The 60,315-nt window shown below is 45.2% G+C and overlaps 2 protein-coding genes and 1 long non-coding RNA gene across 3 annotated transcripts; all 3 read left to right on the top strand.

The window, feature by feature from the left end:
- Positions 1–11,942: 11,942 nt before the first annotated feature.
- On the top strand, positions 11,943–27,866 carry LOC136587364 (uncharacterized). Its single transcript, XM_066585933.1, has 5 exons — positions 11,943–11,974; positions 15,308–16,118; positions 17,741–17,871; positions 20,230–21,040; positions 27,846–27,866. Exons 1-5 carry the CDS (start codon positions 11,943–11,945, stop codon positions 27,864–27,866), a joined length of 1,806 nt encoding a protein of 601 aa, XP_066442030.1.
- A 2,283-nt stretch (positions 27,867–30,149) lies between these two features.
- LOC136588048 (uncharacterized) lies at positions 30,150–33,070 on the top strand. Its single transcript, XR_010787534.1, has 3 exons — positions 30,150–30,192; positions 30,789–30,852; positions 33,028–33,070. It is a non-coding gene; the product is annotated as an uncharacterized lncRNA (long non-coding RNA).
- Positions 33,071–36,760: 3,690 nt separating this feature from the next.
- LOC136587362 (BPI fold-containing family C protein-like) lies at positions 36,761–52,052 on the top strand. The gene is made up of 10 exons (XM_066585932.1): positions 36,761–36,782; positions 38,646–38,737; positions 41,914–42,090; positions 45,895–45,948; positions 47,903–48,070; positions 48,251–48,321; positions 49,040–49,082; positions 50,994–51,057; positions 51,156–51,232; positions 51,972–52,052. The coding sequence occupies exons 1-10, from the start codon at positions 36,761–36,763 to the stop codon at positions 52,050–52,052; spliced, it is 849 nt and encodes a 282-aa protein (XP_066442029.1).
- The last annotated feature ends 8,263 nt before the right edge of the window (positions 52,053–60,315 follow it).

The following is a 60,315-nucleotide window of genomic DNA, read 5'->3' as shown; positions in this document are numbered from 1 at the left end:
CTGCAAAATCTGAGCACCGAATGTGCAAATAGAACCCATTGAATTAAATGGCTTACTTCACATGGTTTTTTTCACATGCATTTCGAGCGCAGGGTAAAAAACACGATATACTCTGTTTTTGTGCACAGAAGGCCCCTGTTTGCCCCAAATCGCATTTACTGTGAGATTTTTCTGGCTTAAATAAGAACACCTGGGCCTGCAAATCCAGTTGACTCACCTCCAGAGTCAGCTAACCTGCTAACCTAGGCAGCTGACCTGCTTACCAAGTAGGCTGCCCTGCCTCCTATAACATGGCGCTGCCAGGACCAGCGGTCCCCGCAGTGCAATAAAGTGCAGTAAAATGCACTGATACGGGCGCAATAGCCTGCGATCATGTGCCCTGCATAGCGCATATACGTCTCGCAATAGCAAACTTATATACGCTTACGCCTGTGGGAGGCCGCCCTTAGACTGTCATGGAGTCTTTTTCTGCAGCTCATTCTTCAAGTGAAACACTAATTTCTACCTGCCAAAATCCCAACAATTAAAGGCTCAGACAAGGGGAAATTGAGCAACCTGTATGTAGATCAACGGGAGTATCTTGTGAGGCACAACTTCACTTTCCAGCCTACGTAGTTAGATACGTGTAATTCCCTCAGTATAAGTTCAGGCATTAATACATATCAACTCCTGTCTAACTGGTTTGTTTCACTGCATCATTGCAAACACCGTCTAAAGATATTTGGTTCAGTAATTCCAGCAATATTTACCTGTGTATATATACACTAATTTATTAATGGCGGTATCATAAGCAAAGGTCACAAGTTAATCGGGCTTTTTCTTAGAGGCATTAGATCATATAATGTATGCAGAAGGGTGGCAAGAACATAGTAACATAGTATGTTAGGCTGAAGGGAGACACTCTCCATCTAGTTCAACCCCCTCCGTCTTCCTTGTTAATCCAGAGGAAGGCAAAACCTCTCCAATGAGGCAAAAGCCAATTTAGCCCATTTGGGGGCAAACAATTCCTTACTGACTTTATAATAGCAGTCAGAATAATCCCTGGATCAACTTTTGAAAGTTTCTACCTGACTCAAAGACAACCCCGCTGGTTATTTAATGTCTATATCCTGTAATATCATAGCGCTCTGGAAAGGCATCTAGCCCCCTCTTAAACTCCTCTATCAATTTTGCCATCACCACGTCCTCAGGCAGAGAGTTCCACAGTCTCACTGCTCTTACAGTAAAGAACCCCCTTCTGTGTTGGTGATGAAACTGTTCATATATGTTTAAAGAAGTATTCCAGCCTTTCATTTTCTTTCTACTGATGACCTATCCCACCTATACCACTGAAATCAATGGCAGCACTGCACTTCTCATACTCTTCCTGCCCAGGGTGTCCCGTCCTGTCCTGATCAGGAAGTGTAAGAGCAGTGCAGCGCTGCCATTGATTTCAGGAGTGAAGCTGGTGCTCCAACTTCACCGATGATGATGTCTGGCATACTGCACTGACAGCAGGCTTAATGATCAGGAAATGGACGAGGGTCCCAATGCTCATAATTAAGTGTTTGTATCTAGCTGAGGGATCAGCGGAAGACAGTCTCGCAAGAGGATGAGATGCTATGTCCTATAAATATGGGCAGAACACATAGATTTTGGCAGCAATAAACTGTGTCAGACTGTCCACCAATACTGGAGAGGGGACAAAGCAAGTGAACCCCTGGTTGTCGTGAAAGAAGTACGAAAGATGAAGAGGTGTCTCTCAGTCGTGGTCATTTTAGATCGACGCTACGGACCGTCGCCGTCCAAGCGTGATAACTAAGTAAACTAACTAGCTGCTCTTATCTCATGAGACTCTGGAGCCAGGTTTTCCAGATGAAGTCTAACGTCAGTAACATACAAACTCATCCTGATCCGGCCTTAGCCTTATGAAACTTAGATATGGATGAATTTCCTAGTACTGTACGTATACCATGAATACATTACCATTAATACATATTTTAATTTCTACCAAATCGAATATAGCTCAATTTTGGACTGGTAGCTCTCTCCCTTCTATTTATGGCATCATTAATTCTGTTAACCAGAAAAGCTGGTTGTATATGAATATATGAATGCCTGTGCCAAAAAATAAAAAGATACATTAAAAAGGGAATGGGTTGCCTGGCTACAAAGTACATATAGTTTCATGCCCACCTCCACGTCGTTTTAACACACTCTAGAATATGATGCATCGAATAAGCCTTTAACTTATTTCTTATTATTTACTTAGTCCCCTTTTTTGGACTTGAAATGTTTGTTTCTTAGGCATGCATTTGGATACAAAACCTTTGTGTAAACTAATCATTTAATCACAACTAAAAATTATCCATGCAATGCATATTGTTATATTACTTTAGTATTTGCAAAAAGAATATTCAATAAAAAAACAATGTTTATAAAATTTTTTTTAAAAAAGCCAGCGTGCTAACCAATCAGTGGAATCTGCCATAGGGGTGCAGAGGGCAGGTGAAATCCACGCCTGGTTCATTTTTATAAATATCAGGCAATCCACATAGTCTATGAATAGGCAGATGCGTCTCTCAGTTATTACATCCTCAGCTGTGCTGAACACCCTTTCTGAGGGCCTGATATGGCTGCTGAGACTAGTATTAGCTGATGGTGGTAGTACAGCCTTTATGTTTTCCTGCAACACCCTGCTTCCTGTCTTGCCTGGGTGCTGACCCACAACATCTTCCTCTTCCACCAGCGAGCTCCTACGATGACTCTTCCTACCTGTCCATGTTGGGTTAAGTACCTCATCATCTTCCACCTCCTCTTCATTGTGCTTCTCATCTTGAGTGGACTCTATGTTACAGTGAGCACCGCGAGCTGGCACCTCCCATTTTTAATTTAGTTTTATTAAGTTAAATTTTACTTAACTTTTCAGCTAACTTTGGTATTTGCAGTAAACCCCTGGAAGCTGCGTTACTCCTGCAAATAGTTTGCATTGGCCATACTCACGAATTAATTCTGAAGCTGCTGACACGCACTGTGTGTATTTGCTGTTTCCCTCTTTAAGATTTTCCTCTCTGTTTTATAAGAATTCTACCCAGGACATTCTATATTTGCTTTATTGTATTATTACAGTCTGGTGCATAACTTAATTATGGTCTGTGTGCTCTGAACTTCACCCAGGGATGAAATAGAGAAACAAATAGGAAAATGGCTGTCTACCGCAAGGGAAGCATCTTGCTCTTGCTTAGGACTTTATTAAGAGATTGTATTTTTGGGCCTAAATGCCAATGCAACTAGAGCATTATATTCCGGGGTCCCTATGGTATTGTAAATGTTTTGCTTAGAAATGTTATAAGATAATAACTGAGTTCGTAGCACAACCAGGGCATGAGTGAAACTACCCGGCTTCCCCTTACTCTGGCCTCCTGTGCACTGGTATCATGAACTACAACCACAATTATACATATTCCCTATTTTCCCCATTTCACTTGTAGTGGAGCTGTTGGGAGTAAGAATCCATAGCTACCATGAACCCAAGTTGACATACCCAACATCCAGCCTGCAGCACATGGTGTTTACACTTAGTCAAGGTCAATAAACCAACTAAAAGTCAACAGTTGAAGTAATTAGATAGCTGCTTAAAATAATGAGATTTATATCAAACATCATTAAAGTCAAGTCATGTTGTCTATGCACACTCTCACGTGTATTTAGAAGGTACTTGAGGGCATCATCAGTTGAATTTAATAGAAGCATTCCTTAATTATTCCTCTGCCAGAAGACAACGCCCTTTCGAAGTATCCTGCTTTTCCTGTGAGTCACCAGGAATGTATAGAAATATAAGGCTGCAGTTAAACTAATGTTATCATATCTTTTGATCAATTCACACAGTTTTCACAATGTGCCAGTGGAACACGGCGGGCAGATCTCTGGAGACAGTATAAAAGTTTCTTGTCAAGTTTACTTGAATTTTTGGAAAAAACAGAAGTTGGCAGGACCAGGAAGAGGATTATGTGAATGAAAGTGACCTTCGAGGATGCCACATCACTACCGAAAAGGGTGTGGAGTGTAATTTTTAAGAAAAAATGAATGCAGTGTTATGCCACTTAAAGGGGTATTCCTATCTTGGGAATCCTATTTCAATGTGTTTGAAATCGCAAAACAATTAATTCACCCATGTAATTTGTTTATTTCCAAAATGCTCCGTTCTCCAGATACTACTAATATTGATTCCTCTGCCATTCCTCTGGTTGTTTACTGCTGATTGCCAGGAAAACCAACCACCTCTTCTATGGAAAGAAATAGCACAGCACAGCAGTAGGTGGTGGCCAGGCCGAAAGCTAGTGCGTATGGGCTCCTGAGATCCCTGCCGCCAGATTTTGATGAAAAAAGTGCACAGACACCGGCCTCCTCTGCTACCCTGTTTCTTTCCATAGAATAGGTGGTAAGGCTTATTATTGGGGTAGGTCTTATTTTTGGAGACACAGCATTTCAAAGGGGGAAAAAAAGTTATGCTGCCAGAAGATGGTGGTAGAATTTTTTTTTCCTAAGATTTTTTATTATTTAAAAGTAGTATAGCAAAAAAACAAACCAACACTATAGTAATTCAGTATCGTAGTAATCATACTGACCCATAGAATAAAATCATCATGTCATTTTTGCCACAGTGTGTATGACATAAAATCAAGAATCCCCCAAAGATGGAGGAATTTTTTTTCCATTTTATGTGCATAGAAAGTTTTTCAGCATGGTATATGGTACATTGAATAGTACTATTGAAAAATACAACTCGTCCTGCAAAAAAAAAAACAAGCCGTCAGACAGCTACGCAATTGGATAAATAAAACAGTCATGATTTTTTGAAGGAAAAACAACTTCCTAACCAATGAGCACTTCCATTAGTCTATTAGCGATGAAGGTACTCATTGATACAGGAGGCTGGGAAAGTGGTGAGCATGGTCTGTACTACTAACCTCTCTCCTTCTGCTCCGGATGCCGTGCTGCACTGTTTGATGATACACACAATATCGTAAACTAATTACTGACAACTTCCAGCATTAGGACCCGGGGCAGTGGAGGCAGCGCCTGGAGCAGGAGAGTATAGGCAAGACTAAAGACTCTCATACACATTAGCAGGTTAAGCCTCCCTCTTACCCCCATGGCTTGAAGACTGTCTTATGTGTATGCGGGCAACTCAACTTTCCCCCAATAGAAAAGTAAAAAAATAAAAATTAACTCATCTAGAAGAGCCGTCTCTTCTAGGTGACAGGCAGCGCTCACCTGTCAATCAATGACCGCTGGGTGCTGCCCCTGATTGGTTACAGCGCTCAGCCAATCGGGGGCAGCGCTTTCTAGGGGTGGAGACTTTTCAATCCCTGGCATCCAGAAGAAAGAAGACGTCTGCCGGGGCCGGAGAGAAGAGACGGACGGCTCTTCTAGGTGAGTTAATTTTTTTTTTTTTACTTTTCTTTATAGCTAGAGAGGATTTTCAGGGAAGGGCTTATATTTCAAGCCCTTCCCCAAAAATCATCGCTGCGGTGGTTGCCTGCAACCCATTGCTTTCAATGGAGCTGCAGCAGCGATAGCCCTATTAAAAGCAATGGATAGCATCACGGACCTCTGCCACAGCTGTCACAGTTATGGCCGCCTGCACATGGCCGGGTTGGATCCCCCTGCAGGGACCAGTGCGGCTCCCACTTGCTCTCATGGCTCTGGGCTCTCTGATGTGCCGGCTGCCGTCCAGCCGGCACATGCGCAGAGCTGAGCCGGCGACCTGGGAGTGACATTTCTGTGCGGGCCTCTGCGAGACCCACACAGAAATAGAACATGCCACGATTTGTTTTCCGCGTGTGATTTCATGCGGACAAATCGCGGTCGTCTGCCTAGGATTGCATTTCCTTTGTTAGGCTCCGGCTTTTACAGAAACCCATTGGTACTTTGCGATCGCATTGCTGGGTGGCGATGGGTGATAAAACAAGCCCCTTCTCCCTGTTGTCTGCTTACAATAGCAGTTGCTATTCTCCGCATCTGGCGGTTAGATCAGGAACCTGGCTGTCAGTAGTCAGCTAAAATGCTGCCCTAAAAATGATGCATGTGCAAGTTTAAAGCCAATTAGAGACCAAAACCTTTCTTTTTACTGACGTCACTAACAAGTTAAAGGGGGCTGTGCCAACATATACAAGTCCTACCAGAATGCAAAAGTCACTCCCTTATACAGACTAACTGACCCTCACTTGGGTGCACCCGGCATGATTACAGCCTTGTGCTCTCATATACTATAGCTTCATCATACTGATGGGTTCACAAACAATATGATGCTTGAGGCCATAACTCCCTGGTGCCATATGGGTTAGGCTTACTAAACCCCCTGTCATCTACTGCACTTACACTGCCGGTAAAACAGGTCCTACTGCACAACAAGTAAAATGGGAGGAACAAACACTTCCAGGGAAATTAAAGGAACAAACAGATATAGTAACATTGTGTTATCTGTAATTACACATGATTAACCCATGGGAGGCATCTCTACTCTCTTAGGGTCTGTTCACATCTCATTATTGGCTCTGTCCAGGGGTCCCGTCAGGGTGTATGTTTAAAATTCCAAAAACGGACCTCCTGGATGGAAACTGACGGAACTTGTCTTGGGTCTCAGTTTCAGCAAATTTTCATTCATTTGTACCATTCTATGCCAGAAAGAAAAGTTCATTCCACCATTCTTTATCTCCAACACAGAATGTCGAAAATGCATGGAACCTGCTGAATGGAGAGCTACGGGTCTCCGTTTCAGCAGTTTTCTATAAGTTCCATCCAGCCTTCATCTTTAATTTTCATGATTTTAAATGCCCCCCTCCCCCACCCCCACTTACATTGCCAACAATTCTAAGGGATGAATTAATGGGATGAATGCAATTAGAAAAAACTGTCTGCTTTTTTTTCTCCAAAAAGAGTGCCTATGTTGTCCATAGGCTGTATCTGGTACCGAAGCTGATTCCAAGTAAATGGGTCTGCATTCCACTACCAGATACAGTCAATGCACAAGGGTGGTGCTGTTTCTGGGGGGAAAAAAACAAAGAAAAAAACTTTTTTTCTAATCCTTGACAACCCCCTTTTTTTAAAAGTCTTTAAAGCGACCCACGTGGCATTGAGCATCAAAGATGGCCGAACCTCTTCTCTGACTACTTTATGCACACTTTGCATAGTAAGCATTGGTAGTCTAAGACAGTGTTCCCCAACTCCAGTCCTCAGGGACTGCCAACGGGTCATGTTTTCAGGATTTCCTCACAGGTTGCACAGGTGATGTAATTATTGTCAGTGCCTCAGACATTGCCACAGGTGTTCTTACTATAGGATATCCTGAAAACATGACCTGTTGGTGGTCCCTGAGGACTGGAGTTGGGGACCTCTGGTCTAAGACACTATTCTAAATGGCCAGCACTGCTCATGTGGACAGCAATGGTCAATCAAAGCAGGTGTAGTGTCTTAGACTAGCGATGTATACTAATACACAATGTGATCAGGTAGTCAGAGATGCTGGTGTGGCCATTTGTGTTTCTCCAGAAGGGTTACTTTAACTTTCTCTAAAGTTCCCTGCTATTAAACAGGGAGAGCTATATCTCACGTTTATTGTCATACTTATCATATAAGTCCATAATGTTGTGCCTCATACAATGCTATAAAACATCTCTGATGGCTAATCCATATTTTGTTGTCTTCACGGCATCCTTGGAGGCTTATAGAGTCTAAGGTTCATGGTTGATGTTATATCTCCTTGCCATAGCTCATGTTTAGAATTTACCATATATGCCACATACTTGACGATGTTTTATGCTTGGTTCAGATGAATAAGGCTGAGCTACATCTTGTCAGAATTAGCGGATGTAGATCTAATGAACCCAGACTGGTTTGGATTTGGGCCAAATCCTGAGATGACACCTGAGAAAAACCTAGTCTCCACCCTTTAACTCCACCGTTCGGGATGTGGGCTTCATGGTGGAGTTCCCAGGCTGTTACTCAGGAAGTGATTACAGTACTGTGGCAGCTGATGCTACTCAAGGCTTAGGCATGGTACCAAAAGGTGTGAAAAGGAGCATAGCCAGGCAGTCTGAGTCAGGACAGGCGGCACACTTCAGTATGAAGAATAAGCCAGAAGTAATTTATAGAACAGGTTTTACATTGTAAATCAGGCCAGAGGTTAGGGCAGACAGAAGCGTGGTCAGTATAACAAGCCAGGGTCAGGAGCGCAGACAGGAACGTAGTCCGGAGCAGCAAAATGTTGAAATCTGTAGAATCAGAAGAAAATAGTAATAGCACCTTGAGCAAACCACAATACTCAGGCACCCCCATAAGCAGAGGATGCTTAATATAGCAAGGGTCCTTAAAAAGGGTTTTCCAGCGAGAATACTATTAAAGACCTATCTTCAGGATCGGTCATCAATAGTTGATCGTCTGGGGCCCGATGCTTGGGACCCTGACCGATCAGCTGATTGTTGTGCCCTACATCTACTGTTATAAGAGAAGTGGTCTTCCTTCTATTTCTTCCTCTTTTTCTTTGCAATTTTACTACCTGTGGTCCCAGAGGACATTTGGTTGCTATTATTAACTACTTCAGTTTCACAGGAAACTACACTGTCAGCACCTCTCTCTAGTTTGCCTTCACTTTCAATACTACATGCACTAGCAACTACCTGAGTTTCAAAGGAAACTACACTTTGACCATCTCTCTTTAGTTTTGCCTTCACTTTTACTACATGCATTTTTTCCTTATTTGTCCTCTCTACCACTAGAGGCACATTTGAGCTAATTTCTACATGTTCAGTCCCTGAACTCCCTTTAATAGCCTGTTCAGACTCTGCCTTCACCTGTATAGATTGGGAAACACGGCTGCAAAGTCTAGACATTTCATAGACCGAACCAAGCATTCCACAATCCTTCTTACACGAGGCTTCTATGGCAATGGAAAACTTTTTCAGCAACACATTTTTAGCAATACAGTTTTCAACAATGATGTTCTTAGACGTTAATGCCCACTGTACAGCTTTCACTGCACCATCCTGCAAAGCAAACATCTTATGCAACATTTCAATCACATTTGCCTTATCATTTGCTACATAACCTTTTGCACCATTGCATCTACCAGTCTTTTTAAGTCCATGCCGCACAGAATCGTCAGTCTTTAGAATGGCCTCACCACTCCATGGCCTCTTCTCCTCCTGCAGCAGCTTCTCTAGACAAACTGACAGACTGCTTTGGCCCCAGTTCAGACAAGTAGACCGCAGGACTCCACCTGCACTCCAGTGAGGTTTGACTGGGCACTTTGGCTCTGGACATCCATGCATGTAATAGTCCATTTGTAGACAACCCCAGCATGGCTCTTTTTAGTTGTTTACCCATAGCAACCATTGCACTTGGCATTTTTGATCCGCAATCCTCACAGCCCAGACCTCTGCTAGGACCTTTGTTGCCCCACGGCAGACCCTCTGCACCTCCTTCCTCACTCTGACTGCAGTCTCTGCACTGTATATGTAGAATCTGTGTCACTGCCAAGGAGGGGAAGAGCTGGGGAAAGGAGAGGAAAGACAGGCAGGCGAGAACTAGGACATACAAAGACAGGGGCAGCCAGCTGGTTCCACCAAACTTGCCTACAAGGCAACAAATGCCTAGAATTATCTCTACCTTAGCATAAAACATTAAACATTATTGTAAATCATATAAAATGCACTAAGGCCGGCCTCACACCACAGGATTTAATTTGCAGAATTTGCAATCGTCATCCATGCAGACGATCTGCAGTCGTCATCCGGCAGATGATACGCAGTATTCTGCACACATTGAAAAAATAGAACATTCGAACGTTCACTCAGGTGAGCGAATAGTGATTTCCATGAGCAGTTTTAAAACCACCCCATGATCATTTTTGTGCATTTTTGTTTATATTGAAGTCAATTGAAGCCGTCCAAGCTGCAGTCCATCCGCAATTGACATTGCGCTAGGCCATGCGTACCCACATCATCGCCTAGCGATGGCACAAGAAAAACAAATATTGAAAGAAAAAAATCTGTACTGCCCATGACCGATGACCAGTGTTTGTGGTTATCGGCATTACAAAAAGCAGAGGTACATGGGGTCACCGCATTCGGAATCCGAATCGCCCGTGTGAGACCAGCCTTACAGGCATACTTGTGGTTAAAAAGACCCAAGACCCTGCAAGTTCGAATATCTAACAAGTTCCATATAGAATGGTTAGATTCTGAGTAAAGTTGAACGAATGTACTCTGCCGAGCTTGATGCTCGTTCCAGTATTAGAATACTCGATGGTGCTCGTTACTCGAACGAGCATCAGGCCGTGTTTGACCCCTCCCTGCTGTGATGTGCCTGTTTTGGCCCCTCCCCGCCGCGACCCACCACGCGTCAATGGTAAATTTTTTGGCTGGCAGGTAGGGGAGAGGGGGAGAGAGAGACCGAGACCAAGAAAAAAAAAAAAGCTCAGGACCCTGCGTTCCACATACAAAAATGCTCGAGTCTCCCATTGTAGCCAATGGGGTTCGCTAATCGAGTAGAGCTCTCGAATTTTACGAAAAGCTCGAATAACGAGGACCCGAGCATTTGGGTGCTCGCTGATCTCTAATTTTGAGTTATAGTCAAACGTGTGCTTAGTATGATGCTAGTATCTCAGACTAGAAATATAAGAACATGGCTCAAGTCTGATCAGACCCTGTTAAATGTGGTGAGAAGTGATTTTGTACTAGCATAACTCATAAGTAGGGACGTCTTCTGTAGATGACACTAGGATGTTCTGTAATAACGTGTTAAATGAGGATTGGTGAGGAGTAGAGATGAGAGGGCACGCTCGGATAAGTCAGTTACTCAAGCAAGCCTCGCTCTTCTCGAGTAACTGCATTCTTGTTTGAGCGTGCTCGGAAAGGTGGGGGGGTGGGCTGCCCCCCGCCGCCCCCCTTGAGCACACTCGGACAAGAATTCAGTTACTCAAGAAGAGCGAGGCTCGCTTGAGTAATTGACTTATCCGAGTGTGCTCGCTCATCTCTATTGAGGAGAATGGACCAATATTTTCTCAAGATGTTACATACACCTAATTATTTTTCTTTTGGGGGGTGAGGGAGAGAGCGGTAATCTATGTCAATAGACAGAAATTTGGCACGGTCCTCTGATTTCACTCTTCTGTAGGTTTTTTTAAGGATATTGGTGGGATATGCTCTTCATTTAAATTTGGCAAATACCGACTCACATTCCCTTTTAACCCTTTCCAATCCATTTTGGGATTCTCAGTTTCCTAGGGGGCTTGCAGACTCTGCCCTTGTGCACCAGCGCCATCTGCTGGCTAAAGCTAGTAACTACATGCTAGGATGCGCTAAAGAGCCCCGGGCAGCGGAGCAGCCAGCAAAACCCTGTTGGATGTCTTCCAACATTAGAGCTGTACAGGCTACAATGATTATGTCAGAAAACATCCAACAGTAGACCTGAAAGTGTTAAACTGAGTTAGAATTTCTTCTGGCATGCAAAGATTGCCTTATAGCAGGGGTGTAGCTATAGGTGATTCAGGAGTAGCAGCCGCTACCAGGCCCTGGGGCCTTAGGGGACCCAAAGGCCTCTCTATCACATAAGAAGACACTAGTATTATAAATAGCACATGATAGAAAGGGACCCTGTTACAGATTGTGCAGCGGGGCACAGGAGCTTTTAATTATACCTCTGCTTTATAGGTATACCCCTACGTAGGTAAAGTGGATGATGACTGTCCCAAAGGAGGAAGTTATTAGTTGCTGTATATTTATGAAGAATATCCGTGCTAATCCTACCATCTGCGTCCAGTATAATTGTCAAATTCAGAAAATGTACAATAAATTCATGGCCCTCAAATGTGAATCTTATGCCTATGGATTTGTGATTGAGTGACATCGACATCCTAGAAAAGGATATGTCTGTTGTACATGTCCAATTCCTCAGAAAAAATGGTGCTGGCCTCCCACCACCCTAGGAACAGGTTAGTTTAAGTAGACTCGCAAACCGTTCCCATGGCGGTGCCACATGTCTGCAGGAGTCAACAGAAAATGGAAGGGAACAGCCAAGAAACTCATTATATGCATAATATTGGGTGCCCATTTATACAGGAAATATTTCAGTGCTTCAATGCCTAGGTCATGTCTATTAGTATATAGACTCACAACGTCCACACTTGCCAATACGGTATGTTCAGGGACGTTGATGAACGTGAATTCTTCTGATGGTATCTTTGGTGTCATGTAGATAAGATGATAGAGAAGTGATAAATAGTCTCAATACAATGTCAATATAGTTGCTAGCGCCTTGAGTCAGATTATCTCAAGGCATTAGCAACTATATAGGACTGCCGGAGCCGAAGCCCTGCAGGGCTGATAGGAGAAAGGCAGCATGATAGGGTTAATGGGGAGGAGGGGGTTAACTGGAGAAAGGAATGCTGGGAGAGAAAGAAGGGGGCGTCTAGGAGGGGAGAAGTGAGAAAATAGCGCGAAGAAGCAGGAGGAGGGGTCAGTGCAGCAAAGCGAAGAAAGAAGCAAGAAGTCACAGGAGTTAAGAAGAGTCCCACCCACCCGCCATAAGGATAAAAGGGGGAGGGGGCGGATCTGGGAGGGAGTTTTTTCGTCATGGCAACAGGGGAGGGATCCTCTGAGTCAGCGTAGAAGGATAGTGGGGGGAAGGCAGGGGCTGCATAGCTACCTTCCCCCTTTGATTTGGTAGTACGTGGGCTGTCGCAACTTGGGTTTTCAGGGAGGAGCCCTGAAAAGACGGTGGGAGTGGTTAGCCAGGTTATGGCTAGCCAGCCTCGGGGTTGGGAGTTCGGCGACCAGAGGCTAGTTGGGTTGAGTGGTTGGCCTCCCGAGTCTGTCGACTTGCGGCGGGGGGGAGTGGTTAGGGAAATAGTGTTGCCCGAGTCAGGCAAGTTGCAACGGGTGACCGGTACAACTATTTCCCGTATTGGGTGAGGCGACAGTAGTTTCTTGGGGGGGCTCCAAGGACCTCTCCTCAGGTTTTTACTATGGGGCTTAAAATGTTTTAAAAGTTGTATTAATGTTCTTTGCTAATACATATGGCTGCTGTGGCCAAATTTAATCCAAAGTGACGGTGTCCGTGGTTATTTCAGGTAACGGTAGGTTGGAGGGTTGGGGGGGTCACAGTAGCGACGACTCCATTATACTTGGGTCATGAGTGTTACCATGCAGGGCGGCGCTGGTTCCCACGGCCGGCGCGCGGCGCTCCGATGTCGGCTCCGGCGTCCCAGAGCTCTGCTGTTGGGGCTCTCCCGGCGGCGTGGAGCAGCCAGCGTGCAGCGGCGTGGAGCAGCCAGCGTGCAGCGGCGTGGGCGTGTCCGCCCGTAGGGTGCCGCCCGCTCTCCTCCACCTTCCTTATGCAACAGTGGGAGAGTCGGCTCCTCCCACTCTCCGCCCCTGGGCGGAGGCTTTTAGTTAAAAGGCTGGCAGTGACCTGAGCTCACTGCCAGTTATTGGTTCTGCTAGCCTCTAGTCAGGTCTGTCCCAGTCTGTGCTAGTTGCTCGTCAGTAGCCTGTCTGTTTACCTGTGAGCTCCATCTCCAGACTTACTCTGCTTGTAAGTTTTGTTGGTTTGTTCCACCTGCCTCTTCTGTCGGCACTCTGTCCCCTGTTAGTAGTTCCATCTAGGTAGTCGCCAGGTCCCTAGCCAGCGCAGGGACCGCCGCCCAGTTGTCCGCCTGGGGTTAGCCAGGACCGAGGCAAGTAGGCAGGGACAGTGGGGTGCGGGAAGATCAGGGCACCCCACCTGGCGCTCTGGGGGGCAGAGTGCCGTAACATAATAACTGGCCCTTAAAAACCGTTTGTCATGGAGGCGATCAGTTCCCTCACAAACCAGCTGCAGGCCCTGGTGCCTGTGATCCAGGATTTATCTGCCCGCATGGTGGCCCAGGAGCAGCGGGGGGTGTTGCAGGGATCGGACGCCGCAACCAGCCCCGAACCCAAGTGCCCTCTTCCCGAGGCGTTTTCTGGGGAGAGGAACAAGTTTTTTGTTTTCCGACAGGCGTGCCGCCTGTTTTTTCGGATGCGTCCCCGTTCTTCCGGGTCAGAGGCTCAGAGGGTCGGGCTGATAATGTCCCTGCTGCGGGGCTCTGCCCAGACATGGGCCTTTTCCATCCCCGAGGGTTCCCCCTGCCTGCAGTCTGTGGACTCCTTTTTTCAGGAACTCGGGGGTATCTTCGATGAACCGGACCGAGTGGGGTTGGCGGTTTCGCGGTTGTTGGCGCTGCGGCAGGGGTCGGCTTGTGTGGAGGATTATTGCTCCAACTTCAGACGCTATGCGGGGGATACGGCATGGAACGATAGCGCGCTGAAAGACGTTTTTCTGCAGGGCCTCTCGGACGCAGTTAAAGACCTGTTAATTTCCCATCCCGTTCCCGGGTCCTTAAGGGAGGCTATGGAGCTAGCAGTGAAGGCAGACAGGAGGCTCAGGTCTAGGAAGCAGGACAGGCAAACCCGTAGAGTCAGGGAGGTCGGTTATCCCGGTCCCTCTTCCTCCTTACCAGTCCCTGTGTCCGAGCCGATGGAGGTGGATCCGCTGGACCCCAAAGAGCGACGCCGGATCCGTTTGTTGCACCGTCTCTGCCTCTACTGCGGGAAAGCTGGACACCGGGTGATAACCTGCCCACTGAGGGCTCAACGCTCGCAGCCGGAACCGGCGGAAAACTCCGAGTCCTAGGCGATTGCAGGGAGGATCGCCTAGGACTTCAGGTACTTCCTAAACTTTTGGTACCGTGTCATGTTAAATTCCGGGATTTTTCCCGATCAGGGCGGGCGTTTATTGATTCTGGAGCAGCCGCCAACTTGATAAGTCTGTGTTTTGTCCGTACTCTGATGGCGGAATTTGTGGCGCTGAAGACGCCAATTCATTTTACCAGTATTGATGCTACCCCCCTCTCTACAGGCCTGGTACGATGGAGGACCCCAAGATTACAGTTCACGGTGGGGATCCTCCACTCGGAAGAACTGTCCTTCCTGGTTATGGAGAAAATGTCGGTTGATGTGGTGCTTGGTATGCCCTGGTTGGCACTGCACAATCCCCAATTTGATTGGTCCACCCGGGAATTGACTCATTGGGGATCATCCTGTCATGACCACCTGTCTACCATAGCTGTGTGCTCCGCAGATACGGTGCTCATTCCGGAGTATTTGTCAGACTTTCAGGATGTATTCTCCAAAAAACTGTCTAAGGCTCTGCCTCCTCATAGGGAGTGGGACTGTGGTATTGATCTGATTCCCGACAGCCCCATCCCTAAGGGAGCCATTTTCAATTTGTCAGGCCGTGAGCATGAAGCCCTCAAGTCCTATGTCTCGGAGGCTCTGGCCAACCGGCATATCCGGCCGTCCAGGTCCCCTGCCGGGGCGGGTCTCTTCTTTGTAGAGAAGAAGGACGGGACACTAAGGCCTTGTGTGGATTATCGGGCCCTGAATAAAATCACTGTGAAGAACCAGTGCTCCTTGCCCCTAATTCCTGACTTGTTGAATCAGGTGGTAGGGGCCCACTGCTTCTCCAAACTGGACTTGCGGGGGGCTTACAATTTAATTCGCATTAGAGAGGGAGATGAATGGAAGACGGCGTTCAACACCCCGTTAGGACATTTTGAATGTCTGGTCATGCCTTTTGGACTTTGTAATGCCCCCGCTGTGTTTCAGGGTTTTATGAACGCGGTCTTCCACGACTTTCTGGGGGTATTTCTGGTCATCTATCTTGACGACATTCTGGTGTACTCGCCTGACTGGGACTCACATGTGCGGCACCTGAGGTTGGTCCTGACCCGTTTGCGCGAGTATCAACTTTTCGTCAAGTTAGAGAAATGTACGTTTGGTTCTAAACAAATATCCTTCCTTGGTTATGTAATCTCACCCACAGAGATTCAGATGGAGTCTGATAAAGTAGCAGCAATCTCCCAATGGGTCAGACCAGACAACCTCAAGGCTCTTCAGCGGTTCTTAGGTTTTGCAAATTTTTACCGCAAATTCATTAGGAATTACTCAGTTATTGCTCAACCTCTGACCGACCTGACTAAGAAGGGGGCCAACTTGGGTAAGTGGTCGCCTGCAGCCCTTGAGGCCTTTAGCCGTCTAAAAAAGGCATTCACGACTGCCCCGGTGCTAATACAGCCGGACGCACAACTACCCTTTTTTATTGAGGTAGACGCGTCTGAAGTGGGGACAGGAGCAGTATTGTCGCAGGAAGTCAGTGGGAGGTCTGGGTATAGCCCATGTGCGTTCTTTTCGCGGAAGTTCAATTCAGCAGAGCGCAACTACGACGTGGGTAACCGCGAACTATTGGCTATCAAATGGGCCCTGGAAGAGTGGCGACACCATCTTGAGGGTGCTAGACACCCAATTACCGTATATACTGATCACAAGAATCTGGTATATCTCGCCAATGCTAAAAGACTCACAGCTCGTAAAGCCAGGTGGGCGCTGTTCTTCGCCAGGTTTAATTTCGTCGTGACATATATCCCAGGAGAGAAGAACGTGAAGGCGGACGCCCTGTCACGGAGTTTCGGGGTACCGGATAGTGAGACCATGACTCCCGAGAATATCTTAGCCCCCGGCGTGGTGGTGGCAGTTGTGGAGTCTAACTTCGTCCCTCAATTACAGGATGCTCAGCAGGACGCTCCTTCGGGGGTGCCGGAGGGCAGATGGTTTGTGCCTGAGACCCTACGCCCTAGAGTCATGGATGAGTCTCACTCGTCTGTTCTCGCCGGGCATCCAGGGTTCCAGGGGACCCTGGAGCTTTGTTCCAGACACTTCTGGTGGCCAGGCATGTCTCAGGAGATCCGCAACTTTGTGAGGGGTTGCTCGGTCTGTGCTCGCAATAAGAGTCGGCGGCGTCCTCCGGAGGGTCCTCTGAGACCGCTACCGGTTCCTTCCACCCCATGGTCGCACCTATCAGTAGATTTCATCACTGACCTTCCAGAATCCCAGAAGTGCACCACTATCTTAGTGGTGGTCGACCGGTTCTCCAAGATGGCACATTTTGTGGCGTTAAAAAAGCTACCCTCGGCAAAAGAATTCGCCACGATTTTTGTAAAGGAAATAATTCGCCTACATGGGGTTCCCCAAAATATTGTATCTGATCGCGGGGTTCAGTTTGTGTCGCAGTTTTGGCGTGCCTTCTGCAGAAACCTGGGAACGTCGCTTTCCTTCTCTTCAGCGTTCCACCCGCAGACTAATGGTCAGACTGAGCGGAAGAACCAAGATTTAGTGCAATATTTACGGTTGTTTGCTAGCGAAAAGGCTCATCAGTGGGCAGAGTTCCTGCCCTTGGCAGAGTTTGCACTAAACAACCGCCTTTGTTCTTCCACTGGGGTGTCTCCATTTTTTTGTGTATACGGTCAGCATCCTCGATTCCTTACAGCAGTCCCTACCCCGTCGGTCTGTCCTGCAGCGGATGTCGCCACAGATACGCTTCAGGGGGTATGGAAAGAGGTACAGAGGAACTTGGAGGCAGCGGGGGCCCGTATGCAGTTGCGTAGTGGGAAGAGTCTGTCTGTGTCTGAACCTTACAGGGTGGGACAGAAGGTATACCTGTCTTCTAAAAATCTCAAATTGCGGGTTCCGTCCTTGAAGCTGGCGCCACGTTACGTAGGGCCGTTTGCCATCACACGTGTGGTGAACCCTCTCGCCTACGAGCTGGGGCTGCCACCCACATGGAGGGTTCACAGGGTATTCCATAAGTCGCTATTGAAACCTTTTGTCCCTTCGGCGACCAGAGGCTAGTTGGGTTGAGTGGTTGGCCTCCCGAGTCTGTCGACTTGCGGCGGGGGGGAGTGGTTAGGGAAATAGTGTTGCCCGAGTCAGGCAAGTTGCAACGGGTGACCGGTACAACTATTTCCCGTATTGGGTGAGGCGACAGTAGTTTCTTGGGGGGGCTCCAAGGACCTCTCCTCAGGTTTTTACTATGGGGCTTAAAATGTTTTAAAAGTTGTATTAATGTTCTTTGCTAATACATATGGCTGCTGTGGCCAAATTTAATCCAAAGTGACGGTGTCCGTGGTTATTTCAGGTAACGGTAGGTTGGAGGGTTGGGGGGGTCACAGTAGCGACGACTCCATTATACTTGGGTCATGAGTGTTACCATGCAGGGCGGCGCTGGTTCCCACGGCCGGCGCGCGGCGCTCCGATGTCGGCTCCGGCGTCCCAGAGCTCTGCTGTTGGGGCTCTCCCGGCGGCGTGGAGCAGCCAGCGTGCAGCGGCGTGGAGCAGCCAGCGTGCAGCGGCGTGGGCGTGTCCGCCCGTAGGGTGCCGCCCGCTCTCCTCCACCTTCCTTATGCAACAGTGGGAGAGTCGGCTCCTCCCACTCTCCGCCCCTGGGCGGAGGCTTTTAGTTAAAAGGCTGGCAGTGACCTGAGCTCACTGCCAGTTATTGGTTCTGCTAGCCTCTAGTCAGGTCTGTCCCAGTCTGTGCTAGTTGCTCGTCAGTAGCCTGTCTGTTTACCTGTGAGCTCCATCTCCAGACTTACTCTGCTTGTAAGTTTTGTTGGTTTGTTCCACCTGCCTCTTCTGTCGGCACTCTGTCCCCTGTTAGTAGTTCCATCTAGGTAGTCGCCAGGTCCCTAGCCAGCGCAGGGACCGCCGCCCAGTTGTCCGCCTGGGGTTAGCCAGGACCGAGGCAAGTAGGCAGGGACAGTGGGGTGCGGGAAGATCAGGGCACCCCACCTGGCGCTCTGGGGGGCAGAGTGCCGTAACATAATAACTGGCCCTTAAAAACCGTTTGTCATGGAGGCGATCAGTTCCCTCACAAACCAGCTGCAGGCCCTGGTGCCTGTGATCCAGGATTTATCTGCCCGCATGGTGGCCCAGGAGCAGCGGGGGGTGTTGCAGGGATCGGACGCCGCAACCAGCCCCGAACCCAAGTGCCCTCTTCCCGAGGCGTTTTCTGGGGAGAGGAACAAGTTTTTTGTTTTCCGACAGGCGTGCCGCCTGTTTTTTCGGATGCGTCCCCGTTCTTCCGGGTCAGAGGCTCAGAGGGTCGGGCTGATAATGTCCCTGCTGCGGGGCTCTGCCCAGACATGGGCCTTTTCCATCCCCGAGGGTTCCCCCTGCCTGCAGTCTGTGGACTCCTTTTTTCAGGAACTCGGGGGTATCTTCGATGAACCGGACCGAGTGGGGTTGGCGGTTTCGCGGTTGTTGGCGCTGCGGCAGGGGTCGGCTTGTGTGGAGGATTATTGCTCCAACTTCAGACGCTATGCGGGGGATACGGCATGGAACGATAGCGCGCTGAAAGACGTTTTTCTGCAGGGCCTCTCGGACGCAGTTAAAGACCTGTTAATTTCCCATCCCGTTCCCGGGTCCTTAAGGGAGGCTATGGAGCTAGCAGTGAAGGCAGACAGGAGGCTCAGGTCTAGGAAGCAGGACAGGCAAACCCGTAGAGTCAGGGAGGTCGGTTATCCCGGTCCCTCTTCCTCCTTACCAGTCCCTGTGTCCGAGCCGATGGAGGTGGATCCGCTGGACCCCAAAGAGCGACGCCGGATCCGTTTGTTGCACCGTCTCTGCCTCTACTGCGGGAAAGCTGGACACCGGGTGATAACCTGCCCACTGAGGGCTCAACGCTCGCAGCCGGAACCGGCGGAAAACTCCGAGTCCTAGGCGATTGCAGGGAGGATCGCCTAGGACTTCAGGTACTTCCTAAACTTTTGGTACCGTGTCATGTTAAATTCCGGGATTTTTCCCGATCAGGGCGGGCGTTTATTGATTCTGGAGCAGCCGCCAACTTGATAAGTCTGTGTTTTGTCCGTACTCTGATGGCGGAATTTGTGGCGCTGAAGACGCCAATTCATTTTACCAGTATTGATGCTACCCCCCTCTCTACAGGCCTGGTACGATGGAGGACCCCAAGATTACAGTTCACGGTGGGGATCCTCCACTCGGAAGAACTGTCCTTCCTGGTTATGGAGAAAATGTCGGTTGATGTGGTGCTTGGTATGCCCTGGTTGGCACTGCACAATCCCCAATTTGATTGGTCCACCCGGGAATTGACTCATTGGGGATCATCCTGTCATGACCACCTGTCTACCATAGCTGTGTGCTCCGCAGATACGGTGCTCATTCCGGAGTATTTGTCAGACTTTCAGGATGTATTCTCCAAAAAACTGTCTAAGGCTCTGCCTCCTCATAGGGAGTGGGACTGTGGTATTGATCTGATTCCCGACAGCCCCATCCCTAAGGGAGCCATTTTCAATTTGTCAGGCCGTGAGCATGAAGCCCTCAAGTCCTATGTCTCGGAGGCTCTGGCCAACCGGCATATCCGGCCGTCCAGGTCCCCTGCCGGGGCGGGTCTCTTCTTTGTAGAGAAGAAGGACGGGACACTAAGGCCTTGTGTGGATTATCGGGCCCTGAATAAAATCACTGTGAAGAACCAGTGCTCCTTGCCCCTAATTCCTGACTTGTTGAATCAGGTGGTAGGGGCCCACTGCTTCTCCAAACTGGACTTGCGGGGGGCTTACAATTTAATTCGCATTAGAGAGGGAGATGAATGGAAGACGGCGTTCAACACCCCGTTAGGACATTTTGAATGTCTGGTCATGCCTTTTGGACTTTGTAATGCCCCCGCTGTGTTTCAGGGTTTTATGAACGCGGTCTTCCACGACTTTCTGGGGGTATTTCTGGTCATCTATCTTGACGACATTCTGGTGTACTCGCCTGACTGGGACTCACATGTGCGGCACCTGAGGTTGGTCCTGACCCGTTTGCGCGAGTATCAACTTTTCGTCAAGTTAGAGAAATGTACGTTTGGTTCTAAACAAATATCCTTCCTTGGTTATGTAATCTCACCCACAGAGATTCAGATGGAGTCTGATAAAGTAGCAGCAATCTCCCAATGGGTCAGACCAGACAACCTCAAGGCTCTTCAGCGGTTCTTAGGTTTTGCAAATTTTTACCGCAAATTCATTAGGAATTACTCAGTTATTGCTCAACCTCTGACCGACCTGACTAAGAAGGGGGCCAACTTGGGTAAGTGGTCGCCTGCAGCCCTTGAGGCCTTTAGCCGTCTAAAAAAGGCATTCACGACTGCCCCGGTGCTAATACAGCCGGACGCACAACTACCCTTTTTTATTGAGGTAGACGCGTCTGAAGTGGGGACAGGAGCAGTATTGTCGCAGGAAGTCAGTGGGAGGTCTGGGTATAGCCCATGTGCGTTCTTTTCGCGGAAGTTCAATTCAGCAGAGCGCAACTACGACGTGGGTAACCGCGAACTATTGGCTATCAAATGGGCCCTGGAAGAGTGGCGACACCATCTTGAGGGTGCTAGACACCCAATTACCGTATATACTGATCACAAGAATCTGGTATATCTCGCCAATGCTAAAAGACTCACAGCTCGTAAAGCCAGGTGGGCGCTGTTCTTCGCCAGGTTTAATTTCGTCGTGACATATATCCCAGGAGAGAAGAACGTGAAGGCGGACGCCCTGTCACGGAGTTTCGGGGTACCGGATAGTGAGACCATGACTCCCGAGAATATCTTAGCCCCCGGCGTGGTGGTGGCAGTTGTGGAGTCTAACTTCGTCCCTCAATTACAGGATGCTCAGCAGGACGCTCCTTCGGGGGTGCCGGAGGGCAGATGGTTTGTGCTTGAGACCCTACGCCCTAGAGTCATGGATGAGTCTCACTCGTCTGTTCTCGCCGGGCATCCAGGGTTCCAGGGGACCCTGGAGCTTTGTTCCAGACACTTCTGGTGGCCAGGCATGTCTCAGGAGATCCGCAACTTTGTGAGGGGTTGCTCGGTCTGTGCTCGCAATAAGAGTCGGCGGCGTCCTCCGGAGGGTCCTCTGAGACCGCTACCGGTTCCTTCCACCCCATGGTCGCACCTATCAGTAGATTTCATCACTGACCTTCCAGAATCCCAGAAGTGCACCACTATCTTAGTGGTGGTCGACCGGTTCTCCAAGATGGCACATTTTGTGGCGTTAAAAAAGCTACCCTCGGCAAAAGAATTCGCCACGATTTTTGTAAAGGAAATAATTCGCCTACATGGGGTTCCCCAAAATATTGTATCTGATCGCGGGGTTCAGTTTGTGTCGCAGTTTTGGCGTGCCTTCTGCAGAAACCTGGGAACGTCGCTTTCCTTCTCTTCAGCGTTCCACCCGCAGACTAATGGTCAGACTGAGCGGAAGAACCAAGATTTAGTGCAATATTTACGGTTGTTTGCTAGCGAAAAGGCTCATCAGTGGGCAGAGTTCCTGCCCTTGGCAGAGTTTGCACTAAACAACCGCCTTTGTTCTTCCACTGGGGTGTCTCCATTTTTTTGTGTATACGGTCAGCATCCTCGATTCCTTACAGCAGTCCCTACCCCGTCGGTCTGTCCTGCAGCGGATGTCGCCACAGATACGCTTCAGGGGGTATGGAAAGAGGTACAGAGGAACTTGGAGGCAGCGGGGGCCCGTATGCAGTTGCGTAGTGGGAAGAGTCTGTCTGTGTCTGAACCTTACAGGGTGGGACAGAAGGTATACCTGTCTTCTAAAAATCTCAAATTGCGGGTTCCGTCCTTGAAGCTGGCGCCACGTTACGTAGGGCCGTTTGCCATCACACGTGTGGTGAACCCTCTCGCCTACGAGCTGGGGCTGCCACCCACATGGAGGGTTCACAGGGTATTCCATAAGTCGCTATTGAAACCTTTTGTCCCTTCGGCGACCAGAGGCTAGTTGGGTTGAGTGGTTGGCCTCCCGAGTCTGTCGACTTGCGGCGGGGGGGAGTGGTTAGGGAAATAGTGTTGCCCGAGTCAGGCAAGTTGCAACGGGTGACCGGTACAACTATTTCCCGTATTGGGTGAGGCGACAGTAGTTTCTTGGGGGGGCTCCAAGGACCTCTCCTCAGGTTTTTACTATGGGGCTTAAAATGTTTTAAAAGTTGTATTAATGTTCTTTGCTAATACATATGGCTGCTGTGGCCAAATTTAATCCAAAGTGACGGTGTCCGTGGTTATTTCAGGTAACGGTAGGTTGGAGGGTTGGGGGGGTCACAGTAGCGACGACTCCATTATACTTGGGTCATGAGTGTTACCATGCAGGGCGGCGCTGGTTCCCACGGCCGGCGCGCGGCGCTCCGATGTCGGCTCCGGCGTCCCAGAGCTCTGCTGTTGGGGCTCTCCCGGCGGCGTGGAGCAGCCAGCGTGCAGCGGCGTGGAGCAGCCAGCGTGCAGCGGCGTGGGCGTGTCCGCCCGTAGGGTGCCGCCCGCTCTCCTCCACCTTCCTTATGCAACAGTGGGAGAGTCGGCTCCTCCCACTCTCCGCCCCTGGGCGGAGGCTTTTAGTTAAAAGGCTGGCAGTGACCTGAGCTCACTGCCAGTTATTGGTTCTGCTAGCCTCTAGTCAGGTCTGTCCCAGTCTGTGCTAGTTGCTCGTCAGTAGCCTGTCTGTTTACCTGTGAGCTCCATCTCCAGACTTACTCTGCTTGTAAGTTTTGTTGGTTTGTTCCACCTGCCTCTTCTGTCGGCACTCTGTCCCCTGTTAGTAGTTCCATCTAGGTAGTCGCCAGGTCCCTAGCCAGCGCAGGGACCGCCGCCCAGTTGTCCGCCTGGGGTTAGCCAGGACCGAGGCAAGTAGGCAGGGACAGTGGGGTGCGGGAAGATCAGGGCACCCCACCTGGCGTTCTGGGGGGCAGAGTGCCGTAACATAGAGTTTTCAGCAAAAGAGGCACAGTTCTCCCATGAGGAGTTTAAATTTATTTTCAACCCCAATGCTACCATAGCAACTTTCTACGCTCTTCCTAAATTACACAAAAAGGCTATTCCTGGTCCCAGCAGACCTATTGTATCATGTGATGATAATTATCATCCCTTACTGAAAACAAGATCCCATGATAATCCAAGAGAAATTGTGCCGTAGGGTCCCTGGGGAGGATTCTATAAACCAGTTTGTCCATCAGCAGTCTTTCCACCATAATATTATAATGAAATTGGTCCATGAGAACAATACTCCTGTCCTTATCAGAGGGCTTAATGACTACCTCCCTATTATTGCGTAAATTGTCCAATGCCAGTCTTATTCATGCAAGATTATAGTGTATCAAATTCCTTCTTGGTTTGATTTTCATGATCTCATTCACAGTAAGGCGGGTGAAAGTGTCTATGCTACTAAATTGTGCCAAAGAGTGGGTACATCTAGATTTTGGACACAGATTCATAAAGGTAGCAGATCTCTCACCGACGCCAAATCTGCTTTCATCAAGCAGTTCCTCTAGGAACTGCAGGTTCATATCATCTGTGGAAAAAGGAGGATCCTAACTACCCCTTTTTATGGTGTGGCATTTATGAAGGGCTAGTTTCCTAGAGAACAACGGAATATCCTTTACCCATTCACAATATGAGAACGCTGTCGTGGAGGTAAAAAAACAGGACCCTTCTTAGAACTATCATCTCCGCTTCACTCAGAGTGAAACATATCGGGGGGGGCTAATGATTATATTTTAGCTCAGAACTCTATTGCTGCTCTGGATACACTTTGGGGGATTGTGGCCAGCCTTCAATCCCTCCATATTCTAGTATGATAGGAGTCAGCTTAGTGATCACCCAATTTCTATAACATTATGGTATGATCTATGATCCAGAAATACTTTAGTCTATAGGTTATGTTTTACTGTTGTGGGAGTCATAACCAACAGGCTTTTGGTTATCCTGTGGAAACTTCTAATATCTATGCAGTTAAAAATCAAGACAGATCTCCCCACATGTTTCACCACAAATTGTGGTGCCTTCGGGGTAGAGAGGCTATATGCTGACTGCAGAAATGGACGATGCTGGGCACCTGCTCTAATGCTTCTTACAAGGAGAAGATAGAAATACCAGGAGGAGCAGGCCCTCTGGAGAATCCGACCCATGGGTCAGCGGTCTTTAGGCCATGGGAAGTCTGGAGTCTCTGACGTCCAAAGAGGGATGCAGTCACAGGAGGAAACTCAACCGTCTTCTCTCCTAATCTTTAGTCTGGGTACAATGCCAACGGGCTGTGCTGATTGGTGGAGGGAGAAGAACCAGTCCCTCAACCCCCCACTTAAACATATTATATTTATTTACATTTAATTAACATCAACTGGGCCGCCCGCACAAAACGCCACCCTAGGCATGTGCCCTCCTTTTTGATTTGCAAGAATTTTTATAAATTCCTGAAAGAAACAGTTTTACGGGGATTTTTCTGAACAACAAGGGGTTATTCTCATGAATCCCATGAATTTTAGCTGGGGGCCATCTACATGAGGTGGTGGGATAGCTAATGGGGCAGACTCACCAATGGTAATGAGAGAAGCTTCTTGCTGCATCAGACTACCTCGTAGATGGAGAATGGGTTGGAAAAAGGGGGAGAGAAAAAATGGATGCCTCTTGAGACACGAATAGGAGACTTTAAGATTGTGATGAATTATGGAGCAAAAACATAAAAATATAGAATAAGTGTTTTTCTAAATGTATTTTTGTCCATTTGATGTTCCTTTAAGATCACATTGGCAATGATCATCCTTGTATATCAGATTTAAGTGAAGCTTAACAGGATTTTCTCTTTATTCATATCCTATTCACATATGTCATCGTATCTTCCTTGGTGATAAAAAACACTTGTCATAATCTTTTGTGAGTTTAACCTTTGAATGAGACCTTATTTGCGTAAAAACGGAATAGAGTTTCAGTATAAAAGGAGGGTTGGGTGATACACCTGTCATTGTCCAGCATTAAGAGGGCTGAACACAGGTGAGTTGTAGGACTACTAGACTACTAACTTGCAGGGACACCAATACAAGCCAATCATTAGTCTAGATCAACCATATTTTATATTTTGTGTGTTAGGTTTGAATCATGGTGGTTGACAACTGCCATTGTTGCAATAGACTGCGCATTTACTTTGATTTTTACAATAATTGTCAAGATTGGTTGGATAGTAAAGGCTCCCCATACATATTAGGCTAGTTTCACATGGCCAAGCATGATACCAGGCCATGAAAGTCAGCCCAATATCGCGCTCGTGCACGTGCGATGTCCCCACGGATGTGTCAAAAACGCCTCCCATCACTTCAGTAACACTCGGAGGATCGGCAAGTGTTTCCCATTGTTTTCAATTGGAAACCTGGCATCACACTTGCACATTGCACGCCATGTAATGTGTTTTCCAGCCCCATTGAAAACAAAAGAATGGAATTCATATTCTTGCAAGATTGCAACGCGCAAATCTTGCGTGATTTTCTCGGCCGCGTGAAAGCAACCTTAGAGTTTAGTCATCTGTAACCGTCATGAGACTATCAGGTCTGGACAACTCTGTAATGTGTATGTGGTTAGCTCAACGTTTCCCTGACAGATGATGTCGGATCAAAGGATTGTTGACATGGAATTTATAGGGGTACTTTTAGATGGAGCGATTTATTGTAAAGTTCGCTCTTCACTCGTGCAATATGCTTATACAGGCAGATACATTGTTCGCTGGCTAAGTCATTCTGTCATTCACATTCACTGTATAAGTGAATGTCTGGACGATTGGTATTTAACCCTTTCCAACCAACTGTCTGACCTCTGAAGACATTATGATTTAAGGCTGTACAGCTCCGATGTTGGAAGACGTCCGTCGGGGTTCTCTTACTGTATTTTGCCAGCCTCTCTGCTGTCGTAGCCTATCCAACGGATAACCTCATGCAGTACCGGCTTTAGTCAGCATATAGCGCCGTTGTATAACAGCAGAAAAAGAGCAAGACCCCTAGGTAAACCAGGATACAAATTGGATTGGAAAGGGTTAAACCGAAAAAAATAAAAGAATCACAGAAAGCGCCCATATACTTAGTGATACAAGAGGGCAGGCATAAACACTACTTCTCAAACATACAGACAGCCAAATTGCTATATGGAGGAGCATTGCACAGGTGAAGGTACCTTCCTTATATTTAGGGGGGGGCGGCTGCTTAGTACTATTCTTGCATTAAAAAAAAAGTCATATACAGGGTCCAGGCCACGTGATAAGTTTAGTGATCTAGGGTTAAAGCATTATTTCAGCTCTTCATTTATTTATAAACTCAAGGGCTGTGGCACACCTTGCTTAATGGGATTGTATTCTATATACTATTAGCAATCATGATGGCTTCCATCTAGGAGTTAATTCACTATATATAGTGTTTGTTTTTGTTGGTCATATTTCCATTTCTATGCTGAAAGCTAGTGCTTAGATTGCATTATTGACTGTCATTGTGTTATGATCAGCAAATATATATTTCCACTGTGCTCCACACTGGCTTGACCTAGGGCCAGATCCTGAGGCAACACCGGAAGTACCTCAGTGTTCACCCTACCAGTTGGGATCTGGGGTCCCCAGGCTGTTACTCCAGAAGTGGTCCCAGTAATGTGGCAATTGACCCAACTATAGACCAAGGCGGGGTACATGAGCATGCGAATAGGAGCATAATCAGACAACCTGGAAAACTTCAGAATGAGGGGCAAGCCAGAAAATAAGAAACAAATAATGAGTTCAACACGGTACAACAGAGATCAAGGCAGGCAGCAGAGAGTAGCGTGGTCAGTATAAACCGGGGTTGGCAACCTCCATAGGGGTAATATCCCTGATATAGCCAAGGATACCACATGATTGGCAGAGGAGGAATTTGCCAGGTGCACAGTCACACTTTCAAGAGCATGGCCATGACTGCGCTCTCCAGGCCAGTATCAGTGACCGGGCAGACACCAGAGCAAGTTGTCTTCTGAAGAAAAGAGCAAGTCGTGTGTCACGGCCTCCTGGAGGGGTAAGCTAGAATCACAACCTGTAACACATTGTATTGTGATACATATTACAGAACTTGTGCTCTCATGGCCATTCTGGGTAGATCCCCAAGACTGTTTTATATGATTCTTCTTTGCAGGGCTATGATGGGTCTCAATAAAATAAATGAGAGCTGCGCCTACAATTACCATCGCTGGCCACTGTACGGGAGTCGGAGCGATCTGCTTCTGCTCTATACCCGGTGTGTTTTGCCGGTGACAGCGGGTGCTCCAACAGCTGATCGGTCAGGGTTCTGAGCTGAACTATTGATGGCTTATCCTGAGGATAGGTCACCAATAAAAATAGTTTGGAAAACCCATTTAAGAAGAAATCTTCAATATATTTGCATATAGTGTGTAACTTCTTTAATTTCAGTGAGAATGAAGGCTGTATGGCTGGTCTGGTGGAGTTGGAGTTGTCTCTCGTTATATGGACACTGTAGTCCTGGCGTTGTTATGCGGGTCACTCAGAAATGGATTGACTACAGTAAGTGACCTGACATATGATGTGGTTGTCCTGTTCGTAGATGTAATCCTTGACCATAGATTAATATTGATATTTTGTGCACCTAGTTTTATTAGAAGGAAAGGAAGTTTTTCGCCACATGCTTCAACATAACCATCTTCCAGATATCATTGGGTCTACCCGAGTATTTGGCCAGGTTGATTATGCAATTACTGGGTAAGAAGTAGGGAAATAAATGAAATCCACAATTTGCATTCATTTACAATATTAATATTTCTTTCTTCCATCTCACAGTACAACCGTTGAGGAGTTTGACACCTCTTATATTGTGGCTGTCCCAACACCACCATCTGGGGTACAGTTAATTGTTGAAGGTGCAATGGCAAAGGTGTTTGGCCAGTGGAAGGTAAAACATTGGTTAATGTAAGTATAAAAATCTATTTACTAGAGGACTGTAGATGTAGGACTAATGCTTTTTTTATCTGAATCCTGCCACATCAAAAAATCAGGCAAAATAGTTGGGTATGGATCCACTGTTCCACTGATGAATTTGGCTTAGAGCTAATGCTGAGGGCTACTCTATGGGCTTCCTAGTTTTCACTCCTTAACCCTTTTTGAGGGACATGGTCTTTTCTGTAGGTAACCCTCAGATTGTTTTCCAGGAGTAGTCTCAATGCAATGGCAGCTGGCCAACAGTGTGATACAGAAGGGACGGGCAAGGGCATCGTCAAGACAAGTAGAGTTCATGCAATATGAAGAATCAGGATGGTGATCAAGGTAGACAGCAATCAAGAATGCAGAAATCTAGAAAGCTAGGTACGCAGGCAAAAGGCCTAAACTGAGGATCAAGCTGGGCACAGCTGCACCTTAAGGCTAGGGTCACACAGGGCGGATTTGTTGCGGTTTTGCTGCGGTTTTTCCGTTGCGGTTTTGACGCAGAACTGCTTCTGCGCCAAAACCGCTTCAAAGGTGAATTTTGGCTTGCGGATTTTGCTGCGGATTTTCGTGCGGAAAAATCCGCAAGGGTTTTTTTCCGCAGCGGTTTTTTACTTTTGTCGCGTATTTGTCGCGTATTTGGTGCGGTTTTGGCTGTGTCCATAGAGGTCTATGGACAAAAAAACGCTGCGGAAACGACCTAAGAATGAACATGCTGCATCTTTTAAAACCGCGCCGCAGTTGCATTTCCGCACTGCGACTGTGCGGAAAAAATCCGTCCTGTGAGAACAGCTTTTTGGCAAAACTCATTTGTGCTGCATTGCACTGCAAACGCAGCGGTTTTGCCGCAGTGCGGATATGCAACGGCAATCCGCGGCAAAACTGCGGCAAATCCGCCCTGTGTGAACCCAGCCTCACAGTACCACTAGGAGCCTAATGCTCAGGTACCTTCTAGGGTAGCATGCTGCCTTAAATAACTCAAGAATCAGCTGGGTTTGAATGCTGTCCCTTTAAGAGGATGTGAGGACAGAGGAGACAGCTTAGAGAATTCTGCGGCATCTGTTGTACAAATGGCCCAAAGAATGCCAACAACTGCGACTGGAGGAAGGGGAAGGTGAGGAGAGGCCCTGCCGACCTTGGCCAGTAGCCATAACAGTACCATAGTATTTCATAGAGTTTAAATGATTTTCATAATGAACCAATCAACAAAATAAATGCATAGACCTGTAAGTAAGCATTACTTTCACTTTAAATGGAACTTGACACCATTGGGACCACTTTATCCATTACTATATCTGTAAGAGTCACTCCAGCTATAACTGTACAATAATTTTGTTCTTGCTGTGGTTTTATGATCTGCACTCCTGAAAGTTCGTATTCTCTTGTAACAGTAAAGACAATGGCGATTTTTCCCTCCGGATCTCGGGTGTGTCTTTAAATGCTCAGTTTACTACCATGAAGGACTCAGCGGCCCGCCCTTCTGTATTTCTTTCTTCATGCCATTCAGAGGTGAAAACTGCCAAAGTACACCTGTCCGGAGGAGCCAGGTAGATAAACAGATTAGATATTATCTGGATTTATTCTAATCTCTCCTGTTTCAAGGAAATGTGAGTCTCATATTCCCCACAAGCAGATTTACCGAGTCATAAGATGTACCATATCTAGAAGTATTCCTAAAACACAATCTGTCTCTGATGAAAACAATTGGGCTTATTTACTATTCAAACCATGGCAGTTTTCTGGTGCAAAGAAAAGTATTTTACATGTTTGTACCACATTTATCGTGTTCTTAGACACTTTCGGACAGTTTTGCCCAAAAAGAGGTTGCAAAAATGCACCAAAATTTTGGTGCAATTTTCGTCGTAAACTATGCCAACTAACAGGTGTTCTAAATTTAGAGCAAACAGTCCTAAAATCTGACGGATTTGTCATTCAGTGATAAACTGACCCATTTTAAAACTGTCTAGTCTTAATTTTTCACTGTCATTTAGCCAGTATTAGTAAATAAGGCTCAATGTGTTCACAAAAAATCCCTTTTACCAAGAATGAGCAGTGCAATTTCCAAATCTCTTCTGATTAGTCAGTTTTAAAGAAATGTCTGATTTAATCTCGAAGTTACTTAATCCGTCTTTACATTTTACAGCTGGTTGTATAATCTCTTTACTGGCTTCCTGGAAAGGCCCATCAGAGAGAACCTGAATAGAGAGGTAATAGGAGGGCAATAAATTATAATTAAAGGCTTATGGAGGCATCATGGGAAAAAGAGCAATGCATACCAATGGGGACATACAGTATATCTTTACTCTGTAGGCTCAGTATATAAACGGGAAACTTCCAGGGATATTATTCTGTGTCATTCAGGCTGTGTGAACTCTGTCTATCCATGTGGTCAGATTTACCAGGTGTTATATGGTAATAAACAACATTTAAATACTACTTATAGAAATGTCAGATATGGGTTGTTACACTGACTATAGGAAATGATCTGCACATACACTTCCTATTAGATCATAAATAGAGATGAGGGAACTTTTTAAAAAGTTTGGTTTGGCCGGTTAGCTGAATTTCAACAAAAAGTTTGGTTTGGTCCGAATTAGTTTGAACTTAACTGGACCTTCATCAATACCCCTAAAATTAGTGTGTAACATTATTTCAGAGCCCTAGTGGTCCAATGTGGCTCGTTGGTCAGATTTGAATCTAAGACCCTAGCATGACAAGGCAACAGTGATAACCAGTGAGCCACATTAGCCCACCACCACCTTCTTCTCTTAGGGGGTTCCACCAGGACAAACTGCCCAAGGTCGGGGTTCACGAAGAACTGAACTTTTAGCAATGTTCAACCCGAAACAGGGTTCTATCAGTTCAGTTCCCTGAATACTGATCATAAACTGTCTTGTTATCATTGCACGCCCAGGACATGTCATCAAAAAGGTATAATAGGTTATTTGTGAATCAACCAAGAAGGAATGTGATGGGCTCCAAAATCACCTATAAATGGGGTTGTCTTCTGTTGGACCTTGGGCCTGAGTAGAGTGTCAAAGCCTGGGCCCACTGCAATTCCTCTGGCGGTCAAGTCAAACCCTGATCAAATCTGTTTCTTTAAAAAGAAAATTGTTGAAGATTGCAACAAAATACCTGTAATATAATGTCTTTAGCGACTATTTTGTTACGGTAGGGGCCATAAGACTGTCCAACAGGCAGCAAACAACTTTACTTGCTTTTATTGGCAAAGACAAATAAACAAAATGAACAAAACCTCATCATTCAAAAGGATGTCTTCTTGAGTGGACAATGGCCATTAATAGGACTGATAGCAGACCGATGAGTCTTCATGACAGCAAGGTCAACTGCAGCAAAAAGTGAAGCATCCTCATATCCTTTAGCTAGTCCCCTTAAAAAGTGTAAATTGGGTTGCCTGAATAAACATGGCCGCTGTGGACAATTCTGTTATGGTAGCATGCACTCTCTTTTGTGATAAAAGACAAGATAGCTGGCATATGTAAATGTGTAATATCTAAAAATGGACACAGTATAATGCAGTAACTTGAATTTTAAGGGCCTCTTTAAAATGTATCCCCCTATTGAAAAGCATTACAAATATAGATATAGTGGAGCTTCAATACTTGCCACAAAGGTTGTCAACCGACTTGCACAGAGATGTACAGAAGTAGCAAAGTTTAACTTGACACTTAATGTCTTAAATAAACTCTGGTACAGAACTTTTCTTACTTTTTCAATTGCTTTGCAATGGCTTTTGTTGTGTTAGGGGAAGGTAACTTGTTGCAGCAAGTTATCAACTCTGGGTTAAACTTTATTACATCTGTAACTAAAAAACCAGCTGAATACCAGAACATACTATATACATCATATGGCTGCTATAGGGCCTGTGTGGAAATGGGGCCAGACCAGGTTGTCTGCAACAGCAAACAAGGATGTAGGTAATTAAGCCAAGACTTCTGGCAAAAAGATGGGGAAAACAAACGTCACGTCATGGGTGACAAAGAGTTGGGGCTGCTATGAAACCCCATTATTACTCCCCTGTCTGAATAGATTTTTTTAACCAATTAACATAAGATGAATACTTTTTTAGGGGGAAATGTTTTTAAGAAAGAAGAAATTATAAAGTAGAAAAAACACTGGCCCTAATTAAAATAACAAATGTATGTATGGGAGAGCCTGCAGCTACAGAGGTGGGCTCAAATTGTCAGGGGGCAAGTGTTGCAGAACTCTAATCCAGGAGCAGCCTTTGCCCTTAATGGTCCCAGAGTAATGTTGTAGCCTGTTGATTTACGTCCAGCAGGCTCTGTATCGCGGTAAAGCTAAGTATTTATTGAAAGATGGTCTCTGCTAAAAGTAACTATTCTTGATGCTATGTTTCGTAGCTCTGTCCAAGAGTAAAGGAAGTCATTAAAATTCTTCAGGCGGAGCTGTCCACATTTCAAGGTAGGAGAACTTTTCCCTCTTTTCTTTTGTTTCTTAAAACACATAAATTTTTATATGTGATATTGGTAAGATATGTTGTTATAAGATCAGTTTATATACAGTGGTGTCATGATTAGAGCCGAGCGAGTATACTCGCTTAGGCACATTACTCGAGCGAGTAGGGCCTTAGCCGAGTATCTCCCCGCTCGTCTCTAAAGATTCGGGGGCCGGCGCGGGTGACAGGTGAGTTGCGGCGGGGAGCAGGGGGGAGTGGGGGGGAGAGAGAGATCTCCCCTCCGTTCCTCCCCGCTCTCCCCCGCCAGCCCCCGAATCTTTAGAGACAAGCGGGGAGATACTCGGCTAAGGTACTACTCGCTCGAGTAATGTGCCTTAGCGAGTATACTCGCTCATCTCTAGTCATGATCATCTATGTACTAGAAAATGGGGGAGGCCGTAAATACACAAGTACAATATAATGCAATAATCAAGATAAAAAGTTTCAAACATACCAAAAAACAAGACATACGCGTAGAAAAGCCTGGTCATACAAGTTTACGATCTTTGGTAGACAGAAGAGCAGTAGGTAAAGTGTGTTTTTTGGATGTGTGAGCTGGTACATTTCTTCAACCAGTCTGGGGTTCTTTGTAAAGTAGTTGTACACTCATCCGACATACATAATGTGGTAAGCTGTTGACAACTTAGTAACATGCACTCCCTTATGTGATAAAAGGTATATGTTATGTGTACTGTAATATTTGAGAATAGTACATTGAATTTTGGATCAGGAAAGTCTGGGTCCATCTGATAAATGTGCTATTTTAACTTAATACTCTGTTATTATCATTGCACATAACTCCCATAAATATGGAATATCCATTTAGCATTACGCAATTCCCAATGGAACTTTGCCAGCTTCTGCACTGCCTTATACAGCCTCCAGGACGGACATGGGAAGACGAGGAGGTGTCTGGTGAACGGCCCGATGAGCTACAGGTGAGTATAGATTTTTTTTTTTGCTGACAGAACCCCTTTAAGGCACATTTACACGTAACGATTGCCGCTCAAAATTCATTCAAACGAGCGCAAATGTGTGATAATCGTTACGTCTAAACGCAAAGCCATTGTGCACTTTTCGCTTCCGTCTAAACGCTCCACGCTCAGTGTTGTACATAGAATGCGAAGCACTGAGCATGAAGTCAGCGGTTCTCAGCAATGATCTGCCTGACTAAACGTTCTGCAGGAGCGCGAGCAACTAGCGGTGACGTCACTCGCTCGTTCAGTTCAGTTTTGAGGTGGGTCACAGCTTTTGTACAGGATTGGGTGGCATGTCACGATGTGTATCCATGGTATAGCCTTTTAATTTGTGAAACAAGAAAGAACATGTCATGTAGCGTGACTGAGAGCACGTCGCAAGCATGGGGAGAAGACATTTACTATAAAACCAATTCGATTGTAAATGTATTGGATGACTCAGTTTGCAGAAGACAATCATAACGAGTTTTAGTTTTACTCATGACTGACTGCATTGGGAAAGTATTTGCCACAAATAGAACAGGTTTTACTTTGTGTACCTTTATATGCCCATATTGCAGTCTTGATTTGGTCCTACTAAGGAACTGTCCCCTATTTCAGCCCCAGTAGTAATAGTGTCCCCTATATCAGCCCCAGTAGTATTAATGTCCCTTATATTGGCCCCAGTAGTAATAGTGACCCCGAAAGTGGACTCACTAGTAATATTGACCCCCCGAGTGGCCCCAATAGTAATAGTGTCCCCTATATTGGCCCCAAGAGTAATAGTGACCCCTATATTAGCCCCAGTAGTAATAGTGATCCCCACAGTGGCCTCAGTAGCAATGCTATTACTACTGGGGCTGATACAGGGGACACTATTACTAATAGTGTCTCCTATATTGACCCCAGTAGTAACAGTGACCTCCACAGTAGCCCCAGTAGTAATAATACCCCTCCGAAACCCAAATACTTCCCTTCTCCTCATCTTTAGAGTGCTGCTGCTCCTTTTCTCAGCACTGCTGCGGGCAGAAATGTGTGCACCAGTAGCAGTGTCTCCTCCCCTTTCCCCCAGTGGAACCAAGGAGAAGAGGTCAGGGGAGGAGGATCATGGATGCACACACTGTCGTCAGTGCCACAAAGTGATTACCAGCTGAGGAGTCACATCACCCCGTTTGCTAATCACCTTAATGGTGACCCCACATCCTGAAAGTAGGACAAAAGCCGGACAGATGTCCCGAAAGCAGGACAAGTGGCTGTCCCGCTTGGGACCTTTGAGAAAGTGGGGCATGGTCCCAAAGAGTCCAATATTTGGTCGACACGTGGACTTCAGGAGGGGACACCACAAGTTCTAACAACAACTTAACTTAGTTTATGGTGTGTTAGGCAGGTGACAGGGTCCCTTTAATGATTTTTCTGTATGGGCCCTTTTACATGGAACGATTGCTGCTGGATTGTGCGAATCTGAACCATAAGCATTCACTGTAAAGGCTGCCAACTGCTGAACGATAATTTGCTTATCATTTGTTGTTCAGTTAAGCACACATAAAAATCAAATGACGATCAGCCCATTTAGATGAACAACTGCCTGTTTACTGTGAATGGAGGCAAGCAGCTGAAAGTGATTTCCAGTCTGCTCTGCCTCAATTCACTCTTGCATGAAAGCATAGAAAAAAATAATCACTGGGACAACTGCGGGAACAATCGTCCCATGTAGAAAGAGCCTAAGGCTATGTTCACATGGCAGAATCACCACCGAATTTTCTGTGGCCAATCGCAGCACTAAAAATACCGTCTTTCTGCTGCGGTTTTTGGTGCAGATCTGCCCTCAGATTTCAATGGGCAAAATCCGCATGTGGAATTCAGCATGAAAAATTGCATTTCGGTGAGGTCACTTCTTGATGCGGAAACACTGGTTTCCATGTCAGAATTCCGGACTTAGATTTTGCCAATTGACAGGGCTAAATCCACATACAGATCCACACAAGAAACTGGGTCAGAAAGTCATGGATTTTGACGTTTTTGTTTTTTTCACTGTATGAACATACTCTAAGAAAGTAAAGGATTTCATATTTGCATAATGGACTACGGTTTGCTGTGCGCATAATGACCAGTAGGGGCAGTGTTCCATATCCACATCCATGCTCTGTCTTTCATAATTCCTACCAGCACAGTGCAGTGCAAAAAGGGTAACAAGAACGACACATGCAGATTAAAATTAGTTGTCATCACTTTAATCATTGGTGACACTTGAAAGCTGTGCTGCCCTGTTTCACTATTGTTGCCCACCATTCTTTGCATCTCAGTTTAGGAATATGATTGTTCTCAGTTAGAGAAACCAAGTAATCTTTTAAATAGGATAACTTTTAATGGCTAACAAAAAGACATGGTATTATAGCGAAATTTCCAGTCTATGTAGGGTTCTTCCTAAGTAGGCTTGAAAGCTCGCTATAACATCATGTCTTTTTGATAGCCACTAAAAGGTATATTTACAAGATTACTTGGTTTCTCTTACTGACAACAGTTACATTATACTCTACTGGCTTTACGAAACTTTTAACTTTTTTTCAGTTTGGGAATGAGCGGGGGGAAAAAGCTAACTATAAAGTAATGAGTAGTTGAAAGGAATGAACAGAGAATGGAGAGAGTTTATTAGGTAGAACTTGATAAACTATAGGTCCCAACATGACTGGCGTCATCTGCAAAGGTGCTAGCAGTTTGGTTCATCACAGATCCATGTTCCAATCCACCAAAACTCAATAGAGATACCATGCAAGGAAGTGAAAAATATCAGCTCACGCACAAAAGAGCTTGGGATTTCGTTTTCCTGCTCTGTGCGGGGAGCAGGAAAAGGGGAATCCTCAGGGCCGAAGGCTCCGTCTCAGAACGGAACCAAACAGCACCAGACGGGCCCCATTGACTATAATGGGGTCCATCCACTTTTCACTCAACTGCTCAGCTTTTGAACAGAAGCTGGATCTGTGATAGAACCGGAGGTTCCAACGTCGATGTGAAACTGAACTTACTTTACTTCCTCCATGGTGAAGTGAGAAGCCAATGTCAACTTATACAAAGACTTTAGCTGTAATTGTCGTCTAGCGTAGCATACCCTATCGTTGGATGGCTATGCCTTATGATTAATCATCTTCCACTGTCATCTTTTTTGTACAAATGGAATGTCTTGTATGTGTAATGTTACTTTCATCAGATGTAAGTCTGCAGAAGATAAATGATGTGTTTCTGCTTTATGCTGTAGTTATTTAATTTTTATTGTTACACCCTTTTCGCGGGCAGCCATATTGGGACACACTTGTTTCCTGTATTACTGTATAATCCACTATGAGTCAGCAACATAGAACAAAATATAATGGCCAGGTACATCACAGATAATTACCTAATAATTTCATGCAGTAGCAACTCCAGAATAGATTAACACAGAAAAAAGGCGCTTCAGGTGTAGCTGATGAAGGTAATTATATATAGAGGTCGGTGTCCTTATAGTGTACCTAATCCCCATGAGGAAGAGACGAAATGTGAGTCGGGGAGTGTGGACAAACAGGAGTAACATCACATGGGTGGAATGTGCTACATAGTTATTATTATATGACTTTTTAGCTACTATTGCTCTACATATAGGAATATTCAGGTGGGGTTTGTATTGTAGGTAGTGATGATTTCTTTATGTAACGCCTATGTAACCATTTGATGACCTTCTTATGGCTGGATAAATTATAGTGGGATGCAGAACTGCAGGCTCTTTTTGCAATGTCTACTGACACTTTATACATGATGCGTGGGATAGCAGGGCATGGTACAATACGTACCCCAACCCACCCCTTTTTTTTTCTTCCCCTCTTTTATCTGCATATACTTGATGCTACACATATGGTCATGTTTATTAAATTGGAATGATGAGTAGTAATTTCCCTCACGGATATAATCTTCCGATGTGCCCATTGTTTGGTACCCTTTTGGACGTAATGATCTCCTTCCAATTCTAAAATATCTGCAAAGTTCTTATAAGTGTGTCTCGTATAATATATATATATGTGTGTGTGTTTATATATATATATATATATATATATATATATATATATATATATATGTATATATACCCTAAAGTACTACATATACACTAATACAGTGCTTCAATAAGTGTGTGCTTCGTTAGCAGCTGAAGTAAATGGGAGCCAATTGTCAAAGAAATGTAACAGATTATTACAGTCTTTAGGAAGTGTCAGAATAAAGTTCTTCCCCTGAAGAACAGGAAGTCACAGCAGAGATGCATACCAACCTTTAGATGTGTGTATGCTATGGTATTAATGTTATGCCACATTCAGGACTGTAACAGTACAGCATATTCCCCTGTGTTCTAATGATAATCTGATGGATCTACTTATTATGTCCAAGTCTACACAGCAAAGCTGACAAGTGCGCTACCCTTCAGTGTGACAGTTATCCAATAAGTCTGGTCATCTGGAAAGAAAACATACTTTTCACAGTAGAGAATAATGAATTTTTTGCTGATATAAAAAAATATATTTTGAGTTGACTAATGTTTGTTTTGCAGTTAATGCAGATCTTGATGCCCGTAATAAAATTGACTATTCTCTTATAAGTCCTCCACGAGTGCAGAAAACGTATATTGATCTGGATCTTAAGGTAATGAGACAGTAATATAACATGCATATGATAGAAAATGGACAGTTTACTGTAAGTGTACTGTAATTTTTTCTATAAGTGTAAATAAACAGTTTTGCTATAAGAAATGTTTACATCTTAAAGGTGGCATTTTTGCCTAATTTAAAAGGGTTGTCTCATTTTCAAAACTGTAGTATGGAAATTGAAGTTAATAAAGAGAGGGCTCCCATTCAGGATCCTCGTCTTTCAGATGGAGTGAAAAGCGGCATCGAAGAGAGAATGCATAACCTATTGATTTAAATGTGAACAGTGCAATGCTTCATTTCACCTGCGGTGGCACTGCAGGGATACTAAAGACTTGTAGTCAGGTTTTCCTTCAGCTGATTGCTTGAGGTTCCAGCATTGAGACACCCTGTTATCAGCTTATCGTCCTGGGACTTCAAATAGATTGTTCAAGACAGATGACTCATTAAGGCCTCATGTCCACGGAGAAAATCAGGCCCGCCGTGGATTCTCCATGCAGAATCCCGCAGCGGGTCCCTCCTTTCTCGCGGACATGAGGCTGAAAATAAGAATAAACTCACCTGTCTGGACGCTGCGGATCCTCCCTCCGTCGCGGCCGGATCTTCTTTCTTCGGCCCAGCGGATGTGCTCGGCACGCCTGCAGCGTGCCGTGCACATGCGCCGGGCACATCTGCCAGGCCGAAGGAAGAAGATCCGGCCGCGACAAAGGGAAGATCCGCAGCGTCCGGACAGGTACGTTTTAATTCTGGTACGGGTGTTCCGCGGATCCGAACGGCTTCCATAGGCTTCAATAGAAGCCTGGGGGAACCGTCCCCGCGGGAGACCCGCACTAAAATGGAGCATGTTGCGGTTTTTTCCCCGCACACGCAATCCGCGCCTCAAGGGGAAAATGACATCCGTAGGTATTTAACTACCTTAGGGTGTCCAATGCATCCCTATGGGCGTGCGGATCTGCGTGCGGGAAAAACGCTGCGGATTTTAAACCATCTTTTCCCCGTGGACATGAGGCCTTAACAATCTGGGATATAACTCTATTACATAATTGGTCATTTCCAGGACAGATTTGCCTGTTACTTCAGCATATTTGACGTTGGGTTTTTGTATATTAGAAACTGAAGATTGAGTGCATAACGCTAGGTCTGGATCCAGCTGTAATCTTGATAGCTGACATATGGTACCTAGACTGGAAATCTGGCATGAATAGTACATACTGCCATTCCACTCTTGGACCAGAATCCAGGTCTTGCATTCACCTCTAAGGGGGATTCGAGGTACCAGTGCTCACACCACTTGCACATTGACCATATAGTTGGTACAGATGCCTAATTAAGTTGTGATCAGCCAAAGGTATTCATCACAGGGCTCAACTGTGATAATGCATATATCTACACCCGCTAATCACTAAATAGGGAATGTGATAGTGGATAACTACTTGGTATATACTACAAAAAATAATATCCCTAAATATAAGATTTACCTACTTAGGGAAAACAGAATATAGAACCCATATGGGCTTAGGTGCATATATCTATTTTGGTAGTTAATTATACAAGCTACTGATATTAGACACAAGGTGGTGGGGATATTCATATATTTTTCTTCATTTGTTTGTTTGCTTGGAAGTCGAAGTTTTAAATAATCGAATGAAGGTTATATTTTAGGGATCATCATAGTGAAAGATTTAAGAATATTTTTGATTCCTCTGCCCCTGTGAGTTTCCAATGGGTTCTTTCAGGCTACAAAACATCTCTCATGTGAAAGAACCCATTGGAAACCATGGGCTTCACATACGTGCGTTTTGTAGCGAGATTTTGTAGCCCGTGTGAAAGAGGCCCTAGGAAAAGTCCACACCAAACTTCACGATCTGCACCATTGGTGTAGATTTTGACATGGATTTTCATGCGGGTCCACAGAAAACTTCACCCCTTCCATTGAAAGGATGAAATGTGGTGCAGATCCATGGCAAAAAACGCATCAAAATTCATACTAAATGGTGTGGATTTTGCAGTGGATCTGCACCAAAATACTCTATGTGTAAACCTACCCTAATAGTGTGGCACATGATTACAGAAACATGGCTGCTTTATCCACCAAAACATCACCACTAGAGATGAGCGAACCTACTCGTTTCGAGTAATTACTCGATCGAGCACCGTGATTTTCGAGTACTTCCGTACTCGGGTGAAAAGATTCGGAGAGCGCCGGGGGGCGGGGGGAGGCGTGGCGGAGCGGGGGGTAACAGCGGGGAACAGAGGGGAGCCCTATCTCTCTCCCTCTCCCCCCACTCCCCGCTGCAACCCCCCACTCACCCACGGCGCCCCCCGAATCTTTTCGCCCGAGTACGGAAGTACTCGAAAATCGCGGTGCTCAGGCGAAAATGGGGCGTGGCCGAGTAGGTTTGCTCATCTCTAATCACCACCCCTTTGCACTGGTATGGTACTGTAGTAGTCCCATTGACTTCACTACAAGGGAGGCTTCAGTCATGTGCAGAAAATTATAGTACAATGCAAGTGGATGGGGTTTTGAGATCAACACTCATATGTACTTAAAAAACTATGCATGTTAAAATAAGTACATGTACTTTCAAATCGGTATCGTACTCATTAAGTAGCAGAAATGCTGTGGATTTTCACTGCAGAATTTGCTCCTTTAGGCCGGTTTCATACAGTTGAGAATTTTGCTCGAGTTTGGTCCATGGTTAGACTCACAAAAGTCGAATATGAACCCCATTCTTTTGAAAAATCGTGGCATGTCCTATTTTTTCACATTCCTCTGAACGCTTCACCCATTGCTTTAAATGGGAGAGTAAAACACATCGCACGACCATATGTAGGTAGCCTTAATGTATAGGGTTGAAATACACATTGCAGCTTTCTCCACGGACTCTCCACTTTTATGGACTATTTTCGTGACTCCCATAGAAGTGAATGTTCGAGCCATGTACTTCTCCATTCACTCTTTGCTCGGATGTAGCAGGCTGGATGGGTTAGAAGACTCCACTTCTGGACATAGGTGCAGGTCCAGAGGTAGGGTCCATATCTATCAGACATTTTTGCCGTATCCTGAGGACATGTCATAAATGTTTAAGATGGGTATATCCCTTTAACTGTTTGTGGTCATTATGCAGCATTCTGATTTGCTGCCATTATTATTAATCCTTTTATTATCCACAGGGAAGTATACAACATTCTGGAGCTCAGGAGCAGCAGGAAGCGTATATAGCCCCCATCATCCTACCTGAGACATGGCAGTCAATGGTTTTGGTGGGATTGTCTGAATATTTTTTCAACACTTTAGGAAAAACTTACTTCCTGTCCGATATTATAAAACTGAGCCTTACACAGGAGACGGTAAGAACAGAACTTATAGATAAATGTCTCCAATTTTAATTAATGCATGTCAAATATATAACATTGCTCCAAATGTATCAATCATCTGACACATTCTTGTGTCACTTATGCCAGGTTCTCTATCAGTCCGGATTTTTTCCCCTTGTTTTAGGCTGCCTTCACATCTGAGTTGGAACCTCCAATCTGGCACAAAATACTGGAAGAAATAGCGCTGCATGTAGCGCTTTTTCCACTAGTAAAATGCTGTGCAGCTGAACGTAAACCGAACTGACCCCATCATAGTCAGTAGGGTCTGTTCGGCACTGTTCGGTTTTATCATTGTAACGTCCCACAGCGATCAAGACACAAAGCCCACACTGAGGAGCTGGTGGGGTAGAGATGGCACTTGTCACGGTGGCTCTACCAGACTCCGCCCAAGAGGGATGCATGTAACCTCGGCCAAGGCACCACTAGGCCTCTTCCAGGCAACGATGGGACAGCGATTACCTGTGGATGTGTGGTGAACTGAAGAAGTTGTCACTCGTGACGCCACCATTCCTTCACACCGTTGATTCTCCGGCTGTATAAATAAGAGAGTCCACACACTGTTAACGTTGAACACTCAATCACTGGGAACGGACAGTGACTGGAAACTTTACTTCACTCTTGGAAGATACAGTTTTACACGCCAATGCAGGAAGTCAATTTAGAGGATGGTCAGGGAGCAGGACACAGGATGAAACCGGGCCTACAGTTGCTCTTTGTATGACTCTGCTTCTGGACACACACACTCCGGGATGCAGAATAACACTGGAGGGGGACACAACATTCCACAGCCACTCACTTGAGAATTAGTAGCTTAATGGCTGCATGGCAGACACCTTCTCCTCTCTCATTCCTTAAAGATGGCTCTTGGAAGTAGGGACTCAGGATACCTCTCCTCAGCTTCCATCTCTTCACCACATGAGGGTTCAAGTTACCCCCATGTGGCCGGCACTCTCACTCCTCTCTCAGCCGTTGAAGCAGATGGAATAAGATAGAAGAACCAGACATTCCTCACTCACTCATATTTATATCATTCAACATGACTAGACAAATTTGCTACATTTTCCACACATATCCCAGCTACTTGCAGACATTAACCTCTTGCATGCTGCAGCTGTGCAATACACACAACAGAAGACAAGACACTTTGCACAGGGCATCCACATAAAAGACATGACAATTATGGAGGGGTCAGAAATAGGTTTTTCAGGCCAGTATATGATAAAATGGACCCGTTCGGTTAAGAGGTTCCCTCTACTTGCTCCCTGAACCGAGCAGGAAAACATAACTCTCAACGCAGATGTGGATGCAGCCTAAGGACAGCTTCGCACTGGCAAGAAAATCGTACGAGATTTGTGCGTTGCGAGACGCAAAAATCTTGCACAAATATGAAACCCATTCTTTTGAATGGGTACATTCACATTTGCGAAGTTTACCTGCATGGCACTACGTTGTGATGCAATGCAGGAAAAAAATCGCAGCATGTCCTATCTTTTCGCAATATCGACCATTGTTTTCAATGGGGCCATCGGCAGAACTCCGCGATCCTCTGCTGCAGCTGTGATAGCAGCGGCAGGATAATCCTTCAGCCCCGCAGTGATGCGAAGCTGTTTCCACATGGAAACACCTTGCATCCAGGGGTTTCACATGGATTGCGAGGGTGATATTGGGCTGTGGTTTCACCTGTTTTTGGCATCACTGCATTCAAGGACTTATTTTTATTTTTCCAGTAGACAGAGCTCTATAAGGTATTGTTTTTTGCTGTGGTTTTTATTGATTCCAATAGGGGGGAATATGACTTTTTCGATCACCTTCATTCCATTTTTGGTTGAAAAAATGAACAAAAAAAAGTACTTTCGATCTTTTTTTAAATTTTTTTCATAGCATTTGTCTTGCGAGATAAAAAGTGTATTTATTTACATTGAAAGCCATAGCAGACCTCGAGGCCATTGTCTGCTATCCATTTGCAATGACAACACATCGTCCTTTGCAATTTCGTGATGGAGGGCCAATGATGTCACAGAGGGAGCTCCCTCCCTCTGTTAACTCCAAACATGCTGTGATCAACACTGATGACAGCATGTAAGAGGTTGACAACAAGGATCAGTGTTCTTTCCGGTTCTGGCTGTCAATAACAGTTGGCTCCCACTACAGATGGTGTGCTCTTGAAGCAGTGCCAACCATATGCCGTAAATGTACAACAGTGAGCGATACTTCAGGGGCCACCACAGGAATAATGAGACATTACATGTTGAGTTGAGCTCATGTAATGTACATGCAGTATGTATGTTAGTTATTCTGGGTCTTGGTAATAGATGAGGGTCCTGAATGGGAGATCCACTTTTCTTTGCTGAGAATGCTTTAACAAAGTAATATTTGCGTCAGAGACTACTCCCATAGAACAACTCTGGTGCATGGCCAGGTAAACTTCTTACACTCTTCTGCCTTTTGGAATCTAGTTAATCAGCGATTCTCTTGGCTGCTTTCCTTCATATACAGCACCACCCTTGTCAATGGGTTGTGTCCGGTATTGCAGCTCAGCTCCCATCCACTTTAATGGAGCTGAGGTGCAATACCACCCACAACCCTATGGACAAGTATAGTACTGTGTTTGGAAGTAGGCAACAATATTTTTCCAACCCTGGACAACTTCTTTAAGACAGCAGCACAGAAAGCTACCACTTATTACAGAAGGAACTGCAAATAAATTTCAGCCTGTTCAAACATACCTAGTCTGATGTGGGGAAGTAAAGCAGATAACAAATGTGAGAAACAGCCCATCAATGGTATGAAATTTGGGAATAGACTAATATGGGTAATATTCTTCCACCTAACCTAAATTTAATTAAAGGGGTTGTCCCGCGCCGAAACGGCTTTTTTTTTTTTTCAACAGCCCCCCCGTTCGGCGCGAGACAAACCCGATGCAGGGACTTAAAAAAAAAACCGCACAGCGCTTACCTTAATCCCCGCGCTCCGGTGACTTCTTACTTACCGGTTGAAGATGGCCGCCGGGATCTTCTCCCTCGGTGGACCGCAGGGCTTCTGTGCGGTCCATTGCCGATTCCAGCCTCCTGATTGGCTGGAATCGGCACGTGACGGGGCGGAGCTACACGGAGCTGATCTCCGGCACGAGCGGCCCCATTGAAAAAAGAAGAAGACCGGGACTGCGCAAGCGCGTCTAATCCGGCGATTAGACGCTGAAAATTAGACGGATCCATGGAAACGAGGACGCTAGCAACGGAGCAGGTAAGTGAAAAACTTCTGATAACTTCTGTATGGCTCATAATTAATGCACAATGTACATTACAAAGTGCATTAATATGGCCATACAGAAGTGTATACCCCCACTTGCTGCCGCGGGACAACCCCTTTAAGGGGGTTTTCCAGAACATAAAAAAGTTAAATGCGCTTGAAATCAAGAAAAATAGAATATCCACCTTCCCAATAACTTTCTAATCAGCACTGCAGTTGCTGTGGGCGGAAGCCAGAAGAAGCAGCAGGTAGTCACATGCCGTTCATTGTGCACATGACTACTCAGCCCCTCACAGGCTTTAGCAGTGATTCCTCCATGACCTGTAAAGCCTGTGGATGGCTGAGCGGTCACGTGCACAATGTATGTCATGTGACTGATCGCAGTGCTGTATGGTGAGCCACCAGGATTGGTGAGTATTCAATTTTTCTGCATTTTAAGCCTGTTTAACTTTTTTTTATGTTTTGGAAAACCCCTTGAAAGGGACCTTATGTCTTATAGATCTAATAATTGATTTTCCAATTTTGCAGGATCCACATGCATTCTGGCTGAAGACAGATGACTATGGCTCCATCATTCCAGAGGTAAGTTATTCCTAGCTGTATCTCCTTCCTCGCCAACAAAAATCTGACTTAACATTTCATAGGCTGCATGTACATCTTTGCACTCATTTTTTCTTTTAATGAATGTGTTTTTGGAAATTAAGAGTTTTTGTGATTAGTTTTCATTAAGAATTTCCAATGGTTTCATTTCTCTGCTTGTATTGTATTCCAAGGCACTGCAGACTGTAGGACTGAAATCTTACCAAATTCTGTCAGTCTGAGTAAACTGACAGCTCCTCCCCTAGCCTGCTCCCCTGTCCTGAAAGTGCATTCACTGCCTTTCTACTGAGCTATTACTAAGGGGTTAAGGAGATCAGGAGGACAGAGAGCCGAGAAAGCTACTATTACAGAGAGCTCTAATACATTTCGGTGAATTTTCTGCACTTATCAAAAGTGAGGGGGGACCACAAGCAACTACTCAGAAAGAGAGGGAGGATGAGATCAACAGAGAGATAGCTGTGTAGTATTGAATAGACATGGTTATACTACACAGTCTCTGAAAAGAGGAGAGGGGAGCTGAGCTCGTGCATGTTCATGAGAGAGACCAGCTGATCAGTGCTGGGAATTGTTTTAAACTAGAAACTTGGATGTAGGAGAGCCTGCAAACTAAGTATGAAGCTTTAAAATGCGTGAGAAGGAAAACTCAATAGGCTGCTTTGACTGTGGATTCGCCAGAGTAAAGATAAACCATGGTCTAGCAGCTGGAGTTCCTTCTGTGACCAGTTGATATCACCAAGAACACTATAAGGTAAATGCTGTTTAAAGAAAGGATATCATGATGAACCTATTATAAGTCATTATGGTCTGTTAGACGCTGGTGGTATCTGCTGTATGATGAATTCAGCACTGTGTCGTGGCTTTCATTATAAACGGATGCCATGGTGCAGAACCCTATATGTGTTTTTCACCAGCTAAGCCAGAAACATACTGCACACTGATGAGGAGCAAAGACCCCGGAAAAGCTGTCTGTGTATGGTTTTCTGGCTTGGTTTCCTATTCCCAATCATTGTTAAGACTTGTTAAAAAGTCACAGTGTGTGGAAAGAATGCTGCCATCCAATAGGTGGCGCTGCAGAGGTATTGTTACATCTCCCTTATTTGCATTTTCTCTTTTCCTGTTGTTGAAAACGTGCTGTTACAAATTGCTTTTTCTATTATGGCCACCAGATGGTGCTGTATTAACATGGTCATGCTTCATCTGGTAATATTTGATTGTTCCATCGCAAAACAAAAAAGTGCCAGTTTGCCCATATCAATGATGAACATGAATGCGGTGCGCTCACATGTGCAGGTTTTGTAAGTTTCTATAATGCGATTTTTGAAGCCAAAACTAGGTGAGAATCATAAAATGATTAGAGGACAGATACAACTTCTCAACTTTTTGATCCACTCCTAGTTTTCAAATCACAGAAAAAGGGAATTTAGAGAAAAAAAAATAATCACAGAAAGTAGCCATGTACTTTAGGGATTCACAAGAGACCGAGGACCCTTGACCTGGGCTTGTGAGCTTGTGTATTTTGACCAAAACATTAACCAATACCTTGTGTTTATTAGTACGTCTCAGTAGCATGCAGTGTATCTTTGAATACTGGGGGAGCCCAGCGTGCCAGTGCCAGTATAGCTCACCTTTGAGATGCAGGGCAGCCCGATGGATATTTGCAGGATGAATCTGGGGAAATACCAGCTGAAGTTTATCAGACGTCAGTAGAAAGTATACCACAGAGAGTATTAGATGTAGTTAGGACCGAAGGAGCCCCACTAAGTATTAACATATGTAAATGAATACTACTTCTAATTCTTCTTCATGTGTCCAATTACTTTTGGTAGGATAGTGTACTTTAGTATGCAGTATTAATAACAGGACTATATTCTGTATATTCTCTGACTTTCTAACTATTTGATTGGTGAACAGAATATCTGTAATTTGTCTGTTATAGATGAAAAAATATTACCCCAAGTCCGAGACTGTGATCCTCACGGTAAAAGCCACCAAGACTCCTGTGATTCTCCTGACTTCTCAGATCACAATGCAGTTAGAAGGGATTCTGGAAGCGCTCGCTGTCCTACCATACAATGTCACAGAGCAAATCTTTGCAGCCAGCGTGGTAAGTAATGAGGGAGGTTGGTAGGTTCTAGAACTAAATTGATATTAGCATAAAGAAGCATCTTCTACTCTGTTTCTTACTATATCTCTGTGTGTGCAAGCCTCCAGATCTACAGACCATCCGTTGCCCTTTCTTCATTAACACATATTTGTATGCTGAGCGGTGATATTTTCCTTATAGGAAGGCACTTTCCTCGTTGACACAATGCGATTGTCAAACCTGAACTTGAAAGTCTCATTTATTATCCAAAGGTAATTTATATGTATTTGCTCTTAAATTCAAGTCAAGAACTCACAAAGAGACCAGAAGCTACTTTCAATAATACTATTATATATTAGAAAACTGCTTAGAAAAATGTTAATTCCCAAATATAATGGCATTATTGAGAAACAATGCAATGCTACTGGGAACATTATATGGGAGTCTCTGACTATAAACCCACTTGTGTAACTATAGAGGATGCAGGGGATGCGGTTGCACCCGGGCACAGGAGCCATAGGGGGCCCATAAGGCCTCTCTTCTCCATATAGGGAACCCAGAACTATGACTAAAGCATTATAGTTGGGGGCCCTGTTACAGGTTTTGCATTGGGGCCCAGAAGCTTCAAGTTACGCCTCTGTATAAACCCATTGACAGAATACAAAATGGCAGTCTAGTTGTAGAATTACTTGTAGACCCTCCTTTGGCTTGCTATTCAAAATTGTGCACCATATGCTAATTTCGAATGTCTTGCCAAATTGGTTTAAACGGCCAGTGATTGGAGTTATCTTCTATCCCGGCCTTCAACTGTATTTTATAGCCAGCATCTACCGTGTAGGGAGGGGGTTCAGTACTTGAGCCTTCTCTATATTTTGTTATCTGATATCCACTGTACATGTATGGCAAATGTCAGGAAAGGCTTTATATGAATACATTCTTATACTTACCAACATTTGATACCTAATTCATGTCTTTTTATTTCTAACTCAGTTTTAGCTTACGGGACTTCAGAAGTTCTGTCGGTCGGGTTGATGTAAGTATACAGGGCAACTATAAAAAAAAGACTACTGCCATATATCCACTCAAATGGAAATAAAGATTCATCCCTATTATAATTTCTACTACTTATATAACTCTGACATATTCTACATCACAGCACAAAATTGTCACCATTCACATCAGTCTCTTTCCCCAATGGGGCTCAAATTAATTTCCCAATTTCACACCGACAGAAACCTAGATAAATTTCATAGGAAACCATGTAACCTCTCAGCATATTCTTGGAGCATAGGAGCAAACCAGAATACCCAGAGGAAACCCATGCAGACAATGTACAAACTACAATGGGTGCCTTGTCTCCTCCCTATTGGAGTGGCATGCTGCCACTCTATTCATCTATGGGACCGCTGGATATAGCGGAGTACAGTTTCCAGCATTTTCCAGCAGTCAAACAGATATGAATGAGGCAGTAGTGCATATGCTCAACTGGCGCTTCATTTCATAGCTGACCCCCATTCTCGTGATCATGGTGTTTTCAGCTGTCAGAACGCCACGAATTAGATACTTATCGCCTATGCTCTGGATAGTGGATTAGTTTCAAACTTGACACAAGCACTTTAAGCTTTAAATATACAGTAAAAGACTAGACACTCAATTTAAAAATATTTATCCACTTTAAAGGGATTGTCCCACTTCTAGTTGTTTTACTGCAGGAAGCAGACAGTTCTGTAGATCTGCGGAGTGGCCCAGGTTGGTATTGCAGGTGTAGCGACCGAGAACCAGGCCTTCAGCCGAGGACATAGTGGGGTACAAGATGGCAGCGGTTCACAGTTGTTCTACCATCTCCTTTCCACAAAGTTTGAAGCGTAACCTGGCTCAGCCACTAGCAAGGGAGATCAGATTTTAGCAGATTTGATAACTGCAATTCAATTCTAGATTATAGTCGTGACGCCAGTGTCCCTAAATGAGTCATCAGTTACTCGCGATGAAAAAATGAGTTCACAGACAAACAAAATGCTTTTCAAAACCGGGGGGCACACAGTTTCTTTTTCTCAAATTCCAACTATGATTTTTCAATACAAGCAAATTTACTAATACTTCTTAACATGAGGTTACAGATTTCGGAACAGTTTCCTAAACTCTACTTCTCTGAACACATTTGACAATAGACGGTTCTTGTCCCAAAGCACACACACATCCTCATTCGCTGTTATCTGAAGGGCACTTGCTTGGGTTCCACGGTCTGTCAAACCACTCTCACTTTTAGCTGTAACTGACTTCTGCGCTTCCCCTCCATATGCAGTTCAGCAGGGGCTCGTATGGCTCCTGCATTCCTATTCTGACTCTTAAGTAGCATCTCTTGCGCTTTCATTCCCAGAGGAAACAAACGTTCCAGCAGCAGAGACATAGCCATGTCCTAGCCCCGTCATGAGCATCAGCCCGTCTCTCCTGCGTGCACCTCCTTCCCAACGACACACACCACACTATTTCACTCTCTCACTACCTATCTCCTCCCCTTTTCTACTCAAACCACCAATCAAGACACACTGACGAGACATAGAGACAAAGATAACTTAAAGACAACAGACTTACAAATTATGGAGGGACACTACTATAGGTCACTACACAGTCTGAGTCCTATTCACTTCAATAGCCTGCAGTACCAACCTGGGCCTCTGTGCAGTGTACAGAGCTGTCTGCTTCCTGCAGCTAAAGACTTGGAAGTGGGACAACTCCTTTAAGCCACCATAACTGAAACAGGTGCAATACATGGATCTCCCTTATCACTTCTTCTAGAAACCTACTACACTGATTTATATGTCATTAGAATCATTGTTCAATTCTATACATGAAAGTATAAGCAGTCATACAGATTAGATATTTCCATGTAAGGAATGTATTAATAAACAATGCAGTCTTACTATGTGATTACTCTATATGCCAGGTTACGGGATTAGAGCATTCTCTAGGACACATGCTGCAAGAATCTGTAGTTCATGCAATCAACAGTAAGTTATTCTCACATATAACGGCTTCTATTCTTCTCTTACTGTTGTGTGCCATTGTGGAGGTGATGATAACTTTATACACTGGTGGTGTCTTCCAGGTGGATTGAGAAGCGGCATCCCCATGCCTTCACTTGCTAATATAACTTTAGAGGAATCAGCGATATCAGTCACTCCGGTAAGATAATGTATGGATACAGCATACAAGAGTATTTCTGGTACTTGAGTTCTAAATAAGGGCTCTTCGATTTTCGTCTGCCTGAATCGCTGCCGAAAATCGCATAAACGAGAAGCAGCCGCAACCAAGTTACGCTGCATCTCCCGTTTTCTCGCTCATTCAGACGGCTCGGTGCAACGTATATACGCCACAGCCTGGAATACCATCGGCTGGGGGGAAGAGAGTCCAGCTCTGCTAAACTCCCTCCCTCTCCCCTCCCCCTCTCTGCCCCTTGCCGACTGACAGCAAGGGGAGTGGGTGGGGATGGGGTAGGGAGAGGGCGGGACGAGGTGGGTGCTTAGCTAGCCATGCTAAACTCCTTCACCTCCCTCCCCAGCTCAATGGGGCTGGTGGCAGCAGCGCTGACCCCATTGTGAACATACAGTGAAGATCACAGAAGCGCGATGTTCTCCCATTTTAGGGATGATTTTTCAGGGAAGGGCTTATGTTTAAAGCTCTTCCCTGAAAAATCACTGCACGGCTTGCCGGCAGCCCATTGCTTTCAACGGAGCTAGCTGTATCTGGGAGCTGGCTGGGAAAACATTGCGATCCTCCGCTACAGCTGTGGCATAGGATTATACAGTTATACCAAATTAACTCAGGCGAAGCCGGGTATATCAGCTAGTACATCATATGTGTTGATTAAAGGGTTTCTATTACTACGAGGCAGTAATGTACTGTCACTGTTATTTCATTTTAGGGCTGCCTATTGATGTCAATGGATATGTACTACATACCATGGAGAGAACTGATGCACATGCTGCCTGAACATAGGACATGACCTGTTCTCCGCTAACACATAACTTGTTCTATAAATCACACTGCATGTGTCAGTTTAATAAATGCTTTTCAATGTATGATGAATGCAATTTTTTTTCATAGAGTAACCTATAACAATGGGAGCTTATTAGAGAAATATCTTTGAATACACCTGAACAAGATCACTGAGAAGAAAGCCATCAGCCTGCAATTCTGAGTATTTAAAGGGGTTGTCCCGCGGCAGCAAGTGGGTCTATACACTTCTGTATGGCCATATTAATGCACTTTGTAATGTACATTGTGCATTAATTATGAGCCATACAGAAGTTATAAGAAGTTTTTTACTTACCTGCTCCGTTGCTGGCGTCCTCGTCTCCATGGTGCCGACTAATTTTCGCCCTCCGATGGCCAAATTAGCCGCGCTTGCGCAGTCCTGGTCTTCTGCTCTCTTCAATGGAGCCGCTCGTGCAGAATGCAGGCTCCGTGTAGCTCCGCCCCGTCACGTGCCGATTCCAGCCAATCAGGAGGCTGGAATCGGCAATGGACCGCACAGAAGAGCTGCGGTCCACGGAGGAAGAGGATTCCGGCGGCCATCTTCACAGGTAAGTATAGAAGTCACCGGAGCGCGGGGATTAAGGTAAGCGCTCCGGTAAGCTTTCTGTACGTCCCTGCATCGGGGTTGTCTCGCGCCGAACGGGGGTTGAAAAAAAAAAAAAAACGTTTTGGCGCGGGACAACCCCTTTAAGGGCTCCTGTCCACAGCCGATCTTGCATTGTGTTACTCGCGGTGATAATCTGGCTGTGAGTAACGCTATCCACGCTTCCCATAGCGTTACTATGGAAAGCGTAGTCTCCTGTCCACGAGCGGAGAATCATAGCGATTCTCCGCTCACGGGACTGAAATTGCATCATGCCGCGATTTGCCGCGATTCTCTACGGTGAGCCTATCTGTTAGATCGGCTCACTGCAGAGAACTGTCAGTTCTCTCCCCTGCTCCTCGCTAGCGATATTCCACCTCGCCCGTGGACAGGGGGCCCAAGAATGCTCTTAGAGGTGTTGAAGCAGTAATTACACACATTAAACATCCACCTAATAGCCAGTTGGTAGCTGCAATCTATTTCAGCCAATAACTTTTAGTCAAGTAGGCAATATTTTCAATTCTAGAAAGAGAGGTACTAGAATGATAGATGGCGAAAAAGTCATCAATAGTAGATCTAATAGCGAAGGTGTGGTATGAAGTACATGACTTAATGGATATGAAGGCTTCACTGAGTGATACACCACTAGGTCTCTTTGTGTTTTAACGCTGCCTGCATCTCTGCCAAAAATCGCCTAAACAAAGAATAGTCACAACTAAGTCATGGTTATTATTCATGATTTTTTCGTCCATCCACACGGCCGACTACGGTGTATTGCAGGGAAAATGCACCACAGCCCCAAAATTTCTTGGTTGGCAGAACTACTAGTGATCACTTTCAAATCCCTCTCTAGAGGCACCTGTCAATGTTAGCAGTGCTAGCCGCTGCTAACTCCCCTCCCTTTTCTGATGGCTCCCATAGACTCTCATAGGAGTCTATCGAGCCTCCAGCATTATTCAGTCAAAAGATAGGGCAAGGCCTCTATTTTTCCACAGCATGAAATTTCAGTCTCTGAGTGCAGTCACTTATGTGCTATTTTTTCCGCCGGACATTTCGCGCATCCAAAAAAATCGCTTATCTTAATGAATACATTGGAAAGGTTGTGGGTTCAGTCCTTGCATGCTTCAGGTAGTCGACTCAGCCTTCCATCCTTCTGAGGTTGGTAAAATGAGTACCCAGCTTGGTGGGGGAAGTAATAGATAAAAATTAATTTACTAACGGAATAAGTTGGCGCTATACAAATAACAAGTCCCTCCCTATGTGAGGAATAATATATAAAAGGGATAGAAATGAGCAAAACTTTCAAAAGATCTGTTCAATCAGTTTGCTGAATTTTGTCAAAAAGTTAGGTTCAGTCTGAATAAGTTCATAAAAACTGCTATTGAACAATGGTGGTGGTTGTACAATGGATGTCGCTCAGTGTGGGGAAAGGGAAACCTTCTCATCCAAACGTAAACCATTGTGCTGTATGTCCTGCACTCAGCAGCGTAGCAGAGAGCAGTTCCCACTACACTAACCTTTGGCACATTTGGCTCAGCTGCGTCTGGTTCACCTACCTGTGGCTGGCCGCTCCTGCTGCATTCAGCGCCCACAGGGATGTACAGCGTGATGTGAGTGTTACCAAGCCGGGGGCAGGGGAATAGGCACCTGTGCCCTCCAGTTCCAGGACAAAATTCAGTCCCGGGACCAGAAGCTAAAGGAGTAATATAATAATATAATAATAATCTTTATTTGTATAGCGCCAACTTATTCCGCAGCGCAGGAGTACATTGCCTGCCACTATTCTTTTCTACCAACCCTTCTCTACCAATTACAGGTCCCATTTTTGGGCTTCCAAGATGGTCAGCACAATCTTCAGACTACCCAAACCCCACTTGTTAGACTACTGATGCACTATACCTGCTCTCTGATTAGCCAGAGCTGCTCACATGATCAGCGCTGGCCAATCAGAGAGCAATCTACAGTGTGTATTGCGTAGTTAGAAAATTAATTGCTGCAGCTATCCTTCTACAGCTGAAATTAGCAACCATAACCAGAGGATCGGACGGGCGGCAGAGAAGAACTGCTGTAGGTAATAAACTCCCTGTCTCCTGTTGTTCCAGGACAGAATTTTGCCCAGAAACCGGAGGGTCATTTAAAGTGGATTTATTTTCTTTTACATTCCCCGTCCTGGGACGGACCATCTACTAGTAGAATAATAACTCTGGAGTGTCCCTTCTTATATTCATAACTTAATATTGTGCTATTCCTCTGTTATTCCTCATGTAAATCTATAAATAAATAGGCAACTGCCGATTACCATTCTCTATGTCATAGGCATACGTTCCTACACACATTGGCAGTGTCAGACTGTGTAGGGATGCAAATAAGGGAGATGGAACAATACCTCTGCAGCGCCACTTATTGGATGGCAGCATTCCTGCAAATTAATGCCTGACCCTTTATACAGGTCTTTATAATAATGATTTAGAATTGAAAACCAAGCCAGAATTCATACACAGACAGCTGTTTCGGGGTTTTTGACCCTCATCTGTGTGCAGCAGGTTTCTGGCTTGGCTAGTGAGGGGCCTGTGATGTGAGTAAGGAGGGGTAACATCTCTCCTTAGGAAAAGCACCAAGAAGGTGAGTGGGGAGACTTACAAGGCCATTAGAGATGAGTGAGCGTACTCGCTAAGGCAAACTACTCGAGCGAGTAATGCTTTATGCGAGTACCTGCCCACTTGTCTCAAAATATTCGGGTGCCGGCGGGGGAGAGCTGTGAGTTGCGGGAGTGAGCAGGGGGGAGAGAGTGAGAGAGAGATCTCCCCCGCCGCTCCCCGCCGGCACCTGAATCTTTAGAGACGAGCGGGCAGGTACTCGCATAAGGCACTACTCGCTCGAGTAGTTTGCCTTAGCGAGTACGCTCGCTCATCTCCAAAGGCCATGCATACTCCTCTGGGAAATATGCAAATAAGGAAGATGAAACACACTATTTTTCAGAAGAGGAATGCCGCAATGAATGTAGGAATCAGATTTTGAGCAAATCTACCTGGAGAAAACTGAAAAAGTTTAATACATAGTAAGGGCTCGTTTGTCTTTATTTACGCCGTGTATTATGCGCTGAATGGAACCTATTAAAATCAATAGGTTCATTCACAAATGTGTATCTTTCACGCGACTTTCAGGTGCCTGGAAAAAAAACATGGCATGTCCTATTTTGGTGCATCTTATGTGCAGAAATAGGCAGTATGTCCATTCACATACTATGTTAGGGCGCCTTCACACGGGTGTATACAAAAATACAATCACTCCTGCGCAAATTTTTGCACAATGAATGAGCATACTTTGCGTGCATACGTGTGAATAATACTATGCGTATTTGCACAGACACCACTAGTTCACATGGGTGGGGGAATCATCCCGCCTTGATTTAAATGGCTATTAGGCCAAACAAGGTACAAATTTTGCGCATACCCGCTTATACATATGCAGGCATTTGTACACCTTCCGTAGAGCTCTATGGGTCTCTTTGGTGCCCAAATTGGCACAACATAGAGCAGGACCTATTTTTTTGCACCCGTGATAACTGGGTTCAGAAAAAGGAGGTTAGAACACTATCTTTTCTCCTTAGGGAGAGCACCTAGAAGGTGATGGGGAGACATTTAAAAAAAAGAGAATGAACCCATTGAAATTAATGGGTCCCAATCGCCTTATTTTGTGCACGGGATTTTTCAGTGCAGAAAAATGCGCTAAAATATGCTCCTCTGACGGGGCCTTACTATGTGTTAAACTTTTTCAATTTTCTCCTGGTGGATTAGCTCAAAATCTGCTTCCTGCATTCATTAAAAAGCAGCATGACACTTCTCTATTAACCCTTAAATATTACCCTGTGTGAACATTCACCCAATCACATTTTTCATACTGGGGCCACCAGAGCACTATTAATTTAATTTATTTTATTCCTTATCACTACATACAAGAGATGTATAACTTATACTGCTGTACATATATAATATATACAGAAGATATCCAGGTTATACCAGTATGGTCCATATCGCTATACACAGGAGATGTATAATCTATATCAGCTGTGCAGCATCCTGTAGGGCGACCCCGGATGCAGGGCATATGTTGAGGAGCGGGGAGGGTAAGATGCTGGCTTGTCACAGTGGCGCTTACCACTCTCCCTCCCAGGGGGACGCACGTAGCCACAGCCAGGGCAGCGCTGCGCCTCTTCCGGACACCCCCAGGACAGGGATGCCCAATAAACAGTAGAACAGGGATAGTGGTTGTCATGGGTGACGCCACCGTTCCGATATGCACCGGAATTACCTTAAGCGGAGAATAAAGGAGCCGCAGACAGATATAACGTACCTCAGGTTCCTGGGAATGGTCAGGGTCTGGCAAAACTTTACTTGAATAAAACTCCACAGTATAAGGCAGAATAAACAGTGTGCCAAGTGCAGGCATTCAGACAGACTCGATTAGGAGTACCTCCACATGGTGATCCTTGACTTTTGGACGCCCGTATGTGAACAACTGAGGATGCGTTCCTCCACTCAGCAGTCCCAAACTTCAGGACGCTTGGGCGTGAACAATTGAAGAAGAGTACCAGGACACTCGGGTGTGTGATTTAAAGATGAGTACCTCTGCACTGGGCCTTGGGGAGAACACACTCACGGTTTGCTCATGCTCTCTCTTTCTTTGGGGCTCACTCTTCTCTCATGCTAGAACAATCAATCCAGGGAACCTCTCTTCCTCTTCCATTCTTCACTACATGAGCGTTAAAGGTACCCCCATGCAACTGGCACTCTTGATAAGAAACTCAGAAGAATCTCAGCCTCTGAAGAATGCACTTTTTCCTGCCCTCAAACACTCACTTTTACTTTTATAGCCTCACTCACACCACGTGACAGGACATAAATTCATACATTCACAAGCAATCTGCAGACTCTTGCAAACACTTAACCCATCACATGCTGCAGCTGTGCAATACACATAACAAATTGACTAGACACTTGCAGAACACACCAACATAAGACATACATGTATGACATTATGGAGAGAGCCAAGAAAGCATGTACTGGGCCACTACTGCTGAACTCATATATAATTATAAGCAAGAGATACCCAGGTTATACCACCCTGATCAGTATCACTGTATACATGGTTGATATCACTATATACAGGAAGAAGTCTATACATCTCCTGTATACAGTGATAAAGACCTTCTTGGTGTAAGGTTGGTTACACATTTGCAATCAGAGGTTCCATCACAGATCCAGCTCAGAATTGCATGTAGCGCTTTTTCTTCTGTCCAGAAACCGGGCAGCTGATTGGAAGGCAGATGGACCCCATTATAGTCAATGCAGTCTGTCGGCACTGTTCAGTTTCGTCCAGAGATGGAGCCATTCGGTCAAAGGGATTCCCCTTTCCTGCTCCCTGAGTGAAGAAGAAAAGTAGAATACCCAATGCAGGTGTGAAACCACCCTAACCTGGATATCTCCTGTATATAATTATATCTACAGCTGATATAAGTTATACATCCTGTACATAAGTGATTTGGACCAGGCTGCTATAACCTAGGTATATAATTATATATTTACATCTGACATAAGTTATACATCCTGTATATAGTGATATGGAGCATGCTGATATAACCTGGGTATCTCCTGTACATAATTATATCTGTACAGCTGGTATAAGTTACACATCTCCTGTATGTAGTGATATGAAACATGCTGGTATAACCTGGGTATCTCCTGTACATAATTATATATGTACATCTGGTATAAGTTACACATCTCCTGTATGTAGTGATATGAAACATGCTGGTATAACCTGGGTATCTCCTTCATATAATTATATATGTACAGTTGGTATAATTTATACCAGCTATACATATATGATTACATGCAGTACATACCTCGTCACACTGCATGGTCGCTGCTCCCCTACGCTGCTATTAGCCATGGCCGGCCATACAAATCACACGGCCGGCAGTGCACTCATAGACTGCAGTTTCTCAGTGGAAAGGACGACTGCGTATCGGGGAAGTCTGCAATGTGGAAATGGCTGTTGGCATCCCTGGATTATGGCCCTCCATTCCCTGAGAGCCACCTAAAGCTGGCCCATGGACCACAGCAGTAATATAGTATATAGCAGGGGCCTGTGGGCCCCCATTTGCTAAGGGGACGGATCACAATTGCAATCTTTAGTGGTATGTTGATGGCTGCTTGTAATGTTCCTCTATCCAGCTTTGTTGGACAGCTGAACAAAGCATAATGTTTTCATCATTGGTGGACACAACTATTATGTGTGAACCCACACTAACAGTTTGCTATGTAATTCAGTGGATATCTATTTGTGCTATATAACTAAAGGATTTGTTCTTTGAACCGCTTTCCACCAGGATCTTCAGCAAGAAAAAATGAGTCTGGCTGCAAGCTATGAAGATCCTGACACCAAGTCTACCAAGTCACATAAAGCAGAGGTGACTTCTAATGTCTGCAGTTAGAATACTTACCATATGTTATAATACAATGACATTATAACTGAGCAGAAATGCAGATATAATTGACATACTTGTATGCACATTACAGTCATCTATGTGATGTATCTCAGCTGCATACTTTCCATACGAACAATACAGATGTATAAAGGTGCATGTACTTATTACCATGATATAATGGCTACATACAGTTACAGCTCATTTACAGTATGTGAAGAATGGCAGCATTGCTGTTTGATTAGAGGTTGGCAACTACTGATTGATTGGCTCCCCATATGGTAGGTAAGAGAACTATCTAAGAAATGTATGATTGGCCTTGATATAAAAGGGTAAATGTTATTTAAATTAAATTCCATTTACTTCAATGTAATTTGGTTTCTTGGGACAGCAATTAGTCTTTACTTGCTTGAGATTCATCACGGGAAAACCTGATTTAACTGCTTTCTTGCCCTGTCTTGGCAGATGCAGTAATTTACAAGACATTTACAACTGATGACAAATTGTGTACAATAGAGACCTTTGGCAGCTCATTTCTGTAGCCATGTGCACACAAACTACCCTGGATTGAATTACAGACATATATGTAGTTCTTCATCAAGCCTAAGAAAACCCTGGACAGGTTTAGGAGACAGCTTCAAAAATCAACCACATGGATGTGCAAGCTGGCGTTAAAAGTACAGCATGTCACTTGAGACAGTAGTTTAGAATAGAGCTACACTTGGTAATTATAGGACTTACCTGTTAGTAGTACAAAATTATGTCCCCACCAATCTTTAGTAGTAAAGTTGTTGTCAGTTGGCACTCCAGTCATAAAACAGTCTGCCTACAAATCCTATGTTAAACCCAATCACCAAGGTAGGCTCTTATTGACGCCACAGCGGGCACATTTCTGTCAAATTCTCTTCATGGCCTCCCCTAAATAAGGGTTATAGAGATGCCCTTGGATCAGGGCATCGGTCTTGGCAGCACAGAAGTGTCCTCCTTTCTGTAGGACCCAGCACACCTCTTCCATCTCTTCTACTGGCAGCACCCGTTGCAACATTTCTCTTTGCTCAATGACCAACCACTCATGTTTAGCTGCAGCATACTCCTTCCCATACGGTCAAATGCTTTTACTGTTGGGCAATCCTTGATGTATATTTTATAACAAAAAATGCA

The sequence above is a fragment of the Eleutherodactylus coqui genome, chromosome 13 (genome assembly GCF_035609145.1).
Source record: "Eleutherodactylus coqui strain aEleCoq1 chromosome 13, aEleCoq1.hap1, whole genome shotgun sequence".
NCBI lineage: Eukaryota > Metazoa > Chordata > Amphibia > Anura > Eleutherodactylidae > Eleutherodactylus > Eleutherodactylus coqui.
The sequence above is the reverse complement of the archived record's forward strand: the minus strand, read 5'-3'. Positions and strand labels throughout refer to the sequence as shown.

What these genes read in the sequence shown, in the direction of transcription:
- LOC136587364 (XM_066585933.1), top strand. Translation starts at nt 11,943, where the DNA reads ATGGTGCTGGCCTCCCACCACCCTAGGAACAG. An exon ending in TCCCACCACCCTAGGAACAG is followed by an intron (nt 11,975 to 15,307) that starts GTTAGTTTAAGT and finishes CCGTGAGCATGA; the next exon opens with AGCCCTCAAGTCCTATGTCT. An exon ending in TAAAAAAGGCATTCACGACT is followed by an intron (nt 21,041 to 27,845) that starts GCCCCGGTGCTA and finishes TCTTCTTTGCAG; the next exon opens with GGCTATGATGGGTCTCAATA.
- LOC136587362 (XM_066585932.1), top strand. Translation starts at nt 36,761, where the DNA reads ATGACTGGCGTCATCTGCAAAG. An exon ending in TGAGCCTTACACAGGAGACG is followed by an intron (nt 42,091 to 45,894) that starts GTAAGAACAGAA and finishes CCAATTTTGCAG; the next exon opens with GATCCACATGCATTCTGGCT. An exon ending in TGTAGTTCATGCAATCAACA is followed by an intron (nt 51,058 to 51,155) that starts GTAAGTTATTCT and finishes GGTGTCTTCCAG; the next exon opens with GTGGATTGAGAAGCGGCATC.